The 72,089-nt window shown below is 43.8% G+C and overlaps 1 protein-coding gene across 1 annotated transcript; it reads left to right on the top strand.

The window, feature by feature from the left end:
- Nucleotides 1–32,571: 32,571 nt before the first annotated feature.
- LOC311102594 (platelet-activating factor receptor-like) lies at nucleotides 32,572–34,446 on the top strand (the record flags this gene model as incomplete). The annotated part of the gene is made up of 1 exon (XM_084143968.1): nucleotides 32,572–34,446. A coding segment is annotated over one exon (1,053 nt), but the record flags the coding sequence as incomplete, so codon positions are not given.
- Between the last annotated feature and the right edge of the window lie 37,643 nt (nucleotides 34,447–72,089).

Genomic DNA, 72,089 nt, shown 5'->3' with positions numbered 1-72,089 from the left:
ACATTGTCCAGAACAGCTGGTGCTCTCATACATGGTTCAGTGTTGCTAGCCTCAAAGTGAGGATAGAAGGCATTTAGCTTAGCTGGTAGGCTGGATAGAACTCTTGGGGTGAACTTTTGGCCCAGCTCTTGGACTGCGTCAACGAGTAGTCATTAAAGGTGGTTGCAATGACTGAGCTGTTGTCTTGAAGCCTTCCATTGACTTTCAGTTGTAGTTCACCAGACTTGGCATTACCCTTCCCGGTGAGTTTGTTAATGTTTTTCCATATGACCTTGCTGTTCCGTTTTGCCTCTGATGATATTGAGAAATAAATTGGCTTTGGCTTTCCTGAGGCTCATTGTCATTTTGTTTCTCAGTCATTTATAGACTAGTTGGTGCGAGGCACCTGTTTTGTGAACTTCGTGAGAATCTGTTGGATTTTGGCCATCAGTTCATTACCGTCATATTCCAGATTTACACCAGAGGTTACATCACTCCATTTGGTTTGCTTTATTTCATGCTCAAATTGCTCCAGGTATGTTTTTTGGATGCAAGAGATGGTGTTTTTACTCCTCTGTGAATTCTGTGATTTGAACCGTGCTTTGGAAAGTTATCTAGCAACCAGGGGGAGGTTATGGTCTGATAAACCAGTAATCAGGTTGTATGTCTTTGTTATGCGGTCTGGCTTATTGGAGAAGATCAAGTCTAGTTGGGTTTTAGAGGATTTTAGTTATCCTAGTCGGCCCGTCAATCATGTGGGTGTATTGGAATTTATTTGTTAAATCTTTTAGTTTCTTTCTGCGTGTTTTGTAAGACCAGTTTAAGTTAAAGTCCCCCATCAAAAGCATTTCTCTGCTGCGCTTACAATGTTTCAGAACATCAATTCAATGATTAAAAAACATATCCTTAGCAGATGGTGGTCTATACCAATAACAATGAAAGACATTTCAGGGGACAGGGTAATGGTGATGCAGACACATTCAATATCATTGTAATTTAATTCAATTTGTTTGCTTGTGATGTCATTTTTCACATAAATCAAAACCCCGCCCCCATGGCATGGGATATATCCCATCTAAAAACATGATGTCTGGGGAGAGAGGAGGTGAAATACTTTGTGTGGTGCTGCTTTCTAATACACATAAATTACAGATAAAGACTACATAAACCACTTACACAAATCACAGATAACTCAATCATACTTTGACCCTATAGACAGACCACCCTGATCTAGTAACTGACTAGTAACTTGGCCTCAACCACACTACCCATGCCCCTCTAGCCTGACCACCTAACTTGACTTCACAACACCTGACACACACCATGATCCGACCACTTTGAGTAACTAAACTATACCCATCAACACATTAATAACATTAATCAAAGAACTTGTCGAAGCAAATAAACACAATCTCCTATTGTCACGACTTCCGCTGAGGCTGCCTCCCCTCCTTGTTCGGGCAGGTTTTGGCGTTCGTCATCACCGGCTTACTAGCTGCTGCCGATCCATTTATCATCACTCCACTTGTCTTGTCTAATTAATCACACACACCTGGTCCTTATCCCCAATTAGTCATTGTATAAGTGTTCCCTCTGCTTCCTTGTCTGTGTGGGTGATTGTTTGTTGTGAACTGTGTGTAGCTCTGTTGAGCTACCCTTACCTTGTTGTTTGCCAGGGTAGATATTTCCCCTGTGCCTGAGTTTTGTTGTCGCATGCTTGCGCAACTGTTTATCGACAGAATAAAGCATCACAGAATCACCCACCCGCTATGGAGTCAGCGGGAGAAGAGCGCATGCCTGGAGTCGTGGCACGGGTCCAGGAGCACTCCACGATGCTGGCCAGCTTGGGGGAAGCGATGGATCAGGTTCTTCAGGTAGTACAACGCCTGGAGAGGAACAGACCCGATCTGTCGAGACCAGCTGGCCAACCGGATCCAGCCACCTACACCCCAGCACCAGGAGGGATCCAGATATCCCGACCACGGGCGTTTGAGGGTACAGCCGTGCTGTGCCAGGGATTCCTCCTCCAATTGGAGCTTTACTTCGCCAGCATCAGGCCGGCACCATCGGAGAGGGAGAAGGTGTCCGTCCTCGTTTCCTGCCTCTGTGGGAAAGCCATGGAGTGGGCCAACGCGGTGTGGAACGAGGGAGGAGCCGCGTTGGAGGACTACAGGGAGTTCGCTCGCCTCCTTCGGGCAGTATTCGACCGCCCGCCCGAGGGTCGAGAGGCGGGTGAGCGACTGGTCCACCTGAGGCAGGGGACGAGGACCGCGCAGGACTTCGCGTTGGAGTTCTGGAAGCTGGCAGCGGGGTCCGGGTGGAACGAGCGGGCCGTGATCGACCATTTCCGGTGCCATCTGCGGGAGGACATCCGATGGGAGCTAGCCTGCCGGGACACCATGTTGTTCTTCGATAAACTGGTGGACATGGCCATTCGGTTGGACAACCTGCTGGCAGCCAGACAACGTCCTGGTAGGGGTCTGCCCGTTTCCACCCCGGAAGACTCGGACCTCGAGCCGATGGAGCTGGGTGGAGCCGCCGGCCGAGAGAGCGGAGGAGGACAGCGACAGTGCCACTCTGGTGGCACGAAGGGACATTTCACCACACATCGTAGTCAACGTTCTTTTGGGCCTGGAGGTGGCAGGCAGGGCACTCTCGCATCACCCCAGGTATCGAACACCCACACTCGTTCAGAGCACTCTGCTGCGCACTGTAAAATACTTGTCTCCTTTCCTGAGCACATGGAAGTTCCCCAGTGTAAGGCCTAGTCGATTTAGGCGCAGCTGGGAACTTTATAGACAGGGCATTCGCACACCGTATAGGCATTCCATTGATTCCCCTATCCATTCCACGCCCCATCAGAGCACTTGATAGTCGACCATTAGGGTCCGGGTTGGTTAAGGAAGTTACTGCACCAGTCACCATGATTACCCAGGGTTAGGGTTAGTGAGCAGGTGAATCATTGTGAGCAGGTGACTTTTTCCATTATCGAGTCTCCTGCTTTCCCTGTGGTATTAGGAATCCCTTGGCTGGCACTCCACAACCCCATCTTCTCATGGCCGCAGAGGGTTCTCATGGTGTGGTCGCGAGAGTATCAGGGTAGGTGTCTAGGTGTTTCCTTTGGTGCAACCACGGTGGAAAGTCCAGACAGTACCTCCACCATGCGCATTCCCCCTGAATACCTAGATCTGGCCCAAGCGTTCTCTAAAACGCAGGCTACTAAATTACCACCTCATCGGGCGGGGGATTGCGCGATAAACCTCCGGGTAGACGCTGTACCTCCCAGGAGTCATATATACCCCCTGTCACAGGCTGAAACGGTGGCTATGGAAACATATGTCACCGAGTCCCTGCGCCAGGGGTATATACGTCCCTCCACTTCACCTGCTTCCTCGGGTCTGCGCCTGTGCATTGATTATCGACCACTGAACAAGGAGAAGATAAGATTTAGTTATCCTCTCCCCCTCATTCCTTCAGTGATTGAATCAATGCATGGGGCGCGCTTCTTCACCAAATTAGATCTCAGGAGTGCGTACAACCTGGTGCGTATCCGAGAGGGAGATGAGTGGAAGACAGCATTCAGTACAACCACGGGGCATTATGAATAACTGGTGATGCCCTATGGTTTGATAAATGCTCCCTCAGTTTTCCAGTCCTTTGTGAACGAGGTGTTTCGGGACATGCTTGGTCGCGGTGTAGTGGTCTACATCGATGACATCCTGGTGTATTCCGTTACGCGCGCCGAGCATGTGTCCCTGGTTCGCAAGGTGCTGGCCCGACTGTTGGAAAATGACCTTTATACTAAGGCAGAGAAGTGTATGTTTTTCCAGCAGTCCGTCTCCTTCCTTGGATATCGCATTTCCACCTCAGGTGTGGAGATGGAGGGAGATCGCATTTCAACCGTGCGTAATTGGCTGACTCCAACCACAGTTAAGGAGGTTCAGCGCTTCCTTGGCTTTGCCAACTATTATCTGAGGTTTATCCGGGGCTTTGGCAAGGTCGCAGCTCCCATTACCTCCCTGTTGAAGTGTGGGCCGTCCCGGCTCCGCTGGTCTGCTGAGGCTGACCTTCAGCAAACTGTGTGGTCTGTTCACCTCAGCCCCGGTACTGGCCCACCCCGATTCATCAGTACCGTTCATAGTGGAGGTGGATGCGTCCTAGGTTGGGATAGGAGCTGTCCTGTCTCAACGCTCGGGTACACCACCCAAGCTCTGCCCCTGTGTGTTCTTTTCGAAGAAGCTCAGCCCTGCGGAGCAGAACTACGCCGTTGGTGATCGGGAGCTGTTGGCTGTTGTTCGAGCCTTGACCGTCTGGAGGCATTGGCTCGAGGGGGCAAAGCACCCTTTCCTCGTCTGGACGGACCACCGCAACCTGGAGTACATCCTGGCAGCGAGGAGGCTGAATCCTCGCCAGGCCAGGTGGGCCCTATTTTTCACCCGGTTTGATGTCACTCTATCATACATCCTGGGTACGAAGAACGTGAAGGCAGACGCGCTGTCCCGGCTGTATGACACAGAAGAGAGGCCCAGAGACAACACTCCCATACTGCCGGCCTCCTGCATTGTAGCGCCGGTAGTATGGGCGATGGACGCGGATATAGAGCAGGCATTACGCACGGATCCCTCTCCACCTCGGTGTCCAGATGGACTGCAGTACGTGCCTGCTCTTATCCGTGATCGTCTGATCTACTGGGCACACACATCACCCTCCTCTGGTCACCCAGGTATCGGCCGTAAAGTGCGCTGCCTGAGCGGAAAGTACTGGTGGCCTACCTCGGCTAAGGACGTGAGGATATACGTCTCCTCCTGCTCGGTGTGCGCCCAGAGTAAGGCACCCAGGCACCTCCCAGCGGGTAAGCTACAACCGTTACCAGTTCCACAACAACCATGGTCTCACCTTAGCATTGATTTTCTAACTGAGCTTCCCCTCTCCCAAGGTAACACCACCATCCTGGTCGTTGTGGACCGCTTCTCCAAGTCCTGCCGCCTCCTTCCTCTGCCCGGTCTCCCCACGGCCTTGCAGACTGCGGAGGCCCTGTTTACTCACGTCTTCCGGCACTACGGGGTACCAGAGGATATAGTGTCTGACTGAGGTCCCCAGTTCACGTCCAAGATCTGGAAGGTGTTCATGGAACGTCTGGGGGTCTCGTCAGCCTGACCTCTGGGTTCCACCCCGAGAGTAATGGGCAGGTGGAACGGGTAAATCAGGACGTGGGTAGGTTCCTGCGGTCCTACTGCCAGGACAGGCCGGGGGAGTGGTCGGTGTTCTTGCCATGGGCAGAATATGCCCAGAACTCTCTCCGCCACTCCTCCACTAACCTAACGCCTTTCCAGTGTGTTCTAGGTTACCAACCGGTTCTGGCACCGTGGCACCAGAGCCAGACCGAGGCTCCTGCGGTGGATGACTGGTTGCGGCACGTGGAGGAGACGGGGAATGCTGCCCAAGTTCACCTCCAACGCGCGTGCATCGTCAGAAGGCCAACGCTGACCGCCACCGCAGTGAGGCCCCCGTCTTTGTACCGGGGAATCGGGTCTGGCTCTCAACCCGGAATCTGCCTCTCCGCCTGCCCTGCCGGAAGCTGAGCCCGCGGTTTGTGGGGCCGTTCAAAGTCCTGAGGAGAGTCAACGAGGTCACATATAGGTTATTACCTCCCCCTGATTACCGTATTAACCCCTCATTTCGTGTGTCTCTCCTCAGGCCGGTGGTAGCTGGGCCGCTCCAGGAATCTGAGGTGCGGGAGGTCCCTCCACCTCCTCTGGACATCGAGGGGGCCCCGGCGTACTCTGTCCGTTCCATCCTGGATTCGAGGCGTCGGGTGGGGGGCCTTCAGTATCTCGTGGAGTGGGAGGGGTACGGTCCGGAGGAACGGTGCTGATCCCGGTGAGGGATATCCTCGATCCCTCCATATTACGGGATTTCCACCGTTGCCATCTGGCTCACCCTGCTCCGCGTCCTCCTGGCCGTCCCCGAGGCCTGGTTCGGCACACTGCTGGAGCCGCGCGTCAAGGGGGGTTGGTACTGTCACGACTTCCACCAAGGCTGCCTCCCCTCCTTGTTCGGGCAGATTTCGGCGTTCGCCGTCACCGGCTTACTAGCTGCTGCCGATCCATTTATCATCACTCCACTTGTCTTGTCTAATTAATCACACACACCTGGTCCTTATCCCCAATTAGTCATTGTACAAGTGTTCACCTTTATACACGCATCACACCTATTCTAGCATCCACAAACATCCCATGAGAGTCAACAATGAGTTTTGTGATAACTATGAACCTTAATGGGACTTTTATGATAGAAAACTTCAAGTAACGTACCCACCACAGTAATGTTCACTGCATCACTGTAGTTAAAGGTTTGTTGATAAAAATCTGAACATTTGTATTCTCCAGAATCAACAGGAATCAAATATTTAGCACTCGTAACCTCATTGTATGCGCCAGTGGTCTGGTTCAGGCGGTACTGATTCGTTGTAGTGCATTGTTGGGAATGGTTAATTAGTCAGCATGACTGGCACTCCATCACTGAGTTTCACCTTAACCTGGAGAACTAACAAAAGAGACAATGACCACTTTTAAATGCACACAGTATTCCAGATAGTAGCTCATATCCCGCTTAAGGTCTTATTCGGGAGAAGCTGTTTATATGCACCTTTGATAACCCGCTCATGAGTATCCCTGTACCATGAATAAACAGAATATTCCTCATTTAAGTATATGGGTTAAGTGGAATAGTAACTGAAATATGGACACTGACTGTAGGCCTATAACCTCTCATATGTAGCATGATATAATTTTAACAACAAATGTACATTTTGTCTCAAAAAGAGGAGTGGAGAAATATGGTTTCTTTCTTTCAGCATCTTTTGAGAAAATGAGAATGTGTGTGTAATGTGTTATCTTTGACATTGCTATGCAAGCAGACAGTATTTCAGCAACATATAGTATGCACCCAAGACCACTGAAGTTTTATCAGATTTTCATTTCCTTGAAACCGGTCAAACTGAATACATTTATAAATTTTGCACAGGACCAATCTTTGCACTGTTTTGGAATTATTTGCGTTTTCTCCCCGGTTCCTAAATGAAACAGACAACTTTACCAGTGTTAACTAGATTACTAATGCATTAATTCTATTGATGTAAGACATTATTCTGGGGAGCACTACTTTATTTAGACTTCTGGGGCAACAAGTTATGACAGAGGAGAAGCTGCATGTATCAAACTACAGTTGACAAACAAATCGCCTACCAAATGTCGGAAATTATAATATGGCCTACCAAATTTTAGAAATGATAAGCAGAAACTTGTCTAAATTAAGGGTGAAAGTAGCCAGTAGTAAATTATAGTAAATAACTTATAGTTGGCTAAATTATTATGGAATTATTATGGTGGATCGAACTGCACAGGTAGCCTACTTTTTGAAGTGATTTGTTTGACAATCAGATGAAAACATTATCGCACAGCACCCATGATATGCAAAACTGAGCCTGCCAATACCGCAAAAACAACAGTAAACGAGATAAGATGTTTACATGCCACAGTATCCTGTTTTAGATCAGCATATCCCAGGCATCTTATCTGGGTTTCTCATAACCAGGATACAAGCTTTTTCGGGTTATTGTAAACGGTACATTATGTTTATGTGTCAACTCAAAAACAGAATAGTTGAGTATCCTGAATAATAACGGGATATTGGTGTGCATGTAAACGTGGTCATTGAAACAAAATGGTCAGTAACAAGGGCAGTAACAAGTGCTCTGCTTGTATGGAGCACTTGCAAAATGGACACGTAGCACCAACTGGTACCACACCTTATACTTTTAATAAAGGGGTAGCGTTGTCTTACTCTTTTCTGTGACACAGCAGGATACATTTGTTGTAATGACTGCAGTCATTAAAGGCCTAAATCCTAATTTGAGATCCATGCGCTTAACTTTGACTTTTGCGTGAATTATGCATTGAAGTCAAAGGGAGATAAATACAAAAACTCAAGTTTGTGTACGGATCTCAAGTTAGGATTTGGCCCTATACAGTACATGTTTAGTATTAACCAATATACAGTAGTACATGTGAGAGGTTGTACGTGGTTTAACAAACAAACAGACCAGAAGAAACACAAGTTGCATGTGTCGTGGAAATTACCACTAAGGACTCCAAGTTAAATGAACAGATCTTTATGGATATTTGTATTTTATTTTATTTAACCTTTATTTAACTAGGCAAGTCAATTCTTATTTACAATGACGGCCTACCCCGGCCAAACCCTCCCCTAACCCCGGACGACGCTGGATCAATTGTGCGCCGCCCCTATGGGACTCCTGATCACGGCCGGTTGTGATAAAGCCCGGGATCAACCCGGGTTTGTAGTGATGCCTCTAGCACTGCGATCCAGTGCCTTAAACCGCTCACCACTCGGTTGGAGAGGTTACAACAAACTTAATACACAAAGTACTAGTCTGTCAGAAGCTCTGAAGGGGTGCTTCCTTTTCAGCACTATTTATACTCATGCACAAACTAGGCGTCTCTGCTCTCGGGGTGCAATAGGCTGATCATGGCCTTGCACACATAGTATCTATGCCTTGGGCCAAAGTAACAATGTGTTCCCTTCTTTCTGCTCTCCTTCCATCAGTTCCCTTCCCTGAGAGCAAAGCCACAGAACATCCTAACACAATAACAAGAAACAATACGCTACATGTTGTCACTCATTTACAGAGACACAGAGGACACTAAAAATGTCCACTAAACTCCCTCCTTTTATCACCATATGTGATAACAAAAATGAATTTGACTTCTTAACACAAATTCAGTCTATCATCAGGAGTGCATTTAGTAAATACTAATTCTTACATACAATAGGCATAACAATAGATAAAAAGCCATCTTCATATTTGATCCCTTTTCCAATGACCCTTTACATTATAAGGCTGCTGTCGTTTAACAACCTAACTTAAAACCTTCAGGTACTTAATCAAACATGGATACTAACTCATTCTTGTATATTATCATCCATTATAGGGCGAAAGGGGAGTTCCTGGAGAGACAGCAAGTTATCAGTATCACCTTCTTTAGTAGCATTGAATATGATAGTTGCTGAGACTCCAGTTGCCAGGGAAGTACAAATGGCCTTACAATAAGAAAGCAAAATGATCAAACACATTAAACAAAGGATTCCAGCTATCACCCACTGAGCTATCTGGGAGCCCCAAGCTCCAAAGAGGCCTTTCAGCTAACAAGTAAACACCCACTCTGGTTCCCTGGAATGAGACTTTGCAACAGTGGCAATGTAATTAGCAAGATCAGGCACATTTGATGGCACATCTGGGACAAAAGTGCAGCATTCGTCGCCAATGAGTGCACAAGTACCCCTTTGACCAGCCAATAAGTAGTAGGTGCCTCCTTGTTTTGCAGAGACACCTTGTGGAATGCTTTCACTTCCTCATTCAGAGCAACCAAGGCATCTCTAGTAGCATTTCCCATTTTCCCAACTTTAATACTGCCATGGTTAAAACTTTTTTCATGAGAATCACCCAGCTAGCTTTTATTTATTGAGTCATTTTCATGTAAGGGCTTCAAACAAGGGTTTGTTTATGAGGTCAAAAGCAGAGGAGGAAGAGCACGAAAACAGTTTTCCCTCTAATCGTTGTTCAACTGAACATGAAAAACGAAGTTCTTCATTGTACTGTAGCTTAGTGTAATTAAAAATCAGTGGTTGAGCATCATTATGATGTCTGAAACAGAGTGGGATGAACATATTTCATATCCAAAGTACCCACGTATCTATGCCCTTTTATGAGGCAGCAGTGACTAAACTGTTGTGTAAGAAAAACACACCTTGATGGAATCTTACAGAGAATCCATTGTGTATCAGTCGTTGAACAAGCTGCATTCAACCCCATTAAATAAAATACTCTTGGCAGACTGTGATCATATTGTTTTACACAAGGGGAGGTGAATGCAACATTCATACTGTAGCTGTCTATGTCATTGCTGAAGACACCAAATAGGTAAAAATAATGAAATATAAATTAAATCCTATCGTAAGTTTTATAAGCTGTTGGATGTTCACGTCCAGGCATGCCCAAACACCAAAAAAACGTGTCAGGAAAGTGAAAGACAACCATCCTTGTCAATTTGCATGTGTGAGTGTGAGTGCATGCGCGTGAACATGATTGTGTACGTACAGTGGGGAGAACAAGTATTTGATACACTGCTGATTTTGCAGGTTTTCCTACTTACAAAGTATGTAGAGGTCTGTCATTTTTTATCATAGGTACACTTCAACTGTGAGAGACGGAATCTAAAACAAAATTCCAGAAAATCACATTGTATGATTTTTAAGTAATTAATTTGCATTTTGTTGCATGACATAAGTATTTGATACATCAGAAAAGCAGAACTTAATATTTGGGACAGAAACCTTTGTTTGCAATTACAGAGATCATACATTTCCTGTAGGTCTTGACCAGGTTTGCACACACTGCAGCAGGGATTTTGGCCCACTCCTCCATACAGACCTTCTCCAGATCCTTCAGGTTTCGGGGCTGTCGCTGGGCAATACGGACTTTCAGCTCTCTCCAAAGATTTTCTATTGGGTTCAGGTCTGGAAGCTGGCTAGGCCACTCCAGGACCTTGAGATGCTCTCACTCCTTAGTTGCCCTGGCTGTGTGTTTCGGGTCGTTGTCATGCTGGAAGACCCAGCCATGACCCATCTTCAATGCTCTTACTGAGGGAAGGAGGTTGTTGGCCAAGATCTCGCAATACATGGCCACATCCATCCTCCCCACAATACGGTGCAGTCGTCCTGTCCCCTTTACAGAAAGGCATCCCCAAAGAATGATGTTTCCACCTCCATGCTTCACGGTTGGGATGGTGTTCTTGGGGTTGTACTCATCCTTCTTCTTCCTCCAAACACGGCGAGTGGAGTTTAGACCAAAAAGCTCTATTTTTGTCTCATCAGACCACATGACCTTCTCCCATTCCTCCTCTGGATCATCCAGATGGTCATTGGCAAACTTCAGACGGGCCTGGACATGCGCTGGCTTGAGCAGGGGGACCTTGCGTGCACTGCAGGATTTTAATCCATGACGGCGTAGTGTGTTACTAATGGTTTTCTTTGAGACTGTGGTCCCAGCTCTCTTCAGGTCATTGACCAGGTCCTGCCGTGTAGTTCTGGGCTGATCCCTCACCTTCCTCATGAACATTGATGCCCCACGAGGTGAGATCTTGCATGGAGCCCCAGACCGAGGGTGATTGACCGTCATCTTGAACTTCTTCAATTTTCTAATAATTGCGACAACAGTTGTTGCCTTCTCACCAAGCTGCTTGCCTATTGTCCTGTAGCCCATCCCAGCCTTGTGCAGGTCTACAATTGTATCCCTGATGTCCTTACACAGCTCTCTGGTCTTGGCCATTGTGGAGAGGTTGGAGTCTGTTTGATTGAGTGTGTGGACAGGTGTCTTTTATACCGGTAACGAGTTGAAACAGGTGCAGTTAATACAGGTAATGAGTGGAGAACAGGAGGGCTTCTTAAAGAAAAACTAACAGGTCTGTGAGAGCCGGAATTCTTACTGGTTGGTAGGTGATCAAATACTTATGTCATGCAATAAAATGCAAATTAATTACTTAAAAATCATACAATGTGATTTTCTGGATTTTTGTTTTTAGATTCCGTCTCTCACAGTTGAAGTGTACCTATGATAAAAATTACAGACCTCTACATGCTTTGTAAGTAGGAAAACCTGCAAAATCGGTGTGTAAATATATATGTGTTTACATGTATGTGCGTGTAAGATAGAGAGGGTGCACTTAAAACATCATCAGATTCTGCAGGGACTGGTGTGCTCTGTAGTCAGAGAGGGCTATAAATATCCTGGTATATCCTTGAAGGAGAGGCAAAGGGAAGGAGGACGACAGCCCACTGGAAACGAGACAAGAGATGGAGAGAAAGAAAAAAAAACAGTAATAGAGAGGAAGAGAATGATTGAGAGAAAGAGAGAGAGAAAGTGAGACTGGGGAGAGGTAGAAGACACAATAAAGAAAATAAGGTATTGGAAGAGCTGTGTAAATATCCTTCTTCATCACAAACAGCCATTGGTACAACACTTAAAGTCTGCAGGTATAAACCTTTATAACTTGGTAAAAGCATTTATAATATCATATAATGAGGATTTAATATGTTACATCTCTATGTATCAGAATTTAAACATATTCAAAATGACTGCATGGTAATTAAACGTGGGTCGCATATGTTCAAGTCTTACTGTCACGGTGCTGTGTAGAGGTGTGGTGTGGAATCAGGCGCAGGCAGCAGAGGGTAAGTCCAACAAGACTTTACTAGCACAAAATAACCAAAACAGCCCGGAGGCAAAATGACGCACACAGGCGTAATGCAAGCGCACACAAAGGTGCGTAAATCTCTCCTAAACCCAAGGAGGAAACTATGGAAAAATAGCGTACCGTAACAGGTAGCGCAACCACGACACGAACAATCACACACAACACAAACCTAACAACGAGGAAACTAAATAGGGTGCTAAACGAGACCTAACACAAAACAGGTGTGACTAACAGACAAAACCAAACAAACACGAAACATCGAGCGGTGGCAGCTAGAACTCCGGAGACGACGACCGGCGAAACCCGCCCGAACAAGGAGGAGGAGCCGCCTCGGCCGAAACCGTGACACTTACCATGCAATATACTGTAACTGCAGGCTAGGTTAAGTGCTATCCAAACATCCAGACTCAACCATGTCATATAGACACGAGGGTTGAAATGATGCATTGCATAAACCTAAGGCAATTCGAAGGAGCATGCTTACAGTAATAATTCCCAGAAATGTGTCAGTGCCTTCTCTCACAATCAGTCTCTTGGTAAGAAAGAGAACATGATTATGTTACTCTGCTCTCTCCCTGTCTGTGTTTGATCATAGGCGATTAAAATGATTAAAATGTACTTTGCACTCAAACACAGTTTAATATTCAGGATTTAAATATGCTCATGTATTTAGAATAAATATGGCGAAACATGCATTTGTGTTATGAAATGTCACCATCTGTACAAGAGTCTCTGGAATACAGCAATGGAGTCAAATCATATCCGTACTTCAAAGCTTTGACCATTCCACATAGGCAATTAGTCTATGAATTGAAGGCGGGTTGATTTATCTTATTTATTTTAAAGGAGGGTGGAATTCTGCTCTATTACACAAATTCGCTACAAAATGTAGGTATGTAGCGTCACTACTCCAGTGGTACAGTATGTACAGTAAACCTCAGTGTCAGCTACTATCTGGAAGTGAACACACATCAGTCTTTAACAGTTCACCTTTGCATGTCCCATCACTGTAGGAACACATTCCGTTGCGGTAAATCTGTCTCGGCAACTACAGTATATAGCCCGCCAAAAACGTTTCATCCCAGGCCCAGCAGTCCTACTGCCAGGCAAAGCACTATCTATTTATATTTTCTTTCCTGCTTCGTCTTAAGTGGGCCTGTGCTTACGGCGAGGCCCGTGGAGATAAAATCTCCTCGATAGACTTTAATGTCTGTCAGAAAGGAGAGGCTGGGGATGAAACGGGACCGACCGTGAAAGGTGTTCACCAGGAGGCGTTCCAGCAGCCTTCCTCTGGAATGCAACCCCAACCGTCTCCCGACCGTCTCCACGCTATCCCATAAAACCTCTGGGCTCCTGCCAACATTCTCCCGGTGCACTGCACACCTGGACCAAGTCAGGGAGCACTCGACTCATCCAAAGGGTTTGGTTAGTTGGGAGATGGTGAATTCCACAGGTTGACCCATGCAACAATGCATGTCATCATCAGACAGAGCTGGCCTCCATGCATCAGTGTTGATAGATATGAAGGGTAGTGTAGAGATAGAGAAGGTGATAAGGGATGGTTGGTGGAGCCTAAAATGTGTACACTTCTATGCTGCTTTGTCTAGCATAGCCAATCATGTAGTACATCTCCCTTCTTTCGTCCTAAGAAACTGGCAGACAACCTGGCAAGCCAAGTATGTGCACTCTCCAACCACTTAGTGTTAATTGATCAATTAAGTGCCAGGGAAAAAAGAAAACCAGCAGGACTGCAGAACTCGACGGCCTGAGTTGTACTTCAGCTGTATAATCCTAACTTACACATACAAATATATTAATTGGTATGGTTAATAGTATCAACTGCTGTACTCATCCTATTTTGTATGACACTGTATATTCTCTTTCAGATATGTGTCTTTAATCCAATAAGGTCTTGCCATGACAGCTGTAAGAAACACTACCCTCTAGGGTGTGACAGTCCATACTACATTTCATGCACTGAGACTACAGAACCCACTATTCTACCACAGCCTAGACCAGGGTTTCCCAAGCTCGGTCCTCTGGCCCCAAAGGGTGCACGTTTTGGTTTTATCCCTAGCACTACACAGCTGATTCAAATAATCAACTAAACATCAAGTTTATCTCCCTTAAAAAATGTGGCTCCACACCCAATGTTCACTCCCAAGGAGTTGTAAAAACATATATTTTATACCCTCTAGTGGCTGAGTATGTATGTCTGGATAACAACAAAGTCTCTTTATCGTACAGCAATATGGTTAGAGCTTATGGTTAACCTTAAACAAGGAATTATATTGGTGGCAGTGGCACCAAGATGGTGGGTATATTGGTTTATATGGGTATGTGTCTGTATGGGCCTGTGTAGTTAAACATAGAGGGAAATAATGCAAGGAGAATGTCATTAACCACAGAGAGAAATCCAGAAGGCTGCAAAGCCGAAACTTCAGTGTACGCTATCCCTGTTTAAAATAAGATTTATGCAACATCTTTTTGAGTACAGACCCATCACACCTTTTATTTGTCCGAATTCACAGGTTTTATACACCAGCCAAGCTTCTGGGAGAGCATGATGGTCCCCTTTTGATTCGTTTTCAGGGTCATAAAATAGGACTTCACACAGTGGGACACACAGCATGCCATCATGTCTGTTGAGACTCTGCACTGTACATTGTGGGAAGCAGCAGGCACCAGGGCAGGCAATAAACCTACATTCTTATCACGTAGTCTTAGAGTATCTGGTCTGCTTTTATTGTGATCTGGATAGGGAAACAATACCCCCAGTCATAAGCCTGATTCACACTATAGTGCTGAACCGAGCCAATCCAAGCCAACCTGTACTGGGCTGGCCTGGCATCCGCCATAGCTGCTGGAACCGTGCTAAAAAGGACAATGTGAAAATAAAATATCTGAGCCAGCACAGTATGGTTCCCGTCGACCCTATAGTGTGAATCAGGCAATAGTGTAGCAGCAGAAAGTGAGAGCTATAACAGGGACTCAAACCGTAGCTCCTACGGTGCAGAGGCAAGCACCTAACGTACTATACAAAAAAAGCCCAAGCCTCTGGGTAGAGGCAGTACAACGCTCATGTACACTGGTTACAATAGTATTCACACATTCACACTCTGCCATACACTTTGCTTTATATACAGTATATTTCCACACTATGAGGTTGGAATAATACTGTGAAACTGTGAAATTTATGATAATGTCCTTTTAGTGTAAGAGCTGTTTGAAAAGACTGCCTGAGATATATAGACTATTTTGGTGGGAAATCACCAGGCGGTAAATGAGTTCATAGACCAATAAGAAAAAAACGTAGCAGGCGTAGAAAGACGCCTGAGCGGAGTTCCCACTTCCGTTTTTCAGGGGAAACAGAAGTTAGGTTGAAAATACTGTATCCCTGAAAAACGTATTTTTGCTTTTTCTGGCTACTCCGCATAGGCTAGACAATTTTAATTGAAAACAAACACAGTAAAATACTAAATTTGTTATCCAGAAATGATTTGGTATTGAGATAAAAACTGCTGTATTGGACCTTTAACAATATAGCCCAGTTGGGGAGAAAAGTCAAAAAAAGACCAAAGCACAGAGCATGTATCAGTCTCTTGCACCACCCTGTGGTTATAATGTGGGATGGCAGTAGTTCCCATAAAGGACTAATTAATTATATAATATGCCATTTAGCAGATGCTTTTATCCAAAGCGACTTACAGTCATGCGTGCATACATAATTTTTTTTTTGGTGTATGGGTGGTCCCAGGGATCGAACCCACTACCTTGGCGTTACAAGCGCCGTGCTCTACCAGCTGAGCTACAGAGGACCGCATTATAATGTGGGTCCAGAGAAAGGCAGCTGCAAAGTGCATCTGTAGAGCCCTGAGGGAGTCTTGGAATGCTATTAATATTACTAAGGTCATAAAACAATTATTAAAGGGGCAATTTGGGATTCGAAAACAACAACGTGTTTACCCCACCTCTGTTGGTAACAGCTGAGGAATGGGGCTGGAGAAATGTAACCACTCTCAAATTCATAGACTGAACAATAGATGCACAGACTGACCGTCGATGAGATCAAAATGATAGTTTTGACCATGTTTTTAAGTTATACAATGTTTGTTTACGAGTAAATTTTTGTTTACAAACAGAGTAATACAAGCTTATATTTTGTGTTCTGATGGGGTAAGACGGTTGAACTAAGCTCATGAGGCATTTATAAGTTATATTCTTCAAGAGTCAAGGGCTATCTATCATTAATTTAAAAGTCCAAAAATGGATGTACCAATCCTAGATTGCCCCTTTAATGGAACTGAGAGTGGCACTTAGAAACCTTTCTTGTGGTCTCTTGTAGGATTTTTTCCATCAACATTATTGTTAATTAAATTAAATAACCAGAGATTTCCATACATGGGTTGGGCCCAGTTTCCCAAAAGCATCTTATGGTTCGTTAGAACTGTCGTAGGAGCATCATTAAGTCGTCTCCGAGCTTTTTCCCAAAACATCGCTATTAACGTTGCACTTGAAAACGCTAAGTGCGTCATTATATGTATTTATGCCCGCTAAACATAGGACCACATGGTTTATCCGTCTCTCTGTGACCGCCGAAAACTTCAGAACAAAGTTGTCTACAAACACAAAGTTGCCAATGTCTTCAATTTATACAAACAAGCAACGTAAATGTTCATGTTCTAAGTGGTTGAGTAAACAAGCCTCGTCCCTACTATAATAGATATGGTCTGTTGTAGCCAACTATCATTGTCATCATACCTTGCATACGATGAACAAACACAGTGAGGAGTTGCCTAAAGCTCAAACAGGCTCGGTAAAGGGTACACTGCTAGGCCCAGTTCAAAAGCAGGCTAGAGATTGCACATTCTACAGTCATCCACAGTTGCAGGTCACAAAAGATGACACAACTATTATACCACATCACACCCCAAAATACAAGCTTGTTTTGAGGATGTCATGGACTTTCAGTCCTTGTATCTAGAGCTCTGTATATGAATGTGAAATGAGTTACTTTTACCTAGCCCCATGCCTCCTTAACTGTTTACCAAAATAAGTGGCGAATCGCAGAAATTAGCTTTAAGCCAATGATATTTGATTTTAGTTTTTTGAAGCAGATGGCCAGAGGAGAAGAATAATAGCTGTTAATGACTAATAGAACAAGAGTGCTATTTGTCATGAATGTTGTCTTGGGGATTAGATTACACCACAGTAAGTGTGAGAGGAAGCTGCGGTCCTAGTATGTCCTGATTAGACTAGTGAAGAACATCACTCCTTAAAGCTACAGTCTGCTATTAAAAAAAACAACAACAAAGTGGCCGCCGCCACTTATTTTGGAATGCAGCTAAAGAGATAGGGCTAGAGAAAGGTAACCTCTCTCAAATCTTAAGACAGTGCTCCAAGAATGGATGTACCAATCCCAGACTGTAGCTTTCATCAAGAAAGTCTTCTAATAAGTGTAACCGTTTTGCTTCAACCAGGGACCCTCTGAACACATCAACAACTGCCTCCCATCGTTACCTATCGCTTCACAAAAGCGTTGGCCCTTACAGAGCAAGGGAAACAATTACTTTGAGGTCTCATAGCGAGTGACGTCACCAATTGAAACGTTACTAGGGCGCGCACATTCCAAAATAAGTTGTTGTTGTTTTTTTAATAGCAGACTGTAGCTTTAAATCTAAAATCGGCTTCCTGTTTCGCAACAAAGCCTCCTTCACTCATGCTGCTAAACATGCCCTCGTAAAAAACGGACTATCCTACCGATCCTTGACTTCGGCGATGTCATTTACAAAATAGCTTCCAACACTCTATCACAGTGCCATCCGTTTTGTCACCAAAGCCCCATATACTACCCACCATTGTGACCTGTACGCTCTCGTTGGCTGGCCCTCACTACATATTCGTCGCCAAACCCACTGGCTCCAGGTCATCTATAAATCACTTCTAGGCAAATCCCCGCCTTATCTTAGCTCATTGGTCACCATAGCAACACCCACCCGTAGTATACGCTCCAGCAGGTATATCTCACTGGTCATCCCCAAAGCCAACACCTCCTTTGGCCGCCATTCCTTCCAGTTCTCTGCTGCAAATGACTGGAACAAACTACAAAAATCTCTGAAGCTGGAGACACTTATCTCCCTCATTAACTTTAAGCATCAGTTGTCAGAGCAGCTTACCGATCACTAAACCTCTACACAGCCCATCTGTAATTAGCCCACCCAACTACCTCATCCCCATATTGTTATTTACATTGTTATTTATTTTGCTCATTTGCACCCCAGTATCTCTATTTGCACATCATCTTCTGCACATCTATCACTCCAGTGTTAATACTAAATTGTAATTATTTTGCACTATGGCCTATTTATTGCCTTACCTCCATAACTTACTACATTTGCACACACTGTATATAGATTTTTTATTTTCTAGTGTGTTATTGACTGTAGGTTTTTGTTTATTCCATATGTAACTCTGTGTTGTTGTTGTTTTTATCGCACTGATTTGCTTTATCTTGGCCAGGTCGCAGTTGTAAATGAGAACTTGTTCTCAACTGGCTTACCTGGTTAAATAAAGGTGAAATAAAATAAAAAATAAAATATCTGACATGGTAGGATACTAGTGGGTAACTAGCCCCCCTAAGAACAATGTCTAATTGCTGAGACAAAAAGCAATGTTTGGAGAAAAAAAAATGGTATGTGATGGAAGGTCATGCTTAGGCAAATAAATGATAACGGGAAATAAATGGCTACAGTTTACACTTTTTTTTACTATTAGAAATGGGGTGTTTTTTTTAAGTACCGGGGTAACTGCCGTCAGACGATCTGGTAGTAAGGTTGCTAGCTAGCTATATAATGTATTGTGTCATTTATGGATAATCCTGAATGAGTCGGATCACTCATCATTATTCCCGATTCATTCAGGATTATCCGTAATCATGGTAGCATCCAAAAGATTCATTCTGCTAATATGTATAATGACTTCCCACGGGGGGCCTGTATGTAAAAAATTATGTATGCACTCACTAACTGTAAGTCGCTCTGGATAAGAGCGTCTGCTAAATGACTTAAATGTAAATGTAATGTAAATGACTTAGAAATGCACTACATTTTTATAAAAGGCAATTTTTTCCTAGACCTGAAACTACAATGATAGATCATTGCAATGCTTTTACTATAAATAAAGGATATGTCTGTGAACCCGCAACCAAACCTTCAGGCCAGCAGCCCTGTGTGCTATCAAAATGTATGTGTTGCCATATAATAGTGGGTCCCCGAGTGGCGCAGTGGTCTAAGGCACTGCAGCGCAGTGCTAGCTGTGCCACTAGAGATCCTGGTTCGAATCCAGGCTCTGTCGTAACCGGCCGCGACCGGGAGACCCATGGGGTGGCGCACAATTGGCCCAGGGTAGGGGAGGGAATGGCCGGCAGGGGTGTAGCTCAGTTGGTAGAGCATGGCGTTTGCAACGCCAGGGTTGTGGGTTTGATTCCCATGGGGGGCCAGTATAAAAAAATTATGTATGCACTCACTAACTGTAAGTCGCTCTGGATAAGAGCGTCTGCTAAATGACTAAAAAATGTTAAAAAAAATACATATATATAATGCTTACACAATTTCTAAAACTACATATCTAAGGCTCTGTCCAATAAGTGGGGGTAAACGGTAGACATGTTCTCTGATATCCACCTTATGTTTTAATTATTATTTTGGGTATATGGGAGGGTCACTTCTTTTCTTTTTTTTCAAGCATCAGGGAGGGTTTAGGTAAAATATATTTTGCTGAAAGGGGAGGGCCATCCATTTCAATTTCGGAGAGGTCCGATTTTCAGAGAGGTAACTTGTTATAAATAACATCCACTCCCTTAGTATGCTCATGACCAATGAGTAGATGGGAGAGGCGGGACATACAGTGCGTCGAAGCCTCTCAAATATAACCAAAAAGCAGGCTTCACAAGACGCCCGACTACGTAGATGCCCATTAATGAGCGGGAGCAGTTTGGATTAAATGATTAATCCAAAATTTCTCTAGTTTCTAGAAACTTGATTATAATATGTATAATATGTACCTGTACTAGGCTATAGATACAGTATGTTTACGACAGTAGTGTAGTGTAGCCTAAAATACGCTGGTTTCTTGATAGTAGTGTAGAACACACACACACTTGGAAAGACTAATCCAGTGAGGAAGAAGCCAAGCACTCGGGTAAGCGCATATTTCTTACTATTTTCATATAAAATGTAATTGTATTGTTACATATGGGAACATCACTTTTTTTTTTTTTTTTTTTTTACAAAGTAGCCAAGTAAATGCTATTATACAAAGACTAGGCTGGGTGGGTGCTAACATTGTACTACTCTGCTTGAGATTTCAAATGTTTTGCATTGATCTTTATTACCTGTGAAAATGTTTGTTAATTTATAATTATTTACTGTATAAAGGTTCAAACAAATGTGCACACATGGCGAACATCTTTCCTTACATTTATAATTAGTGTTAATTTTTTTGTTTGTTGAGTCTGAAAACAATGACCTATAGAAACTGCAGTCATTTTCAATATTCATAGCAATGATTTAGGATTCCATGTGAGTAAGTATTAGCTAGGTAACCACTTGAACTTGAAATTGAACTTCAGTTCATGAAAATAACTAGCTAGCCAGCTACTTAACACTGTTGCCCAAAGCTAACGTTATAAGCAGCCAGTAAACTTGACAGGACCGGGTTATGTGTTGTGAAATTAGCCACAAAAATGATTAGCCACAATAGTGGAATTTGCGGTTTGCCTTCAAAATAAAAGTACCTCTTTGAAAGTGACGCAGAAGGTTACAATTGGTGAAATTATGCAATATTTAGACTAGATGATGTTAAACAAGGTTTGAATGTGGCGCAATGAAATGGGGTATCAGTCTACCCGGTGACACCCACAGAACACAACTGTGAAGAGTTTACGCAAATATTAGCGTTGTAGCTCTTATCGCGGGACTGTGACTGTGAAATCACTTCCCAGTCAGCCTATTGTGCGTATTGACATTCATATTGCACTGTACAGCCTTACCTAAGGATTGGGGATCAATTAAATGGGGTGTCAGTCTACTCAATACCAAGAGCTTTTTTCCCAATATCCTCCTCAGAGTTATCAGACTCCAAAACATCCAGGTTGTATTGTTTTCCCTCTGGAATAGTGTTCAATACACATAGTAGGGTGAGTGGTACAATAAATGTGGCTCAATTCACAGTGGTTTCAGAGTCCCGCAGTACGACGCTAATGTACTCTGGGTGTCAGTGAGTAGACTGATACCCCATGTCATTGATCCATAATCCATAGGTAAGGCTGTACAGTGAAATAAATATGCCTCCAATGCAATTCTAAAGTTTAATACATCTAGTGTGATTTCAACAGATTTTTGTCAAATTAACAAATTATTTTATTTTGTTGAATTTATATAACAACAATCCAACCTCTTTTAGCATGATCCATGGCATAATTCCACTATTCATATTCATTTGCATCACTGTCACTGACATACTGTTATTTTGAAGGCTAACCGCAAATTCCACTATTGTGGCTACTCCATGTTGTGGCTAGCTTCACATAGGTGGGTCCGACCACCATTTATCAAATAAGAACAGTTTTATAAATTAGGGGTATTTTAGATTATGACACCTAGCTAGATAGTTAGCTAGCTAACTATAGCTACTGAAACAGATTATGTCGTTTTGGGGAAGAACATTGTTTGCATCCATCAGCTAACGTTAGCTAGCTTTATTTATGACCAGCGCTGTCCAGAGCTTGGGGAAGGGCAGGTGCGCGAGACAAAACTTTACCAGCATCATAGCATACCTATCGATGAGTCGTTGTGACATATGAAATACGAGTGATAGTGTAATCAATGTGTAATAACTGCGTAATAAATGTATGAACGTGTTAAATTGTTATGTGAGGTGTAGTCATATTCAGGTCCTGATTGGTCAACAAACATATTCGACACGTCAAATAGTGTTATTTGACGTGTATCTTTTTTGACACGCAAACACCCAAACGGCGTTCCATAGTTATAATCTTGTTTTATTCCATTGTTTGTCCTTGCATCCATAGCTCCATCAATGAATTTGAGTGGTAAAAATTTTTCAGCAATACCCCTCAGCCGTTTACCAAAACAGTGTTGTTTGAATCCCAGATTGCTCCTTTCAGCAACTGAAACGACAGGCCTTTCTCTGTGCTGGTTGCTGATAATAGGCAGAATCTACTGCACACCCAAAACCAATTAGTGAAGGTGCTGTATGCAAAATGCAAACTGGAAAAACAGGAAAATAGGGTCCTGTAGGCTCAACCCTGTCTTGCATTTCAATTAACAGGTGTGCCTTCTTAAAAGTTAATTTGTGGAATTTCTTTCCTTCTTAATGCGTTTGAGCCAATCAGTTGTGTTGTGACAAGGTAGGTTTGGTATACAGAAGATAGCCCTATTTGGTTAAAGACCAAGTCCATATTAAGGCAAGAACAGCTCAAATAAGCAAAGAGAAAAGAGTCCATCATTACTTTAAGACATGAAGGTCAGTCAATACAGAACATTTCAAGAACTTTGAAAGTTTCTTCAAGTGCAGTTTCAAAAACCATCAAGCACTATGATGAAACTGGCTCTCATGAGGACCGCCACAGGAAAGGAAGACCCAGAGTTCCCTTTGCTGCAGAGGATAAGTTCATTAGAGTTAACTGCACCTCAGATTGCAGCCCAAATAAATGCTTCACAGAGTTCAAGTAACAGACACATCTCAACATCAACTGTTCAGAGGAGACTGCGTGAATCAGGCCTTCATGGTCAAATTGCTGCAAAGAAACCACTACTAAAAGACACCAATAATAAGAAGAGACTTGCTTGGGTCAAGAAACACAAGCAATGGACATTAGACCGGTGGAAATCTGTCCTTTGGTCTGATGACTCCAAATTTTAGATTTTTTGGTTCCAACCGCCGTGTCTTTGTGAGACGCAAAATAGGTGAACAGATGATCTCCTTATATGTGGTTCCCACCGTGAAGCATGGAGGATGAGGTGTTATGATGTGGGGGTGCTTTGCTGGTGACACTGTCTGTTTTTATTTAGAATTCAATGCACACTTAAACAGCATGGCTACCACAGCATTCTGCAGCAATACGCCATCCCATCTGGTTTGTGCTTAGTGGGACTATCATTTGTTTTTCAACAGGACAATGACCCAAAACATACCTCCAGGTTGTGTAAGATGACCTGGCCTCCACTATCACCCGACCTCAACCCAATTTGGGATGAGTTGGACCGCAGAGTGAAGGAAAAGCAGCCAACAAGTGCTCAGCATATGTGGGAACTCCTTCAAGACTGTTGGAAAAGCAATCCTTATGAAGCTGGTTGAGAGGTTGCCAAGAGTGTGCAAAGCTGTCATCAAGGCAAAGGGTGGCTACTTTGAAGAATCTAAAATCTAAATTATATTTATTTAACACTTTTTATTGGTTACTACATGATTCCATGTGTTATTTCATAGTTTTGATGTCTTCACTATTATTCTACAATGTAGAAAATAGTCAAAATAAAGAAAAACCCTTGAATGAGTAGGTGTGTCCAAACTTCTGACTGGTACTGTACATATGAGATAAGTAAAGCAGTATAGAAACATTATTAAAGTGGCCAGTTTTCCAAGTCTATATAGGGCAGCAGCCTCTAAGGTGCAGGGTTGCGTAACTGGGTGGAAGCCGGCTAGTGATCGCTATTTAACAGTCTGATGGCCTTGACATAGAAGCTGTTTTTCAGTCTCTCAGTCCCAGCTTTGATGCACCTGTACTCACCTCGCCTTCTGGATGATAGCGGGGTGAACAGGCCATGGCTCGGGTGGTTGACGTCCTTGATTAGCTTTTTGGCCTTCCTGTGACATCGGGTGCTGTAGGTGTCCTGGAGGGCAGGTAGTTTGCCCCCGGTGATGTGTTGGGCAGACCGCACCACCCTCTAGAGAGCCCTGCGGTTGCGGATGGTGCAGTTGCCGTACCAGGTGGTGATACAGCCCGACCGGATGCTCTCATTGTGCATCTGTTAAAGTTTTAGGGTTTTAGGGTCCAAGCCGAATTTCTTCAGCCTCCTGAGATTGAAGAGATGCTGTTGTGCCTTCTTCACCACGCTGTCTGTGTGGGTGGACCATTTCAGATCGTCAGTGATGTGTACGCGAGGTACTTCAAGGTTTCCACCTTCTCCACTGCGGTCCCGTCGATGTGGATAGTGGCGTGCTCCTTCTGCTGTTTCCTGAAGTCCACGATCAGCTCCTTTGTTTTGTTGATGTTATGTGAGAGGTTATTTTCCTGGCACCACTCTCCCAGGGCCCTCAACACCTCCCTGTAGGCTGTCTCATCATTGTTGGTAATCAGGCCTGTTCTTTCAGGAGTCCATCTCCTTCCTAGGGTACCACATGTCCGCGTCTGAAGGAGGTGCAGCAATTTTTGGGATTTGCCAATTACTACCGGAGGTTTATCCGGGGCTTTGGTCAGGTAGCGGCTCCCATTACCTCGTTGCTGAAGGGGGGACCGGTGCGTCTGCGGTGGTCAGCTGAGGCGGACAGGGCGTTCAATCATCTGAAGAACCTGTTTACCTCGGCTCCAGTGTTGGCTCATCCGGATCCCTCCTTGGCTTTCACGGTTGAGGTGGACGCGTCGGAGGCTGGGATAGGTGCTGTACTTTCCCAGCGCTCGGGCACACCACCCAAGCTCCGCCCCTGTGCGTTCTTTTCAAAGAAGCTCAGTCCGGCGGAGCGCAACTATGATGTGGGGGACCGGGAGCTGTTGGCTGTGGTCCAAGTCCTGAAAGCGTGGAGACATTGGCTTGAGGGGGCTAACCACCCTTTTCTCATTTTGACTAACCACTGCAATCTGGAGTACATCCGGGCGGCGAAGAGATTAAACCCTCACCAGGCAAGGTAGTCAATGTTTCTCACCCGTTTTTGTTTCACCCTTTCGTACAGGCCAGGTTCCCAGAACGCTAAGGCAGATGCTCTGTCCCGACTGTATGACACGACGGAGAGTTCCGTGGAGCCCACATACTTCCGGCTTCGTGTCTGGTGGCACCGGTGGGAGGTGGACGCGGACATCGAGCAGGCGTTGCGTAACGAACCCACTCCTCCCCAGTGTCCAGAGGGTCGTGTGTACGTCCCGCTGGAGGTCCGCGATCGTTTGATCTATTGGGCTCACACGTCACCCTCCTCTGGTCATCCTGGTATCGGTCAGACAGTGCATTGTCTTAGTGGGAAGTACTGGTGACCCGCCTTAGCTAAGGACGTGAGGGTTTATGTTTCCTCCTGCTCGGTGTGCGCCCAGTGTAAGGCTCCTAGACACCTGCCCAGAGGGAAATTGCAACCCCTACCCGTTCCACAACGACCGTGGTCCCACCTATCGGTGGATTTCGTGACGGATCTTCCCCCCTCACAAGGGAATACCACAATCCTGGTCGTTGTGGATCGGTTTTCTAAGTCCTGCTGCCTCATTCCTCTGCCCGGTCTCCCTACGGCCCTACAGACTGCTGAGGCCCTATTTACACATGTCTTCCGGCACTATGGGATACCTGAGGATATAGTGTCTGATCGGGGTTCCCAGTTCACCTCGAGGGTTTGGAGGGCGTTCATGGAACGTCTGGGAGTCTCGGTCAGCCTGACCTCAGGGTTTCACCCAGAAAGTAACGGGCAGGTGGAGAGAGTCAACCAGGAGGTGGGTAGGTTTCTGAGGTCGTCTTGCCAGGACCGGCGAGGGGAGTGGTCGGTTTTCCTCCCCTGGGCAGAGATGGCCCAAAACTCACTCCGCCACTCCTCCACTAACCTTACTCCATTCCAGTGCGTTTTAGGTTATCAGCCGGTTCTGGCACCTTGGCATCCGAGCCAGATCGAGGCACCTGCGGTGGATGAATGGTTTCGGCGCTCGCAGGAGACCTGGAACGCTGCCCATGTGCGCCTGCAGCGTGGAGTGGGAGGGGTACGGTCCGGAGGAGCGGTGCCGTAGTCATCCGACTCTCCCCGCGCCGTGTCCAACTGGCCGTCACCGAGGCCGGTGTCGACGCACGGCTGGAGCCGCGCTTGGGGATGTGGGGGGGTACTGTCACGGATTCTGCCGAGGCTGCCCCTCCTTGCTCGGGCAGGCTTCGGCATTCGTCGTCACCGGAATACTAGCTGCTGCCGATCTATGTTCTATGTTTCTATGTTGCACCTGTTGTCTATTGTTACACACCTGTTGCCCATTGTGATCACTCCTTCCCTATATAACCCAGTGGCTCCCAATGTGTTTTGTGCGTGGTTGTTTTTTTGTTTCGTGTGTCGTTGGTGAGCGGGTTAGTTCCTCTCTGTGTTGTATTCTTTACTTATTTCAGTAAAGTACATTTCTTAGAGTTCTGTGTCCTGCGCCTGACTTCGATCCACCGCATTACACTGACACTCGTGACAGACTGGAGTGGCAGCAAGTCTTAAACCTTAAATGGTTGAGCATTTTGCCATGTCTTTTTGGGCTGTTTTGCTCGGTAGTCACCGCTAGTTTCGAAGCCTATGTTAAGGCCTCTAGAAGTGCAAGTAATTTAAAACACCAAATATCCATTGGTATACTGTACTGTGTGTTGTGACTTGACTTTAACATTAATCTGAAGACTGTTATTTATCTAATTAACTAACTATGTTTAATTGTTGGCCAATTTAAATTAATAATGTAACAATTAACTCATTAAGATCTGGGGCACCACGAGAGCAGTTCTTTAAAGAGTTACCATCTCCCAAATTGAACTCTAAAAGGTCTTTGCCTATCACATCTATAAACAGTCAACCTATTAATCATAACCTCGTATCATATCATCATTCTGAACAGTCGTAACCTCCTTTCATCTACAAAAACCTGAGCCTTACTTATGATTAAGTACTTCACAAATTGGTTTAATTATTTACTTACTAGTTAATTAAATGGGAACACAGGATAAACACCCACACTCTGCACCGGTTATTAACTGGAGACTTAATACGCCGAAAACAGGTCCCTAGCGGAATGACAACAACATGGATGCTTGTTAAAGAAGAGATGGAGAGGGAGAGAAAGGGACAGAGACACTTAACATTTCCACATTCAGAAACTACTCTCACCTACAGTAACCATATACTTTGCACACGAACCACCGCCCGCTTTGAGCAAGAAGTCATGAATGTATTTACGTGAAATGCCTGGGTTCGCCGGGGATCTCTTGGTGAACGGGGCAGCCTTGGAAAGGGGTTTGGGCCCTTTCGCGGCACGCTTCTAAGGCTCTGATTGTCCAAAATGGTTCCAACAACTCTTCTCCTGTTGACCTTCTTCGTAGTTGTCCGGTATCCGGTGACTTGTCATGTAGTCCTGAACAAAACGACAGAGTTGCTTTTCCTTCCATTCGCTCTTGAAGATGCTTCTTTGAAGATAGGTTAGCCAGCCGTATCGATGGTTCCCCAGGGGTGATGAGAGTAGCATAATACGATGATTTGAGCAGAGTAACAGGATGTTCCTACTTAAATTCGCTTTAGAATATACTTTACTTAGGACAGCTAATCAGCCATACCAGTGATTGTCCAGGATGTGAGTTTATCGTCTTCACCTCGTGTTGAGATTCAAAGTTCAAACCATTTTAAAACGTTCAGCTTCACGCTTTTCTGGTCTGCTGTGTTAATTCGTAACCCATCATTTATACCTTTTGCTCGAAAGGGGCGGTTGCGGCAGGCTGACATGCTCCCTGACCTCACTTCGGGGCGGTGATTACTCACTGTGCAAAGCTCATGGTTAATAATGATCTCTTATAACCTCTCAAATCACATCCCTCTCTTAACAAAATCACTCATCATTTTTCATATTACATGCACAACCCCATAGGATGGAAACTTCATCTATGTAGTGGGTATACTTTCCAAGTTACAGTATTTCCTTTATAACATTTTTAATGGCATCACGGAGTGGAGCAGCTGACCGGTGCCGGACTAGGCACCGTTGGAACGGGCACGTGCCGGACTGGCGACGCGCACCACTGGCTTGGTGCGAGGAGCAGGAACAGGCCGTGCCGGACTAGCGACGCGCACCACTGGCTTGGTGCGAGGAGCAGGAACAGGCCATGCCGGACTGGCAACGCGCACCACTGTCTTGGTGCGAGGAGCAGGAACAGGCCGGGCCAGACTGGAAACACGCACCACTGGCTTAGTGCGGGGATCAGGAACAGGCCGGGCCAGACTGGGAACACGCACCACTGGCTTGGTGCGGAGAGCAGGTACGGGGCGTATCGGACTGGGAACACGCACCACTGGCTTGGTGCGGAGAGCAGGTACGGGGCGTACCGGACTGGGAACACGCACCACTGGCTTGGTGCGGAGAGCAGGTACGGGGTGTACCGGACTGGGAACCGGCGCTGGAGGTCTATGACTGTCTCCGTCCTTTACAATCCGCGCCCCGTCCTCCTTCAGTGAGGACTCCTCCTTGAGCCCCCACGAGTGCAGTGGTCGGGGCTCCTCTCTGTCGCTCCCCGACCACCCTTTTAGCCCCCTCCCAAAAAATTATTGGGGCTGTCTCTCCACCCTGATCCCTTTCAGGGCCTCCATCTTTCTTGCCAGATCCTCTCTTATCTCCCGCCAAGTCCATCCTCTCTGCTCCTCCTCGGCACACTGCTTGGTCCAAGTCTGGTGGGATTTTCTGTCACCTACGTTAAGGAACGGGACGGACCAAGGTGCAGCGTGAATGGCGCACATGTTTATTAAAGAATAAACACACGAAACAGTAACCAAAACAACAAACCTAACTGTGACGGTCCAAAGGTTAACACACAAGCCTAAACATGAACATAACCAAAATCCCACAACGCAGGCAGGAAAACTGGTTGCCTAAGTATGATCCCCAATCAGAGACAACGAGCGACAGCTGCCTCTGATTGGGAACCACACCCGGCCAAACATAGAAATACAAACCTAGAATATATTCACACCCTGACCAAACTAGCTAGAGTTCTATAGGCCAGGGCGTGACAGAAGCCATAACACATAATTTTTTCCAGCAGCAGACTGATGGATAATGTCACAAGCCGCACTGAAGTGTAACAAAACAGCTCCCACAATCTTTTTATCATCAATTTCTCTCAGCCAATCATCAGTCATTTGTGTAAGTGCTGTGCTTGTTGAATGTCCTTCCCTGTAAGCGTGCTGAAAGTCTGATGTCAATTAGTTTACTGTAAAATAGCATTGTATCTGGTCAAACACCATTTTTTCCCAAAGGTTTACTAAGGGTTGGTAACAGGCTGATTGGTCGGCTATTTGAGCCAGTAAAAGGGGCTTTACAATTCTTAGTTAGAGGAATGAATTTTGCTTCCCTCCAGGCCTGAGGGCACACAATTTCTAGCTTAAATTGATGATATGGGAAATAGGAGTGGCAATACCATCCGCTATTATCCTTAGTAATCTTCCATCCAAGTTGTCAAACCCCGGTGGCTTGTCTTTGTTGATAGACAACAATAATTATTTCACCTCTTCCACACTCACTTGATGCAATTAAAATGTATAATGATTGTCTTTCATAATTTGGTCAGATATACTTGGATGTGTAGTGTCAACATTCGTTGCTGGCATGTCATGCCTAAGTGTGCTAATCTTGCCAATGAAAAAATAATTAAAGTAGTTGGCAATATCAGTGAGTTTTGTGATGTATGAGCCATCTGATTCAATCAATGATGGAGCTGAGTTTGCCTTTTGCCCAGAATTTAATTTAAGGTGCTCCAAAGCATATTACTATCATTTTTTATATCATTTATCTTTGTTTTATAATATAGATTCTTCTTCTTTTATTCAGTTTAGGCACATGATTTTTCAATTTGCAGTACGTTTGCCAATCGGTTGTGCTGCCAGACTTATTTGCCATACATTTTGCTTCATCCCTCTCAACCATACAATTTTTCAATTCCTCATCAATCCAAGGGGATTTAACAGTTTTTACAGTAATTCTCTTAATGGGTGCTTATTAGTAACTGGAATAAGCAATTTCATAAATGTGTCAAGTGCAGTGTCTGGTTGATCCTCATTACACACCACAGACCAGCAAATATTCTTTACATCATCCACATAAAAATCACAACAAAACTTTTTGTATTACCTCTTATACACTATATTAGGCCCAGCCTTTGGAACTTTGATTTTCCTAGATATGGCTACTATATTTTGATCACTACATCCGATGGATTTGGATACTGCTTTAAAGCACATTTCTGCAGCATTAGTAAAGATGTGATCCATACATGTTGATGATTTAATTCCTGTGCTGCTTGTAACAACCCTGATAGGTTGAATGATAACCTGAACCAGGTTTCAGGCACTGGTTACAGTTTTGAAACTTTTTCTTGAGTGGGCAGCTTGATGAAAGCCAGTCAATATTGAAATCACCCAGAAAATATACATCTCTGTTGATATCACATACATTATCAAGCATTTCACACGTATTATCCAGATACTGACTGTTAGCACTTGGTGGTCTATAGCAGCTTCCCAAAAGAATGGGCTTTAGGTGAGGCAGATGAACCTGTAGCCATATTACTTAAATAGTATTTAACATGAGATCCTCTCTAAGCTTTACAGGATTGTGGCTCTTAATATAGAACGCAACACCGCCCCCATTGGCATTTCTGTATTTTCTGTAGATTTTATAACCATATATTGCTACCACTGTATCATCAAAGGTATTATCTAAGTGAGTTTCAGAGATAGTCAGAATATGAATGTCATCTGTTTCTAGCAAGTTATTTACTTCATTAACCTTGTTAATGTGGGCTGTTTTTAGCACTTTTCTGGGATGCTTGATTGTTTTCATTGCTTTACAGGGAAGCTTAGCAGAAGTAGAAATGCTCATGCTATTTATGTTAGTGCAGAGTGAACTGCACACAGTGGACTTCCAACTAGGGCATACCGCCTCAGTGCTAACAGTATAACTCTGGTTCATAGGCACATGATTACTGCATACAGCAGTGGAATCAGCAGAGGCATTCAGGGCAGTTAGAGGGACATCAATTAGGTTACTTACATTGTGTCTTCCAACGCCCCTGGAAAAATGTATATTTGCTGAAGCATTATTACAACTCAGCGACACAATGGTAGGGATTATCTGAGCTGGGCTTGGGTCATTGATAAGTCATTGTCTCAACGCAGCCTTATAATGCTGTGAAAGGATCCAGGAACCCAAATGATTTGGGTGGATCCCATTCTCCTTATAAAAATGATTTTTGTCTCTTTTAATTTGAAGCTTGAGTGTGAATATGTTCGTATTTCACATGTTAAGACTTGTCTTTCTTTCTTCTTTCTTCATTTCTTTGTACTTCTTTTCCTTGGAAAAGGTTGTGGGATATACTGGAACCAGGACATATCCATCCCTAAGGATTTTAGTGATGTAGTTCCTCCGGATTGTGGGAATCCCATTGAACTGACCAGGGTAAGTTCAGTTCAACCTCCAGTTCAACCTCGGTTACTTCCCATTCCTAAGTGAATGTCACTAGGGTGGCCAAACAGTTATGGCACATTAGGCAACGCATCAGTCCAGATATCATGTCATTCCATATAATATCATAACACCTTTTATATACACTTCATTATTTTGCTAATACATGAGATGTTAAGCCACTAAGTAGGGCTTATGAAGCCTTTATAGCCACATTTTTTGTTCATATAAAGTAGGACCCCTCTTGTTATTGTCTGTTATACTGATGACAGAGCAGGAAGACATTTAGTCTAGATTTGACTGGAAATATGGTCATAAATCATCAGTCATCATCACAAACAGAGAGCACAGTGTTGCTGCTAGACAGCAGACCAGAAAAGGCTGGTGACACAAGTGTTATAAGACACTTCCTGTGGGTGTCATAGCGGACTGTTGAGTGGTGTGTTTTATGGTTTCTATATGGACAACTCTATTTGAGTTACATTTACAGTAAGGTGTGAAAATCTCAAATATGGTGGTGTCTGACACACGTTGTGTGTTTATCACAATAAATGATTCAATGAATCAACAGTTGCACAGACTGGATAGGCCTATAGCTATTCCACTCACCTGGGATTGACACTAGACATGTCGAAAGTCCTCCTACTGACTACAGTAAGATGAGTACTAAAGTGAATATTGCAGTGTCTTGAAATATGACTCTAATAGGAAGTATTTTTCTCACAGAGGGAGTTGCTTGCTTTAGCAAAACCAACAGTGGAGTCGACCATGGGGATGCCAGAGGACTTATCGATAGTCGGGAACAGAACCTTCCTGGACTCTGAGTTCCGCTACACCCTCTTCCCAGTGTTCTACAGTGTTGTGTTCATCCTTGGGCTGATACTCAACAGTTACGTGTTGTTCGTGCTGTGGCGCCTGCGCAACGCCAAGGCAATGAACGAGATCTGCATCTACATGGCCAACCTGACTGTGGCCGACCTCCTCTTCGTGTGCGCCCTCCCCTTCTGGATCGGCTACTACCACCACGGCGGTGTCTGGCTCTACGGCGACTTCCTGTGCCGTGTCACCGGCGTGTTCTTCTTCATCAACACCTACTGCTCCGTCCTCTTCCTCACCGCCATCAGCGTCAACCGCTACTGGGCCGTCACGCGCCCGCTGGACGCCGCCTCGTCCGACCATTGGTGCCGTGGGGTGGCCGTCACAATGGTCATCTGGGTGGTCACTCTGTCCATGTCGGTGCCGTATCTCTTGGAGACAGGCATCCAGGTTGACAAGGACAACGTGTCGCGATGCTTCGAGGGCTACCACCACGAGACGGACAGCGAGAAGCGGCTTGTGGCCGCAACCCACCTTACCATTGTGGGATGCTTCGTCTTGGTCTTCTTCCTCGTCGTAGTGTGTAATCTGCTCATCGCCCGGGCGTTACTAGCGCAGTCCTCTACACAGGCCCAGTTGCTTTGCTCAAGTTCCTCCAAACCCCGGGGGGTGAAGGGCCGGGCCCTGCAGATGCTGTGTGCTGTGGTGGGGGTGTTTGTGGTGTGCTTCCTCCCCCACCACGTGGTCCAGGGACCCTGGACCCTGGCTGTGCTGGACATCAAGGAGGGATGGGGCAGCATAGACTGGAACAAGAGGACCAGGCAGTGGTTGAACGACGCCCACCAGGTCACCCTGATGCTGATGGGGCTCAACTGCCTCTTGGACCCCGTAGTGTACTGCTTCGCCACCAGGAGATTCCACCTGTACATCAAGGACCATCTGAAAAAGATGGGAAGGGGCAAAGGCTGCTCGGAAACAGCCATCACACACATGTCTATGGAGGAGTGCAAGAATGTGAGCCAGCAGCACAATAGAGAACAGTAGCAGCTCAATAATTAAAGTCCTACAATGTAATGGAAAACTGTCATTTATACGGTAACTTTGGGTATTATCAACAGTAAATTATTCTAAACGTTTTACTGCAGCATAGTGTAAATTGTTGTGGGCATGGAAATAATTAAATGGTACTGTAATTCCACCACACATAATACAGTACTGTACCGTGTCTTTGGAGCGCCAAAAACCTTTTGACCAGTTGTGGTGCATGGAATTGTTGTTTCTGGCTCATTAACATATTTTGAGGCATGCCTTGTAAGAAGCTATATTTGTTGCACCCATGAGTGAAAATGCTGAACCAATTTAACTCCTATGTTCTAGGAGACAGATTGTATAGGGAACAGATTTTAGTGGCAGCAAGTCTTGAACCTTAAATGGTTGAGCATTTTGCCGTGTCCTTTTGGTCTGTTTTTCCCTGTAGTCGCTGCCAGTTTGGAAGACTTTGTAAAGGCCACTAGAGGTGCAAGTGATATAAAACACCAAATATGCATTAATATGCTGTAATGTGTAAACATTTTACCTAGCAGCCACCCTCAGTGGGTCGTTTACAACCAGATGCATGTGGTTTTCAGGGGAAATGGAAAGAGAGCCTGTGACGCTCAAGAGACTTCCGCTTTTGAACGATAACAAGGCGACACTCCCATCGTAACTCCTCCTCCACTTTTATTGGATTGGTTGAACAGTGCAGAAGAGAACCTCCCCCAACAGATTTTCTTCTTCTCGTCAGCTACATTAGGTTACCTAGCAGCCAACCTGCTTGCACCAATCCCTTGTTATTACAGTAAAATACTGTGAAATACAAACTCCTCCCCTCAATTAATTTCATTCATTCATTCATTCCGATTACGGTAGCATATTTCTTTTTTACTGTATAATACAGTACATTTTACGCTATTGTACTGTGTGTCATTACACAGTACTTGCTTTGATACCATATTTATATTACAGTAGGTGTACTGTAATATGAAATACGAAATTGTACTAGCCACTGAGCTGCCTGTAAGTTGCTGTCAAATTCACGGCAACACCTTTAAAGGGGAGCTAACGTTGTATTGTAGATATTCTGGCCATGCTAATGCTGACTTTTCTTGGTGACCACATCCTCAGGATGCTTTCAATCAAACCACAAACCCACACCTGATGCAATTTGTAAAGCAACATGTCACTTATGTTTTCAGTTCTACTGTTATATTGTATCTCACACTGTATCTTACACTTTATCCTTGTGACAGACTTGCGACATCAATTTCACCACCTCTTTCTTCCTGTTCTTTTTCTCTTTGAGTGTAAACAGAGTAGAAAAGCAGAAGTTTCATAGGGAACTGGAGCTTCTATAAATGATAGATTCACTCCTCTTACAATTCCCTCCGGAAGGAAATTAGGGGCTCTATTCAATCAGATCCTCTTTAGCAGACATTTGCATAGCGGTTGTTTTGGCGCTGTAGGAGGTGGAACTGGATGGAGCTGTCAAATCCACAAGCAGCTCCTGGCATTATACCTAAAGCGGACATTGCCATTGACTGCACAGAGTCGCATAAAGATAAATCCCATGCGGCCATGTGTACAAGTTTGAATACTGGAATGTGAGCTGTAATCTACACCTGATAGAAATCCTCATTATTTTGTTGCATGATTTAAAATTTGAGCATCATTATTTCTATGTAGCCTATACTTTCTCGTTCTGAACTTCTAACGTGAGTAGGATTGGTGTGGCTTTGTGACAATGATCAAGACCAGCTGCTCACCGATATGACAGGTCAAATGCAGTTACACCGCCAAAACATCAGCTATGCGGGTGTCAACTATCGCCCGTTAACGCTTGATCTGATTGAATCTAGGCCTAAGGGTCCCACTGTTCGGCAAGAATAGGAGCAAGGCAAGTTTCATTCAGTCATCAGGATGCTGAACAATGGGACATAGGACAGATGCAGGCCCAATACACGGTTGGACAGTAGTCCGCAAAGACGTTGAATATGTGAACATTTAAATGTGTGACTTTTGTACTAACTTTCCAGTTTTCCGTACTGCATGTAATATATGTGACTCGTTTCAGGAAACTAGGCGTATGTCACACCTCACTCCTTCACAGGAGTGCCATTTTAACGTAAACTTTTATTTATTTATCAAAATGCGTTTTTGGGGCAGAAATGCCTTCTGGAACGTGAACTTTCATGTGCCTTAATAACAAACTTGTATGCCATTATTAAATACAAATAAAATTGTTAAATTAAGAGCCTAGTTGGTTTAGCCATGGAAAAAGACAGCAACCTTCCCCCTAGCCATGATTGGCTGAGATAATGAGTGGGCTGGACATGCCGAGAGATGAGTTCGGATTGGTCTGCCATGTAGCGCGCTTCTGTCCATAACATGAGCTGGTCAGTATGTGTAGGTAATCCTTTCTAATGCAGCTTTTTTGAAATAAATCACTTAGAAGAACTGCATAAGTGTTGCTCTCCACTTTCTGGAGGACCGAGTTTTGAAATCAGTGGAATTAGAGTATGATAGCTAAGGAGATGGAGAACATTCTGGCGTTTTATGGCAAATATGCAGACAGAGTCAAAAAGAGAACACACAGAAGGCTGTTGGATAAAACACCTGTCTCCGGATTACATCTTCAAACTAAGGGCAACCATGGCATCTGTGACAGAGAGGGAAAAGCGTCCATCCATGTATACGTGTAAGATAGTCTAGTTTGCTCCATTTTCAAATATTACACGTTTCTAATTTTGTCAGAAAGTCGTTTTCATTTCAAGTTAAAGTGTACTGTTAGCTAGCTAGCTAACGTTAGCTGGCTGGCTTGCTAGCTAACGTTACGCGTATGATCTGTGTAGTAATATTATTCGTATCTCAGAGCCATTTGCGTTGCTAGTTATAACCTATTGTTAGCTAGCTAACATTGAACCTGGTTGGTTAGCTACCTGCAGATTCATGCAGGGTAGTAACATTATGAGTTGGGATTATGGTTCATTGTTTAGATAGCTAGCTACATGTCTAAACAAAAGGCTCCACTATGCAAGTAACTATTTCAATAGAATGTTTATGATGTCACTGCGACAACTGTTGATAGACAGTAAATTCGTTCTGGTTATCTACTCTGATTTCAGAGCACTCTCGTCTGAGTGTGCCAGAGCGCAGAATAACTGACGAATTTATGAACGCTCAACACCCGTTGATATGATTTGATTTGATTTGATTTGATATGTCCGGTGTCAGTGAACTTTGGCAAAAAAGCGTAATTAAATTGTTGCCAGCAGCACAGTTGCAAGTCACCAACGCTCTGGATAACATAACAGCCTAACCAGCTCTGCTAGGGCGAGTAAAATGGTCAGAGTGAGCTGTTCTCTCATTTGTGTCTGGAATTAGCTCGCAAGCTAGCCAACGTTAGCCAGTTAGCTTGGGTGGTTGACTGCTGTTGTTATGTCGGAATGCTCGGATCAACCCTACTCCTCAGCCAGAGCGTCCAGTGTGCGCTCTGAACATAAGAACGGACAATCTGACAACGCTCTGAGTTTACGAACGCCCAGAGCACACTCTGGCACTCCAGATTAAATTTACGAACACACCCGTAGCATAAACCAGCCTTTAGTCTTGAAATCTTTGTTTGTTTAGGCCCCGTGTAGCTCAGTTGGTAGAGCATGGCGCTTGCAACGCCAGGGTTGTGGGTTCGATTCCCACGGGGGGCCAGTATGAAGAAAAAAAATGCATGCACTAACTGTAAAGTCGCTCTGGATAAGAGCGTCTGCTAAATGACTAAATTGTAAATGTTTAGTACATAGCCTCACATGTGAATCCTTAAAGAGATGGTGGGGCTAAATATTAAGAGGGTGTGAACGATGCTGAATGGGTGTAGACAAAGAAGAGCTCTCCAGTAGGTAACAAAACATTCAAGGGCCATTTTCTCAAAAGTGAGGTTACAAGTATATCAACTTTCAAAGCAGAATTACTTTCCCATTGTTCCTCAACTGTAGTGTATGATATAACATTTTATAGCTTGGAGTCTCTACTTATCCAATGTAAAAAAACACAATTTCAATTTTTGCTACATAAGACCGAATCGAGCCGGTTGGTCACATATTATAGTATATTATATACAGTTTTACGTACTGCATGTAACATATTGTGTTGTGTTTGTGTATTTGTATGCTGATGTTAGGAAATAAATGTCCATGTAAATGGACAAACTATATCATATCGTATTTGTTTTGTAAGATTGCAAAACAAATACTGGGAGCCCAGAAGTACTTTTTAAAATGTGATGCATTGCTATTATTATTGTAAATAATTTTTGTCATTTTAGTCAAAGAATGATGGAGTAACAAGCTTCAAGGTCCTTTTACGAGGCTGGTAACCATTCCACTGGGCACAGATGTCAATTCAACATCTATTCCACATTGGGTCAGCGTAATTTCATTGAAACAATGTTGATTCAACCAGTGTATGCCCAGTGGGATGTGATGAACTTGATGACTTCTCAGCTGTCAGCTGCTGAAGTATAAACAGAGACGGTTTATGAAGTAAATTGACCTCTAGTATAAATGTTGCACTTACTGTAACGCTTTGTATGTGATGCAGTTGAAACATATTGTGTAACACGCTGTAATACATTCTCAAATAAAAAAAATATCTAACGGATAGATTGTTATTGAAATGCCAGTTTTTTTTGTTTCACAAACAAAAAGCCACCATTAAAATTTTATGGGAAATATAACAAACAAACATTTACACTTTTCAAACCTCTTCTTTTTTGTAAGTAAGCCACATTTGGCTTCTCTTCAAATATTACACAAATACTAAGACAGACAGACATATACTTAGGGACAGTTTCTCTGACACATGGTCAATGGAGAATTGCAATTGTTTTTTAGTCCAGCAATAGGTTTAATCTGTGTGGAAAACCGCCCAACAATTTTAAAAGTGAGCGAAGGAGGAAGTATCACTTCTGGTATCTACAGTATGTGGTTTATCAAGTGGGGTGTTCTAGTGTTACATTCATGTTACATTTACATATGATGTTCCTGTCCTCTGGGGATGTCCAATCATTCTCGCTAGTGGTGGAAAAAGTACCCAATTGTCAGACCTGAGTAAAAGTAAAGATACCTTAATAGAAAATGACTCAAGTGAAAGTCACCCAGTAAAATACTACTTGAGTAAAAGTCTAAAAGTATTTGGTTTTAAATATACTTAAGTATCAAAAGTAAATGTAATTGCTAAAATATACTTAAGTATCAACAGTGAAAGTATAAATCATTTCAAATTCCTTATATTAACCAAACCAGATGGTTAGCCATGGGCACACTCCAACACGCCGACATCATTTACAAATGAAGCATATGTGTTTAGTGAGTCCAAAAGATCAGATGCAGTAGGGATGACCAGCGATGTTCTCTTGATAAGTACGTGAATTGGACCATTTTCCTGTCCTGCTAAGCATTCAAAATGTAAAGAGTACTTTTGGGTGTCAGGGAAAATGTATGGAGTAAAAAGTACATTAGTTTCTTTAGGAACTTTGTGAATTAAAAGTTGTCAAAAATATAAATAAGTAAGTACATATACCCCAAAAAACTACTTAAGTGGTACTTTAAAGTATTTTTACTTAAGTACTTTACACCAGTGATTCTCGCTCATGACAAGGTGGTGTAGACGTTATCTCAACAAGGCGTAGGTATCATCCCAAGGTGGAGTAGGTATCATCCCCTTTCATGAAGGTGGGGCACCTGTCGCTGTAGGCTCGGTTGGTTTCATCAGTTCATATAGACTACTCCCTCATCCCCAGTCTGGGCCTAGGGCTGACACCCCACCATAGTGGTGATAGCAGACACTACATCAAATGATTGCATGCATGTGTCTAATAACTACAGAATTGTGTTCCATTACACATTGTTCGGTAATTTACTTTGACGACATATCCATAACGCATTCATTACACATCTATAAGCATTTCATGAACGTGTTATAACAGGACCCAACCACATTATTGAAGGTTAATTAAGTATATCCATAGCATATCTATAGCACGTACATGTCATGCTATGCAAGGCCGTCATTGTAAATAAGAATTTGTTCATAAATGACTTGCCTAGTTAAATAAAGGTAAAATTAAAATTAAAAAATAAATGTAGGTATCTTAATAGATTCATTATTACAATAACAGTACACTGTCATCATTATGGCTGTTTTCAAAAGTGTGCTTCTGCCAAACCAGTGTTAGCTAGTGAATATGTCAAAAGGCCAAACCACGTTTAGAAAATTATGCTGAAATTTTGCCTGTATCAGCCCAATTTTCCCTCACCGGCCGGTATAGGCCCGTGACTTACCTTCTTCACTGAGGTCAATGGTGCATGAAGATCCCCACAGGTTTGAATCCTCAGGGTACATTTTATGGATCAAGTCGTGTAGTTGAGGGTCATATCATAACTCTTTCGTAACTCATTAAAGTTGGTCACACTGGTCTATAATGCACACATGAAGGGTCTATGTATAGATTCTATGCAGTCAATGTAAAGTGAAATCTATGTATTTTCCCATTCATAAGGCATTCATAGCTAAGCACTTGATGGTAAATAACTGTGCAGTTTGCCACTGATCTATAACACTATTAAAGGTCTACATGAATTTTATGCAGTCAATGTAATGGAATTTCTATTTTCCCATTCATAAAGCATTTATAAACATGCCCCACTTATCAAAAGAATACTGACACAACACAGAATGTTACAGGAAACATTTTAACATTTTATTTACATTTTCCAGGTGTAGCACAGAAAACAATTGAGGACATGGCCGAAGAATCCTAGCTACTATAGACATTTTTCAATTGGACTTTTCTTGAATAGATTTAACAAAGATTTATATTCAAACCATTCAAATTCACTTCCCTAGGAGAAGGACGGAAGCAATACTGCAATGCATTCCGGCAGGAGTTGTTCACAATCTAGTCCGGTTGCGGCAACAACTAGACCTTATTTCAAATGTATCAAGAAATGATCTTATTTGTATGCCTAGCAATCAACAAATGTACATTGTTTAGCACACATGTTTACAAGTCTCAGTCACAATTAACAGCTCCAATAAGCCCCCAGTGGTGAACGACATGTGAATGAGAAGCTTGTAGAATCATGACTCTTTCAAGTTTTCAGTTCATTGTTCTCCGGTAGGTGTTTCTGCGTGCTCTGGGCATTACTGACTCAAGTGAATGAAATTAGTCGAAAGGTTCGTTCTTTTGACTTAACAAGTCGAAAAGATCAGAGTCAGTAAAAAGAGCTGAACTTCCCATCACTACTTTAAACAGGACAAATTAAGAGACAGAAACCAGTTGCTTCATTTTGACTGCAAAAGAGAGGTGAGAGGTCAGTGTTACATTACATTTTCGTCATTTAGCAGACGCTCTTATCCAGAGCGACTTACAAATTTATGCATTCACCTTATGATAGCCAGTGGGACAACCACTTTACAATATATATTATTTTTTCTTTGGGGTGGGGTAAGGGGGGGTAGAAGGATTACTTTATCCTATCCCAGGTATTCCTTAAAGAGGTGGAGTTTCAAGTGTCTCCGGAAGGTGGTGAGTGACTTCGCTGTCCTGGCGTCGTGAGGGAGCTTGTTCCACCATTGGGGTGCCAGAGCAGCGAACAGTTTTGACTGGGCTGAGCGGGAACTGTGCTTCCGCAGAGGTAGTGGGGCCAGCAGGCCAGAGTTGGATGAACGCAATGCCCTCGTTTGGGTGTAGGGACTGATCAGAGCCTGAAGGTACAGAGGTGCCGTTCCCCTCACAGCTCCATAGGCAAGCACCATGGTCTTGTAGCAGATGCGAGCTTCAATTGGAAGCCAGTGGAGTGTGAGGTGACGTGAGAGAACTTGGGAAGGTTGAACACCAGACGGGCTGCGGCGTTCTGGATGAGTTGTAGGGGTTTAATGGCACAGGCAGGGAGTCCAGCCAACAGCGAGTTGCAGTAATCCAGACGGGAGATGACAAGTGCCTGGATTAGGACCTGTGCCGCTTCCTGTGTAAGGCAGGGTCGTACTCTGCAAATGTTGTAGAGCATGAACCTACAGGATCGGGTCACCGCCTTGATGTTAGCGGAGAACGACAGGGTGTTGTCCAGGGTCACGCCAAGGCTCTTTGCACTCTGGGAGGAGGACACAACGGAGTTGTCAACCGTGATGGCGAGATCATGGAACGGGCAGCTTGAGGTGGTGATCTGTCATCCACACTGATATGTCTGCCAGACATGCAGAGATGCGATTCGCCACCTGGTTATCAGAAGGGGGAAAGGAGAAGATTAGTTGTGTGTCGTCTGCGTAGCAATGATTGGAGAGGCCATGTGAGGATATGACAGAGCCAAGTGACTTCGTGTATAGCGAGAATAGGAGAGGGCCTAGAACTGAGCCCTGGGGGACACCAGTGGTGAGAGCACGTGGTGCGGAGACAGATTCTCGCCACGCCACCTGGTAGGAGTGACCTGTCAGTTCGGACGCAATCCAAGAGTGAGCCGCGCCGGAGATGCCCAACTCGTAGAGGGTGGAGAGGAGGATCTGATGGTTCACAGTATCAAAGGCAGCAGATAGGTCTAGAAGGATGAGAGCAGAGGAGAGAGAGTTAGCTTTAGCAGTGCGGAGAGCCTCCGTGACACAGAGAAGAGCAGTCTCAGTTGATGAGCGAGGTGAGGTAAGGGAGAAGGTCTCCGGAAATTGTCTGGAGAAGAGAGGAGGGGATAGGGCTAAGCGGGCAGGTTGTTGGGCGGCCGGCCGTCACAAGTCGCAAGATTTCATCTGGAGAGAGAGGGGAGAAAGAAGTCAAAGCATAGGGTAGGGCAGTGTGAGCAGGACCAGCGGTGTCATTTGACTTAACAAACGAGGATTGGATGTCGTCATACTTCTTTTCAAAATGGTTGACGAAGTCATCCACAGAGAGGGAGGAGGGGGGGGGGGGGGGGGGGGATTCAGCAGGGAGGAGAAGGTGGCAAAGAGCTTCCTAGGGTTAGAGGCAGATACTTAGAATTTAGAGTGGTAGAAAGTGGCTTTAGCAGCAGAAACAGAGGAAGAAAATGTAGAGAGGAGGGAGTGAAAAGATTCCAGGTCCGCAGGGAGTCTAGTTTTCCTCCATTTCCGCTCGGCTGCCCGGAGCCCTGTTCTGTGAGTTCGCAATGAGTCGTCAAGCCACGGAGCAGGAGGGGAGGACCGAGCCGGCCGGGAGGATAGGGGACATAGAGATTCAAAGGATGCAGAAAGGGAGGAGAGGAGGATTGAGGAGGCAGAATCAGGAGATTGGAGGGAGAAGGATTGAGCAGAGGGAAGAGATGATAGGATGGAAGAGGAGAGAGTAGCGGGAGAGAGAGAGCGAAGGTTGCGACGGCACATTACCATCTGAGTAGGGGCAGAGTGAGTAGTGTTGGAGGACAGCGAGAGAGAAAAGGATACAAAGTAGTGGTCGAGACTTAGAGGGGAGTTTAGTAGAAGAACAGCATCTAGTAAAGATGAGGTCAAGTGTATTGCCTGCCTTGTGAGTAGGGGGGGACGGTGAGAGGGTGAGGTCAAAAGAGGAGAGGAGTGGAAAGAAGGAGGCAGAGAGAAATTAGTCAAAGGTAGACGTAGGGAGGTTAAAGTCACCCAGAACTGTGAGGGGTGAGCCATCCTCAGGAAAGGAACTTATCAAGGCACCACTCCTGGTAACACATCTCCTGGCACCACATCACTTCCTGGTGACAATCAAGCCAAAGCGTTCTTTTGGCTTCTTAGCTATTTTTCTGTTTTAAATGTGCAAAAGTACGGGCGTTACTAGCCCAGTCCCCTACCCAGGCTCGGGCCTCCTGTTCCTCCAAACCACGGGGGTTGAAGTGCCGGGCCCTGCAGATGCTGTGCGCTGTGGTGGGGGTTTTCGTGGTGTGCTTCCTCCCCCACCACGTGGTCCAGAGCCCCTGGACCCTGGCTGTACTGGAGATTAAGGAGGGCTGGGGCAGCATAGACTGGAACAAAAGGACCAGGCAGTGGTTGAACAACGCCCACCAGGTCACCCTGATGCTGATGGGGCTCAACTGCCTCTTGGACGCCGTAGTGTACTGCTTCGCCACCAGGAGATTCCACATGTACATCAAGGACCATCTGAAAAAGATGGGAAGGGGCAAAGGCTGCTCGGAAACAGCCATCACACACATCTCTATGGTGGAGTGGAAGAATGTGAGCCAGCGGCTCCATAGCGAACATCAGCAGCTCAAGAATTAAAGTCCTACACTGTAATGGAAAACTGTAATTTATACGGTAACTTTGGGTATTATAAACAGTAAAATACTCAGCATAGTGTAAATTGTTGTGGGCGGGGAAATAATTGCTTTATTTTGAATGGTACTGTAATTCCACCCCACAGAATACAGTACTGTACCGTGTTTTTGGAGTGCCAAAAACCTTTTGACCAGTTGTGGGTGCATGGTATTGTTGTTTCTGGCTCATTAACATACTTTGAGCCGTGCCTTGTAATTGCACCCATGAGTGAAATTGCTGAACCAATTTAACTCCTATGTTCTAGGAGACAGATTGTATAGGGAACAGATTTTAGTGGCAGCAAGTCTTAAACCTTAAATGGTTGAGCATTTTGCCATGTCCTTTTGGTCTGTTTTGCCTTGTAGTCGCTGCCAGTTTGGAAGCCTTTGTTAAGGCCTCTAGAAGTGCAAGTGATATAAAACACCAAATATGCATTAATATGCTGTAATGTGTAAACAATTTACCTAGCAGCCACCCTCAGTGGGTTGTTTACAACCAGATGCATGTGGTTTTCAGGGGAAATGGAAAGAGAGATTGTGACACTCAAGAGACTTCCGCTTTTGAACGATAACAAGGCGACACTCCCATCGTAACTCCTCCTCCACATTTACTGGATTGGTTGAACAGTGCAGAAGAGAACCTCCCCCAACAGTTTTTTTCTTCTCGTCAGCTACATTAGGTTACCTAGCAGCCAACCTGCTTGCACCAATCCCTTGTTATTACAGTAAAATACAAACCCGTACCTTCAATGAATTTCACATTCCGATTACGGTAGCATTATAAAAAAAATAGTATAATACAGTACATTTTACGGTATTGTTAACATATTTATATTACAGTAGGCAAACGAGTCCCCTTCTTAAGCTTTGCAGATAGATAAACCCGGTACAGCTACTGTAGTGTTGAAGGATGATTTATTGCCACCGCTTCGTAGGTACAATAATAATGACTGAAATGAGTAAAACTGAAATATAGAAAGAAAAGAACAATGAGTATGACTTATTGTATGCTATCTGGATACTAGGCTTCATTCTCAATAATAACACAGCATGTATTTGTATACATGTTCATAAACACAGAAATATGCAGCATTATGCATTAAATCGGATGTAGCTAATTCCCAACAACATGACAAGATCAAATGCACTGAACAGATATCCATGTGGCAATCAAGAAGATTCATAAATCACATTAAAATGATCATCCGTACAAAATAGCATGGCGTTTGCAACGCCAGGGTTGTGGGTTCATTTCCCACGGGGGGCTAGTATAAAAAAAAAAAAAATTATTCACTAACTGTAAGTCGCTCTGGATAAGAGCGTCTGCTAAATGACTAAAATGTAATGTAAATGATATCATCATGAATGGAATGCCAAATGTGTTATGATCAATTTTACTTACAGACAATGCTTCTACAAAATGATGGCAAGAATGATGGAGTTTGATAACGTCTGCAGCTCCACAGTGTGACTTTCACCATTTTGGAATGTAACAATTCTTCTTCTACAGGATTTAGCACATGAAACAAACAACACACATCAACACAGGACAGTGGCCCCCAAATGGTTAACAATGGAATTACATAATAACCTAAACGCAGTGGTTCCCAAACTTTTTATAGTCCCGTACCCCTTCAAACATTTAACCTTCAGCTGCGTACCCCCTCTAGTACCAGGGTCAGCGCACTCTCAAATGTTGTTTTTTGCCATCATTGTAAGCCTGCCACACACACACTATACGATACATTTATTAAACATAAGAATGAGTTTGAGTTTTTGTCACAACCTGGCTCATGGGAAGTGACAAAGAGCTCTTATAGGACCAGGGCAAACAGAATAATATAATAATACTCAATAATTTTGCTCTCTTTTTTTAGCCATCTTACATAGAAAACTTTATTTGTTCATAACAAATTGTGAATAACTCACCACAGGTTAATGAGAAGGGTGTGCTTGAAAGGATGCACATAACTCTGCAATGTTGGGTTGTATTGGAGAGAGTCTCAGTCTTAAATCATTTTCCACACACAGTCTGTGCCTGTATTTAGTGTTCATGCTAGTGAGGGCCAAGAATCCACTCTCACATAGGTACGTGGTTGCAAAGGGCATCTGTGTCTTAACAGCGCGATTTGCCAAGGCAGGATACTCTGAGCGCAGCCCTTTCCAGAAATCTGACAGTGGCTTCTGATTAAATTCAATTTTCACAGAACCACTTGTTGCCATTTTGATTAGGCTCTCTTGTTCAGATATTGGTGAGTGAACTGGAGGCAAGGCATGAAAGGGATAACGAATCGGCCGATGTGAGTAAGACCTTTAAACAGGTCAACATTCACAAGGCCGCAGGGCCCGACGGATTACCAGGACGTGTACTCCGAGCATGCGCTGACCAACTGAAAGGTGTCTTCACTGACATGTTCAACCTCTCCCTGTCTGAGTCTGTAATACCAACATGTTTCAAGCAGACCACCATAGTCCCTGTGCCCAAGAACACTAAGGTAACCTGCCTAAATGACTACCGACCCGTAGCACTCATATCTGTAGCCATGAAGTGCTTTGAAAGGCAGGTCATGGCTCACATCAACACCATTATCCCAGAAACCCTAGACCCATTCCACTTTGCATACCGCCCCAACAGATCCACAGATGATGCAATCTCTATTGTGCTCCACAATGCCCTTTCACACCCGGACAAAAGGAACACCTATGTGAGAATGCTATTAATTGACTACAGCTCAGCGTTCAACACCATAGCGCCCTCAAAGCTCATCACTAAGCTAAGGACCCTGGGACTAAACACCTCCCTCTGCAACTGGTTCCTGGACTTTCATTTTTCATTTCATTTTTAGTCATTTAGCAGACGCTCTTCGTGACGGACCGCCCCCTGGTGGTTGCATCACTGCCTGGTATGGCAACTGCACAACCTCTGACCGCAAGGCACTACAGAGTGTAGTGTGTACGGCCCAGTACATCACTGGGGTCTTGCTTCCTGCCATCAAGGACCTCTATGCCAGACGGTGTCAGAGGAAGGCCCTAAACATTGTCAAAGACTCCAGCCACCCTAGTCATAGACTGTTCTCTCTGCTACCGCACGGCCAGCGGTACCGGAGCGCTAAGTCACTGCTGCTGCTCTCTGTTTATCATCTATGCATAGTCACTTTAATAACTCTACCTACATGTACATATTACCTCAATTACCTCGACTAACCTGTGCCCCCGCACATTGACTCGAAACCGGTACCCCCTGTATATAGCCTCGCTATTGTTATTTTTACTGCCGCTCTTTAATTATTTGTTACTTTTATTTAGTAATATTTTATAGTGTATTTCATTGTGTGATTTTTTTTTGTTGGTATTCTTTCTTAAAACTGCATTGTTGGTTAAGTGCTTGTAAGTAAGCATTTCACTGTAAGGTCTACACCTGTTGTATTCGGCGAATGTGACAATCTGTTTTGATTTGATTTGAATCCTGTGACAATTTGATTTGATTTGATTTGAATCCAGTTGTTTGTGTCGTCCGTTTCGGGAAAGTACCTGCATAATTGCGCACCCAGCTCACTCAGGTGCTTCGCTATATATCACATTTGACATTGTCCGTTAGCTTGAGTTCATTTGCACACAAAAAATCATACAATGATGGAAAGACCTGTGTTGTCCTTGTTAATGCAGACAGAGAAGAGCTCCAACTTCTTAATCATAGCCTAAATGTTGTCCCGCACATTGAATATAGTTGCGAAGAGTCCCTGTAATCCTAGATTCAGATCATTCAGGCGAGGAAAAAAAAGTGTCAAAACTTTGCCCTTTGATAACCAGCGCACTTCTGTATGTTGTAAAAGCGTTACATGGTCGCTGCCCATATCATTGCATAATGCAGAAAATACACGAGAGTTCAGGGGCCTTGCTTTAACAAAGTTAACCATTTTCACTGTAGTGTCCAAAACATATTTCAAGCTGTCAGGCCTTCCCTTGGCAGCAAGAGCCTCTCGGTGGATGCTGCAGTGTACCCAAGTGGCGTCGGGAGCAACTGGTTGCACGCGTGTTACCACTCCACTATGTCTCCCTGTCATGGCTTTTGCGCCATCAGTACAGATACCAACACATCTTGGTATCTGTACTTTTATTTTTGATACTTAAGTACATGTTAGCAATTCCATTGACTTTTGATACTTAAGTATATTTAAAACCAAATACTTTTAGACTTTTACTCAAGTAGTATTTTTCTGGGTGCCTTTCACTTTTACTTGAGTCATTTTCTATTAAGGTATCTTTACTTTTACTCAAGTACGACTTTTGAGTACTTTTTCCACCACTGTATAAGTGAACCCCAAATCAATGTAGTTCTCATCATATTTACGCCTCTTCGATGGTCCGACGTCCCTGTCTGTTGTTCGGTGCTTTCCCGGCTAAGGGGGCAGTAGCTCTTCGGCTGCATCAGATTCACAACTGTCAGTGTCCATGCTAGCTGGGCTAGCAACAAATATAGAATTACTGACGCTAGCGTTGGATGTGCTCGTGGAAGCAGAACAACTTGTGTCGTCGACAGGTGCAGGTGTAGTACTGCTGGTAGTAGCAGTACTACCAGTAGAGCTGGTATGTGTCTCTATGGACGCGGGCCGTACTTTTTAAAACCATTTATCCATTTTTAGAGCAAACGGAATGAGCAACAGCTATCTTTGGCTACATACGGACCGTTAATGGAATTCCTGTGAGAGTAACGGTTAATGTGATTAGATGTTAATTATTTGACAATGCTACCTGTATTTGACATTGTGTTGTTATTTCGACGGAACACTAGATGGTTTAATTTTATTTTTGGCAGTGAAACGAGGCTACTCAAGCGGGAAAAAAACATCACCCAAATGAATAGCCCCGTTGGAAAATCTAAATGGACTGTTTAAAAATGTGAATCACATTTTAATTTGGTGTACCACCGACGGCATCACGCGTACCCCTGGGGAATAGCCGGCCTAAAGGAACTCAAACCCAATTACAGGGGCCAGAACAGGAGTACTGTAATATGAAATACAAAATTGTACTTGCCACTGAACTGCTTGTATTATAATGAATGCTTTAAGTAATCTTTGTACCATTTGGTTCTTAGTTCCCCCCTGCAACATGTCACATATATTTTCAGTTATAGTGTACATTGTATCTCACACCGTATCTTACACTTTATCCTTGTGACAGACTTGCGACTTCAATTTCACCACCTCTTTCTTCCTGTTCTTTTTCTCTTTGAATTTAAACAGAGTAGAAAAACAGAAGTTTCATAGGGAACTGGAGCTTCTTTAAATGATAGATTCACCCCTTAAGCAATTCCAAAACGTTTGTGTGGTGCAATGTGAAATTGCGGTGTTGTGAGCTGGTGCCCTCCGGAATGAGATTAAGGGCTCCATACAATAAGATCTGCCATAGCAGACATCTGCATAGCGGTTGTTTAGGCTGTGTAGGAGTTGGAACTGCAGAGCTGTCAAATCCACAAGCAGCTCCTAAAGCGGACATTGCCATTGGCTGCATGGAGTCGCATTAAGATAAATAACATGCAGCCTTGTTTACAAGTTCGAACACTGGAATGTGAGATGTAATCTACACCTCGAATAGGCTGAAAGAAATCCTCATTATCTTGTTGAATTATAAAAAATTTGAGCGTCATTATTTCTATATAGCCTATACTTTGTCGTTCTGAACTTCTAACGTGAGTATGACAGTTGTGGCTTTGTGACAATAATCAAGACCAGCTGCTCACCGAGATGACAGGTCAAATGCAGTTACACCTCCGACACCGCCAAAACATCAGCTATGCGGGTGTCAACTATCGCCGGTTAACGCTTGATCTGATTGAATCTAGGCCTAAAGGTCCCACTGTTCAGCAAGAACAGGAGCAAAACAAATACCGGGAGCCCAGAAGTACTTTTTTAAATGTAAAGCATTGCTATTATTGTTATTGCTATTATTATTGTAAAGAATGGAATGTCTTTCCTTCTTAATGCGTTTGAGCCAATCAGTTGTGTTGTGACAAGGTAGGGGTGGTATACAGAATACGCCCTATTTGGTAAAAGACCATAAGTCCATATTATGGCAAGAACAGCTCAAATAAGCAAAAAGAAACAACAGTCCATCATTACTTTAAGACATGAAGGTCAGTCAATCCGGAAAATGTCAAGAACTTTGAACGTTTCTTCAAGTGCAGTCGCAAAAACCATTAAGTGCTGTGATGAAACTGGCTCTCATGAGGACTGCCACAGGAAATCAAGACCCAGAGTTACCTCTGCTGTAGAGGATAAGTTCATTTAAGTTACCAGCCTCAGAAATTGCAGCCCAAATAAATGCTTCACAGAGTTCAAGTAACAGACACATGTCAACATCAACAGTGGTCCTCTGTAGCTCAATTGGTAGAGCATGGCGCTTGTAAAGCCAGGGTAGTGGATTCGATCCCCGGGACCACCCATACGTAAAAATGTATGCACACATGACTGTAAGTCGCTTTGGATAAAAGTGTCTGCTAAATGGCAAAAAAAAAAAAAAAAAAAAAAAAAAATGTTCTGAGGAGACTGCATGAATCAGGCATTCATGGTCGAATTGCTGCAAAGAAACCACTACTAAAGGACACCAATAATAACAAGAGACTTGCTTGGGCCAAGAAACACGAGCAATGGACATTAGACCGGTGGAAATCTGTCCTTTGGTCTGATGAGTACAAATTTTAGATTTTTGGTTCCAACCGCCGTGTCTTTGTGAGACGCAGAGTAGGTGAACGGATGATCTCTGCATGTGTGGTTCCCACTGTGAAGCATGGAGGAGGAAGTGTTATGTTGTGGGGGTGCTTTGCTGGTGAAACTGTCAGTGATTTATTTAGATTTCAAGGCACACTTAACCAGCATGGCTACCGCAGCATTCTGCAGTGATACGCCATCCCATCAGCTTTGCGCTAAGTGGGACTATAATTGGTTTTTCAACAGGACAATGACCCAAAATACACCTCCAGGCTGTGTAAGGGCTATTTGACCAAGAAGGAAAATGCTGGAGTGCTGCATCAGATGACCTGGCCTCCACAATCACCCGACCTCAACCCAATTGAGATGGTTTGGGATGAGTTGGACCGCAGAGTGAAGGAAAAGCAGCCAACAAGTGCTCAGCATACGTGGGAACTCCTTCAAGACTGTTGGAAAAGCATTCCTCATGAAGCTCGTTGAGAGAATGCCAAGAGTGTGCAAAGCTGTCATCAAGGCAAAGGGTGGCTACTTTATACCACAGGTGATGGCTGCATGGTGCAGTTGGTGAAGAGCAACTGCAGCGACTTGTAGGCAACTTCATAAAAAACTGCATGACCTTTGTCCTTTGTCCTCTCTCCTCCGTCCTCTCCTCACCCAGAAACCGATAAGTGGTTGAGTGGTCGATGACTGTGTCAATTCGTTAGTAGGCAAACGGAAGACGGTTCTCCCCTCCTCGATAGTCTCCTTTTGGCGAGGAAGAACAAGAGTTTTGATATCTGCCACACAACCTTTGAATCAGTTGTTGTATTGTCAGAGGAGAAAACCATACACACATTTAAAGACAATAAAATGTCTTGCACAACTAACTTAATTCGTTTTTATCACTTTACACATTTATTTGGGGATCCACCCAATGATTTATATATACACTAGATGACTGACAGGGGGCGCTGTTTTGAAGCGTTTATTCTATTACAGAATATACATTTAAATTACAGTACCAGTCAAAAGTTTGGACACCTACTTATTCAAGGGGTTTTCTTTATTTTTACTATTTTCTACATTGTAGAATAATAGTGAAGACATCAAAACTATGAAATAGCACATATGGAATCATGTAGTAACCAAAAAAGTGTTAACCTCTACTGGATGGGTGTCCCAAAATCGGAACAGTTATTGCTCAGTACGGATAATGTGACTACAATGACGTTGTAAACAAAAGCACATTTTCACAGACATATACATGTCTTATATGGGCAGAAAGCTTAAATTATTGTTAATCTAAATGCAGTGTCCAATTTACAGTATTGTTTGAAGAGCACAACAACAAAACTATTTTATCACGTCGACAGGTGCACAACAACAAAACACTTTTATCACGGCGACAGGTTTGATATATTCATATCTGAAGGTAAATAATGTACTTACATTCAGTAATCTTGCTCTGATTTGTCATCCTGAGGGTCCTAACAAGATCCATGTTGTATACAGCGTTCCGACTGAATTCCGACTCGATCAACTTGCATCAAAGCATTTTGACATAATATAAACGCTACACCTTGTTTCACCCGGTCAAGTTCTGTTTATCTGTGATCCTCAGATAATCAAGAAGGCAACCAAACTTTTTTCAGCATTCTGCATGACGTATAGGCTACACAAAAGTTATTTTAGCCCACCAAGGGCTGACCTTATTATGCACCAATGAGACGGGCGGTGTTCACTTAGTGTTCTTGGGCGCATGAGAGCATCAGCTGTTCCGGACGACTGTGTGATCACGCTCTCCGTAGCCGATGTGAATAAGACCTTTAAACAGGTCAACATTCACAAGGCCGCAGGCCCAGACATATTACCAGGATGTGTTCTCTGAGCATGCGCTGACCAACTGGCAGGTGTCTTCAACTCTAAGCCTTCCGGGTTAGAGTCCCGCTCCTTGAAAGCGGCAGCTCTACCCTTTAGCTCAGTGCGGATGTTGCCTGTAATCCATGGATTATGGTTGGGGTATGTATGTACGGTCACTGTGGGGACGACGTCATCGATGCACTTATTGATGAAGCCAGTGACTGATGTGGTGTACTCCTCAATGCCATCAGACGAATCCCGGAACATATTCCAGTCTATGCTAGCAAAACAGTCCTTTAGCATCTGCTTCATCTGACCACTTTTCTATTGACCAAGTCACTGGTGCTTCCTGCTTTAGTTTTTGCTTGTAAGGAATCAGGAGGATAGAATTATGGTCAGATTTGCCAAATGGAGGACGAGGGAGAGCTTTGTACGCGTCTCTGTGTGTGGAGTAAAGGTGGTCTAGAGTTTTTTCCCCCTCTGGTTGCACATTTAACATGCTGGTAGAAGTTAGGGAAAACGGATTTAAGTTTCCCTGCATTAAAGTCCCCGGCCACTAGGAGCGCCGCCTCTGGATGAGCGTTTTCCTTTTTGCTTATGGCCGTATACAGTTAATTGAGAGTGGTCTTAGTGCCAGCATCGGTTTGTGGTGGTGAATAGACAGCTACGAAGAATATAGATGAAAACTATCTTGGTAGATAGTGTGGTCTACAGCTTATCATGAGATACTCTACCTCAGGCGAGCAAAACCTCGAGACTTCCTTAGATATCGTGCACCAGCTGTTGTTTACAAATATATATAGACCACCACCCCTTGTCTTACCATAGGCTGCTGTTCTATCCTGCCGATACAGTGTATAACCCGTCAGCTGTATGTTATTCATGTCGTCGTTCAGCCACGACTCGGTGAAACATAAGATATTACAGTTTTTAATGTCCCGTTGGTAAGACTTACGTGCTTCTAGTTCGTCCGTTTTATTATCAAGCGATTGTACATTGGCCAATAGTATCGATGGCAAAGGCAGATTAGCCACTCATCGCCGGCTCCTTACCAGGCACCCCGATCTCCTTCCGCGATACCTTATTTTCTTTCTACTGTGAATGACGGGGATGAGGGCCCTGTCGGGTGTCTGGAGCAAATCCATCTCATCCGACTCATTAAAGAAAAATTATTCATCCATTGAAGCTGAGTAACCGCTGTTCTGATGTCCGGAAGCTCTTTTCGGTCATAAGAGACAGTAGCAGCAACATTATGTACAAAATAAGTTACAAGCAATACAAAAAAACTAACAAAATAGCACGGTTGGTAAAGTGTCAATAAAACGGCAGCCATCTCCTCCAGCACCATTATGAAGGGAAGCTAATGAACCATCATGTATGACATTCCTGGGAGTGTGTAAATAAAAATGTTTTATTACCATAGCATTTTTGTATGTTCTCTATAGTAATGTACTTGAAAATGTATCAATTGACCAATTCGGCCACTTGGAGGCCACTTGGGTACATTTGGGCTAACTCGTGAGGGACACCTGGGAGTCTTGAAACAAAATATGATGTTGTGTTGTCATCCTGAATGTATGGCCTTTAATTTTTCATTTAAAAGATGATGCAACAAAAATAGAAATATAAAACGTATGTTTTTTTGTTTGTTTTACAGTGAGGGAAAAAAGTATTTGATCCCCTGCTGATTTTGTACGTTTGCCCACTGACAAAGACATGATCAGTCTATAATTTTAATGGTAGGTTTATTTGAACAGTGAGAGACAGAATAACAACAAAAATATCCAGAAAAACGCATGTCAAAAATGTTATAAATTGATTTGCATTTTAATGAGGGAAATAAGTATTTGACCCCTCTGCAAAACATGACTTAGTACTTGGTGGCAAAACCCTTGTTGGCAATCACAGAGGTCAGATGTTTCTTGTAGTTGGCCACCAAGTTTGCACACATCTCAGGAGGGATTTTGTCCCACTCCTCTTTGCAGATCTTCTCCAAGTCATTAATGTTTCGAGGCTGATGTTTTGCAACTCGAACCATCAACTCCCTCCACAGATTTTCTATGGGACTAAGGTCTGGAGACTGGCTAGGCCACTCCAGGACCTTAATGTGCCTCTTCTTGAGCCACTCCTTTGTTGCCTTGGCCGTGTGTTTTGAGTCTTGTCATGCTGGAATACCCATCCACGACCCATTTTCAATGCCCTGGCTGAGGGAAGGAGGTTCTCACCCAAGATTTGACGGTACATGGCCCAGTCCATCGTCCCTTTGATGCGGTGAAGTTGTCCTTAGCAGAAAAACACCCCCAAAGCATAATGTTTCCACCTCCATGTTTGACGGTGGGGATGGTGTTCTTGCGGTCATAGGCAGCATTCCTCCTCCTCCAAACACGGCGAGTTGAGTTGATGCCAAAGAGCTCGATTTTGGTCTCATCTGACCACAACACTTTCACCCAGTTCTCCTCTGAATCATTCAGATGTTCATAGGCAAACTTCAGACGGGCCTGTATATGTGCTTTCTTGAGCAGGGGGACCTTGCGGGCGCAGCAGGATTTCAGTCCTTCACGGCGTAGTGTGTTACCAATTGTTTTCTTGGTGACTATGGTCCCAGCTGCCTTGAGATCATTGACAAGATCCTCCCGTGTAGTTCTGGGCTGATTCCTCACTGTTCTCATGATCATTGCAACTCCACGAGGTGAGATCTTGCATGGAGCCCCAGGCTGAGGGAGATTGACAGTTTTTTGTGTTTCTTCCATTTGCGAATAATCGCACCAACTGTTGTCACCTTCTCACCAAGCTGCTTGGCGATGGACTTGTAGCCAAGCCAATTTTTTCCCTCACTGTATCTTTTACCAGATCTATTGTGTTATGTTCTCCTACATTAATTTCACATTTCCACAAACTTAAAAGTGTTTCCTTCCAAATAGTATCAAGAATATGCATATCCTTGCTTCAGGTCCTGAGCTACAGGCAGTTAGATTTGAGTATGTCATTTTAGGCGGAAATTGAAAATAAGGATCTGATCCTTCTTAAGTTAAACAAATCCAAATATATTTTAGATTCAAAGTAGCCACCCTTTGCCTTGATGACAACTTTGCACACTTTTTATTTATTTTGTTAAGGGGTAGATCAGCTTTAATACTGCAGATAGATTGTAACTTCCATCAATGTAATTGTCTGCATCACCTCCAATCCCCCATATGTATTTTTTCTCGCAAAAAAATAATAATATATATATATATATATATATACATATATATATATACATACATATACATACACATACACATATATACATACATACATACATACATATATACATACACACATACATATCTTTTTTTTTATTATACAGTGAGGGAAAAAATGATTTGATCCCCTGCTGATTTGTATGTTTGCCCACTGACAAAGAAATGATCAGTCTATAATTTTAATGGTAGGTTTATTTGAACAGTGAGAGACAGAATAACAAATAAAACATCCAGAAAAACGCATGTAAAACATGTTATAAATTGATTTGCATTTTAATGAGGGAAATAAGTATTTGACCCCCTCTCAATCAGAAAGATTTCTGGCTCCCTGGTGTCTTTTATACAGGTAACGAGCTGAGATTAGGAGCACACTCTTAAAGGGAGTGCTCCTAATCTCAGCTTATTACCTGTATAAAAGACACCTGTCCACAGAAGCAATCAATCAATCAGATTCCAAACTCTCCACCATGGCCAAGACCAAAGAGTTATCCAAGGATGTCAGGGACAAGATTGTAGACCTACACAAGGCTGGAATGGGCTACAAGACCATCGCCAAGCAGCTTGGTGAGAAGGTGACAACAGTTGGTGCGATTATTCGCAAATGGAAGAAATACAAAATAACTGTCAATCTCCCTCGGCCTGGGGCTCCATGCAAGATCTCACCTCGTGGAGTTGCAATGATCATGAGAACGGTGAGGAATCATCCCAGAACTACACGGGAGGATCTTGTCAATGATCTCAAGGCAGCTGGGACCATAGTCACCAAGAAAACAATTGGTAACACACTACGCCGTGAAGGACTGAAATCCTGCTGCGCCCGCAAGGTCCCCCTGCTCAAGAAAGCACAAATACAGGGCCGTCTGAAGTTTGCCAATGAACATCTGAATGACTCAGAGGAGAACTGGGTGAAAGTGTTGTGGTCAGATGAGACCAAAATTGAGCTCTTTGGCATCAACTCAACTCGCTGTGTTTGGAGGAGGAGGAATGGTGCCTATGACCCCAAGAACACCATCCCCACCGTCAAACATGGAGGTGGAAACATTATACTTTGGGGGTGTTTTTCTGCTAAGGGGACAGGACAACTTCACCGCATCAAAGGGACGATGGACGGGGCCATGTACCGTCAAATCTTGGGTGAGAACCACCTTCCCTCAGCCAGGGCATTGAAAAATGGGTTGTGGATGGGTATTCCAGCATGACAATGACCCAAAACACACGGCCAAGGCAACATAGGAGTGGCTCAAAAAGAAGCACATTAAGGTCCTGGAGTGGCATAGCCAGTCTCCAGACCTTAATCCCATAGAACATCTGTGGAGGGAGCTGAAGGTTCGAGTTGCCAAATGTCAGCCTCGAAACCTTAATGACTTGGAGAAGATCTGCAAAGAGGAGTGGAACAAAATCCCTCCTGAGATGTGTGCAAACCAGGTGGCCAACTACAAGAAACGTCTGACCTCTGTGATTGCCAACAAGGGTTTTGCCACCAAGTACCAAGTCATGTTTTGCAGAGGGGTCAAATACTTATTTCCCTCATTAAAATGCAAATCAATTTATAACATTTTTGACATGCGTTTTTCTGGATTTTTTTGTTGTTATTCTGTCTCTCATTGTTCAAATAAACCTACCATTAAAATTATAGACTGATCATGTCTTTGTCAGTGGGCAAACGTACAAAATCAGCAGGGGATCAAATACTTTTTTCCCTCACTGTATTACCCTTCATTACTTTCCAACCCCACACCCCTTCCCTAATTGGAGTAAAGTAGTGAACAACAAAGGCCTCTACTTCCAGCATATACATACTATATATTTATATCCCGTTTGGCGCAGTGGTCTAGAGATCCTGGTTCGAATCCAGGCTCTGTCGTAGCTGGCCATGACCGGGAGACCCATGGGGCCTGCAGGGATGTAGCTCAGTTGGTAGAGCATGGCTTTTGCAACGCCAGGGTTGTGGGTTCGATTCCCACGGGGGGGCAGTATAAAATAATAATAATAATAATAATAATAATAATGTATGCACTCACTAACTATAAGTCGCTCTGGATAAGAGCGTCTGCTAAATGACTTAAAAATCAAAAATATCTATACATTTTATGGACACAGTCAAATTATACAATAATTATATTTTGTTTGTTTTTACTCCTGAACTTCCTCCGATCATTTTCATGATGTCCATCTGGTTTGCTTCTATATGCCATATTTTTCTAACTGTGCTCTTTCACAAAAGATCTCAACCTATAACCTATATACTTATTATGGACACAGTATGCTTTACATTAGTTATCTTGTTGTTATTAGTTGTTGTTATTAATCCCATCCTTCAGCTCCATTCAACACCTCCTATCCATATCTTAACACCATCTATATTGGATTTCTATTTGCCATATATTTTTCAACTGTACTGTGATGTTTTACAAAAGTTCTGAACCTTTCTATTCTCATTGTTTCTACAGATCATAAATTAAAAATAATCAATTTAGCTAAAAGTATTATTATATTATTGATCGATTGACTAGGACTTTTCAGATCACCCAGTAGTGCTATCTGCAGGGTTAGCTCCAGGTAAATATTGCAATCCTTTAGCCATTCCTGGACCTGTGTCCAAAAACAAGCTACAAATGGACAGTACCAAAACAAATGATCTAATGATTCTGTCTCTTCGCAGCAAAATCTGCAGAGCTGGAAAGATTTTATCCTCCATATAAATAATATTATATTGGTAGCAATAATTGTATATAATAATTTAAATTGAAAAATTCTAAGTTTTGAATCCGGCGTCGTTTTGCGTATCAGTTCATAAACACTATGCCATGGAATCGGTACGTCAAAAATCTCTTCCCAACTATTTTGCAATCTATGTGGGACGGCTGTTAATCCTTTGGTCCTTAAATGACACTGGTATACTTTTTTATTTCTCACAATTTTCTTTAACCAATTATGTTCTTTAATGCAAGGCCGACAGACAAGTTCCTTACTTTGTCCCTCTTCCACTTTCCTCTTCCATTTTTGCGGTAATGCTGCAATTATTTGGTTGTAATTTTGGGTAGAGCAGACATTTCCATATGTTTTTGTTAGCTGCATGTGCGACATAACTCCACCATTCCTACCGATAATATCATTTACGAAGATTATACTTTTTTTTTTTTTCTCACAAAAAAAAAGTTTTTTAGCAATTAGTATATTTGACTTTAACCACGATATTTGTTGCAATATTTGTTCTGTCGTTTCTGGAGGATTAAATTGAAATTGCAACCAACTTTCTATGGCTTGTTTTAGAAATAGTGATATTTGGGAGATTATTTCCTTTTCAAATAACTTAAAGTGAGAGGTTGTAATCTGAATAATGGGAAAAAGGCCAGTCTTGAACATTGGGTGAGACAATCTTACTAATTTGCTAGAGAACCAGTTCGGATTTAAGTATAACTTTTGTATGACTGAAGCTTTTAGTGATAGGTCTAATGCTTTAATATTTCATAATTTCTGTCCTCCGAATTCATATTCATTATATAAATAGGCCCGTTTAATTTTGTCTGGCTTGCCGTTCCAAATAAAATGGAATATTTCTTTCTCATATAATTTCAAAAATTGTTCGCTAGGCGTAGGCAAGACCATAAGCAAATAGGTAAACTAAAGCGTTAATCAGGGTGATTTTTCCACAAATTGACAGGTATTTACCTTTCCATGGTGGCAAGATCTTATCTATTTTTGTAAACTTTCTATTAAAATGTATTGGAGTGAGATCATTTATTTCATTTGGGATATGTATTCCGAGTATTTCCACATCACCATCAGACCATTTTATTGGTAAACTACATGGTTATGTACATTTTTTATTTTTTAGTGATCCAATATGTAAAATAGTACATTTATCATAATTTGGTTGTAATCCAGAGAGATTAGAAAATGTTTCTAGATCCTCTATTAAGCTGTGGAGGGATTCAAGTTGTGTATTTAAAAGAAAACAGGAATCATCAGCGTACAATGACACCTTTGTTTTTAAGCCCTGGATTTCTAATCCCTTGATATTATTGTTGGATATGATTTTAATAGCTAACATCTCTATGGCCATAATAAATAGATATGCCGATAGTGGACAACCTTGTTTCACTCCTCTTGCCAGTTTAAAACTCTCTGAGAAAAAGCCATTATTTACTATTTTACACCTAGGGTTACTATACATGATTTTAACCCAATTTATAAGAGATTGTCCAAAATTGAAATGCTCCAGGCATTTATATATAAACCCCAGTCGTACTTTATAAAATGCCTTTTCTAAGTCTGCTATGAATAGCAGGCCTGGTTTCCCAGAGTTTTCATAGTGTTCTATTTTTTCCAGTACTTGCCTTATATTATCTCCAATGTATCGCCCATGTAGCTTTGCACACTCTTGGCATTCTCTCAACCAGCTTCACCTGGAATGCTTTTCCAACAATCTTGAAGGAGTTCCCACATATGCTGAGCACTTGTTGGCTGCTTTTCCTTCACACTGCGGTCCAATTTATCCCAAACCATCTCAATTGGGTTGAAGTAGGGTGATTGTGGAGGCCAGGTCATCTGATGCAGCACTCCGGCTTCTTGGTCAAATAGCCCTTACACAGCCTGGAGGTGTGTTGGGTTATTGTCCTGTTGAAAAACAAATGATAGTCCCACTAAGCACAAACCAGATGGGATGGCGTTTCGCTGCAGAATGCTGTGGTAGCCATGCTGGTTAAGTGTGCCTTGAATTCTAAATAAATCACAGACAGTGTCACCAGAAAAGCACCCCCACACCATCACACCTCCTCCTCCATGCTTCACAGTGGGAACCACACATGCGGAGATCATCCATTCACCTACTCTGCGTCTCACAAAGACACAGCGGTTGGAACCAAAAATCTCAAATTTGGACTCATCAGACCAAAGGACAGATTTCCACCGGTCTAATGTCCATTGCTCGTGTTTCTTGGCCCAAGCAAGTCTCTTCTTATTATTGGTGTCCTATAGTATAGTAGTGATTTCTTTGCAGCAATTTGACCATGAAGGCCTGATTCACGCAGGCTGCTCTGAACAGTTGATGTTGAGATGTGTCTGTTACTTGAACTCTGTGAAGCATTTATTTGGGCTGCTATTTCTGAGGCTGGTGACTCTAATGAATTTATCCTCTGCAGCAGAGGTAACTCTGGGTCTACCTTTCCTGTGGCGGTCCTCATGAGAGCCAGTTTCCTCATAGCGCTTGATGGTTTTTGCGACTGCACTTGAAGAAACTTTCAAAGTTCTTGACATTTTCTGGATTATCTGACCTTCATGTCTTAAAATAATGATGGACTGTCATTTCTTTTTGCTTATTTGAGCTCTTCTTGCCATAATATGGACTTGGCCTTTTACCAAATAGGGATATCTTCTGTATGCCACCCCTACCTTGTCACAACACAAGTGATTGGCTCAAATGCATTAAGAAGGAAATAAATTCTACAAATTAACTTTTAAAAGGCACACCTGTTAATTGAAGCTGGTTGAGAGAATGCCAAGAGTGTGCAAAGCTGTCATCAAGGCAAAGGGTGGCTACTTTGAAGAATCTCAAATAGTAAATATATATTGATTTGTTTAACACTTTTTTTGGTTACTACATGATTCCATATGTGCTATTTCATAGTTTTGATGTCTTCACTATTATTCTACAATGTAGAAAATAGTTTTTAAAAAATATAGAAAAACCCTGAAATGAGTAGGTGTGTCCAAACTTTTGACTGGTACTGTATGTTGGCACCTGATACGTTGGCACTCTAGACTTGCTATGCTCAAGTTGTTGTTCTTTATTCTGTACAAAGTCATGATGGAGGAAATTAAAAATGGGAAACAAAAACAATAGGAACTTTCAGATTCTAAATGTTAATCTGACAACAGATCCTCGAGTTGAATTACAATACTATTATTGTATCTCGATGGTTTGGATAGCCTTAATGTTTATATCTTTCTTTTACACCATCTTTACTACTTACATGTAGCAAGTTAAACAGTTTCTCTGTAACAACTCACTCTAAACTCAACTCACTCTAACATCTTGAGTCCACTGTGAGTCACCATTTCATAAACTTCACAGAATAATGTGACCAACCACAAGTTCCATGTTAACAGAAATGCTTGGTGCTAATGACAGGTATTCTCTTCCCCTTTCAAAAAGGGTATACTCTATCCTGGGGTAGTGGTTACATTTAGTTCGCGTCCCAAATGGCACCCTATTCCCTATAAATAGTGCACTACTTTTGACCATGGTCCATAGGGCTCTGGTCAAAAGTAGTGCATTACATAGGGAATAGGGTTCCTTTTGGAATTCAGACCTAGGCTATGACAGGTGATATTGGGGCTCCAGGGGCAGTTTGACAAAACCTCTCTCACTTGACGTTGGGTTCACTGTCAGTACTCTTTAGGCATTGTGACATATGGAAAGGAACTTGTTTTATTTTCCAGAAGAGTCTTGGCTTTAGAGAGTTCCTGACATTGTGTTATGAAGATAAGTATTTTTCTTTGTTTTCTGGCAGACTTGACAGTATGAGAGCTGGCTATCCAAATGGCACCATATTCCCCATGGGGACTGGTCAAAGCAATCCACTATGTAGACAATAAGGTGCCATTTGGGATGCAGTGTAGATGGGTACTTCTGTTAATAGGAGCCAATGAGATTGGCCTATAGCCTATTGACCAACAGTAGGGCGTCTCTCTTTTAGTATATGATTATTTTGCAAGTGTCTTGGCCTTGCTGTTTCTTCCCCTTTTGACGTATTTTGGCTGTTCGTTACTGCAGTAACTACTTATGAAACTATTACATCACCTGTGTCACCAGTCTGACACAGACCGTGTTTCTGTGACAATGACTATGTCACATTTAGCCATTCAGGGACTCTTAAAAGATGGGACAATCTCAACCTTTCTTTACAAATATTTTTCTTAATATTGACAACATTTGAAATATATATTTTGATACACCAAAGTATCAGCTATCACATCATGTAAAGGAACAACCTCATATTTCTTTCCTTCACAGAATGGAACTAACTAGATATATATCAAATTTAATTTTAAATGCCTTGATCGTTTAAATGTAACATTCGATTATTCAAGTATGGAATACAAATCTCCAAACTTCTTTTTGTTTTGTTTTGTTTTATAGCACTATATAATGCTCCAGGGCTAAATTAGTTAGACATTTCAAATGAAATCTAATATATATATATATATATATATATATATATTTTTTATATATATATATTTTTTGTCATTTAGCAGACGCTCTTATCCAGAGCGACTTACAGTTAGTGAGTGCATACATTTTCATACTGGTCCCCCGTGGGAATCGAACCCACAACCCTGGCGTTGCAAACGCCATGTTCTACCAACTGAGCTACACGGGACTAATTAAATTGTATTTGTCACATGTGCCAAATACAACAGGTGTAGACCTTACAGTGAAATGCTTACTTACAACCCTTAACCAACAATGCAGTTTTAAGAAAGAATACCAAAACAAAATCACAAAAAAATACAATATAAAATAATACGAAATAAAATTAACAAATAACAATAGCGAGGCTATATACAGGGGGTACCGGTGCCGAGTCAATGTGCGGGGACACCGGTTAGTTGAGGTAATTGAGGTAATATGTACATGTAGGTAGTGTTATTAAAGTGACTATGCATAGATAATAAACAGAGAGTAGCAGCAGGGGGGGGGGGCAATGCAAATAGTCTGGGTAGCCATTTGTGTCACGCCCTGGCTCTGGGGACTCTTAAATGTTGAGCCAGGCTGTGTAGTGTCTATGTTGTGTTTTCTATGTATTTCTTTCTAGATCGTTTATTTATATGTTGGCCAGGGTGGTTCCCAATCAGAGACAGCTGTGGCTCGTTGTCTCTGATTGGGAACCATACTTAGGCAGCCGGTTGGCACTAGTTTATTGTGGGATCTTGTTCCGTTAAGGTGTGTTGTTGTATGACCTAGGACTTCACGTATCGTTTTGTTGTTTTTGTTCGGGTGTGTGTACTTAATAAAATAATGTACGCTTATCACGCTGCGTCTTGGTCCGCTTCTTATAACGATCGTGACAATTTGATTAGATGTTCAGGAGTCTTATGGCTTGGGGATAGAAGCTGTTTAGAAGTGTCTTGGACCTAGACTTGGCGCTCCGGTACCACTTGCCGTGCGGTAGCAGAGAGAACAGTCTATGACTGGGGAGGCTGGAGTCATTGACAATTTTTACGGACTTCCTCTGACACCGCCTGGTATAGAGGTCCTGAATGGCAGGAAGCTTGGCCCCAGTGATGTACTGGGCCGTACGCACTACCCTCTGTAGTGCCTTGCGGATGGAGGCCGAGCAGTTGCCATACCAGGCAATGATGCAACCAGTCAGGATGCTCTCGATGGTGCAGCTGTAGAACCTTTTGACGAGCTGAGGACCCATGCCAAATCTTTTCAGTCTCCTTAGGGGGAATAGGTTTTGTCGTGCCCTCTTCACGACTGTCTTGGTGTGCTTGGACCATGTTAGTTTGTTGGTGATGTGGACACCAAGGAACTTGAAGCTCTCAACCTGCTCCACTACAGCCCTGTCGATGAGAATGGGGGCGTGCTCGGTCCTCTTCTTTTTCCTGTAGTCCACAATCATCTCCTTTGTCTTGATCACGTTGAGGGAGAGGTTGTTGTCCTGGCACCACATGGCCTGGTCTCTGACCTCCTCCCTATAGGCTGTCTCGTCGTTGTCGTGATCAGGCCTACCACTGTTGTGTCATCGGCAAACTTAATTATGGTGTTGGAGTTGTGCCTGGCCATGCAGTCATGAGTGAACAGAGAGTACAGGAAGGGACTGAGCACACACCCCTGAGGGGCCCCCGTGTTGCGGATCAGTGTGGCGGATGTGTTGTTACCTACCCTTACCACCTGGGGGCGGCCCTTCAGGAAGTCCAGGTTCCAGTTGCAGAGAGAGGTGTTTAGTCCCAGGGTCCTTAGCTTAGTGATGAGCTTTGAGGGCACTATGGTGTTGAACGCTGAGCTGTAGTCAATGAATAGCAATCTCACATAGGTGTTCCTTTTGTCCAGGTGTGAAAGGGCAGTGTTGAGCGCAATAGAGATTGAATCATCTGTGGATCTGTTGGGGCGGTATGCAAATTGGAGTGGGTCTAGGGTTTCTGGGATAATGGTGTTGATGTGAGCCATGACCAGCCTTTCAAAGCACTTCATGGCAACAGATGTGAGTGCTACGGGTCGGTAGTCATTTAGGCAGGTTACCTTAGTGTTCTTGGGCACAGGGACTATGGTGGTCTGCTTGAAACATGTTGGTATCACAGACTCAGACAGGGAGAGTTTGAAAATGTCAGTGAAGACACTTGCCAGTTGGTCAGCGCATGCTCGGAGTACACGTCCTGGTAATCCGTCTGGCCTTGCGGCCTTGTGAATGTTGACCTGTTTAAAGGTCTTACTCACATTGGCTACGGAGAGCGTGATCACACAGTCGTCCGGAACAGCTGATGCTCTCAAGTATGTTTCAGTGTGACTTGCCTCGAAAGGAGCATAGAAGTAATTTAGCTCGTCTGGTAGGCTCGTGTCACTGGGCAGCTCGTGGCTGTGATTCCCTTTGTAGTGTGTATTAGTTTGCAAGCCCTGCCACATCCGACGAGCGTCGGAGCCGGTGTAGTACGACTCGATCTTAGTCCTTTATTGACGCTTTGCCTGTTTGATGGTTCGTCGGAGGGCATAGCGGGATTTCTTATAAGCTTCCAGGTTAGAGTCCCGCTCCTTGAAGCGGCAGCTCTACCCTTTAGCTCAGTGCGGATGTTGCCTGTAATCAATGGCTTCTGGTTGGGGTATGTAAGTACAGTCACTGTGGGGACGACGTCATCAATTCACTTATTGATGAAGCCAGTGACTGATGGTGTACTCCTCAATGCCATCGGAAGAATCCCGGAACATATTCCAGTCTGTGCTAGCAAAACAGTCCTGTAGCTTAGCATCTGCTTCTTCTGACCACTTTGTTATTGACCGAGTCACTGGTGCTTCCTGCTTTTGCTTGTAAGCAGGAATCAGGAGGATAGAATTATGGTCAGATTTGCCAAATGGAGGGCAAGGGAGAGCTTTGTACGCATCTCTGTGTGTGGAGTAAAGGTGGTCTAGAGTTTTTTCCCTCATGCACATTTAACATGCTGGTAGAAATTAGTTAAAACAGATTTAAGTTTCCCTGCATTAAAGCCACTAGGAGCGCCGCCTCTGGATGAGCATTTTCCTGTTTGCTTATAATCATATACAGTTAATTGAGTGCGGTCTTAGCGCCAGCATCGGTTTGTGGTGGTAAATAGACAGATACGAAGAATATAGATGAAAACCCTCTTGGTAGATGGTGTGGTCTACAGCTTATCATGAGATACTCTACCTCAGGCGAGCATAACCTTGAGACTTCCTTAGATATCATGCACCAGCTGTTGTTTACAAATATACATAGACCGCCACCCCTTGTCTTACCAGAGGCTGCTGTTCTATCCTGCCGATACAGTGTATAACCCGCCAGCTGTATGTTATTCATGTCTTTGTTCAGCCACGACTCGTTGAAACATAAAATATTAAGTTTTTAATGTCCCATTGGTAGGATATTCTTTCCTGTAGTTCGTCAACTTTATTATCAAGCGATTGTAAATTGGCCAATAGTATCGATGGCAAAGGCAGATTAGCCACTCGTCGCCGGCTCCTTACCAAGCTCCCCAATCTCCTTCCGTGATATCTCCTTTTCTTTCTACTGCGAATGACGGGGATGAGGGCCCTGTCGGGTGTCTGGAGCAAATCCCTCTCGTCCGACACATTAAAGAAAAATCATTCATCCAGTTCAAGGTGAGTAATCGCTGTTCTGATGTCTAGAAGCTCTTTTTGGTCATAAGAGACGGTAGCAGCAACATTATGTACAAAATAAGTTTCAAACAATGCGAAAAAACACACAAAATAGCACGGTTGGTTAAGAGTCCATAAAACGGCAGCCATCCCCTCCGGCGCCAAATTTGGCATGTTTTTCTAGATTCAGAACATAAAACAACATTTATAAATCATACATTATCCCTTAGGTTTAGCACAACAAATACTTAAATAGGTTAAGCATAACAGTGAATAAAATATATTTTCAGAATATTGACCAAACAAATCGATTTTAAGAGGATTAGCCATCAGGTCAAGCCACTGACTGAGTTGACAAAAGATACTCAAAAGATATATATTTTTGTCTCTAAAAATGTTAATTAAATACAAACATTTGTAAAATATGGAAATTTCTTCACTCTGATGAAGTTGACATTAGACAAAAATCTGACGGAGTTTATGTTTTACGGAGTTGACAAAAATTGCCTTTTTCTTCTTCATTCAAGTGGTATACAAAGTAACAATTTAGTTTTTCCTCAGTTGCTTTATTACTCTAAATCCAAATTAAAATAAACATATTCAAACCTAAATTAATATTTTATCTTAATCTATCAGGAAGATGGAGTTCACAGTTTATGGTTGTGACTTCAATATTGTTTATTTAAATCTATCAAAAGTAGAGAACTTTACAGATCATGAGTGGTCTTGTACATGTAATTAGGACATGAAGAAGGGGTCCTTATGGAATAGCTGACCCTGCTCATTCCTGATTAATTTAGGATTTTAGACAAATCTGACAGAGTTGACCAAATCTCCTGACAAATTTTTTAGGAATCACAGTTTTGAGAGAAATCACAGAGTGCTATTTCAAGAAACTACATTAGATCCCCTTTCAGTTCATATTCATTATTGCCCATTTTTTGAATTTTAAACACTTTTTTGGAAAGTTTGAAATTGGGTTTCTTTGCTCTGGACAAATGCATTTCAGGGCATAGTGCTGACATGGAAATTAATAATATTGAAAATCCCAAAACTAACATTTTCCCTTACGTAGTTCCCCATGTAATTGTTAAGCTCAAATAATGCAACAAATCAAATTTCTTTACAATAAAAATAACGTTTCCCTGCCGTACAAGGATTGCCCCGACTTTCAAGAATCCCTGCATTATGTTTCATGGTGGGGTACACTAACGTTAAGAAAAGTTATAAGTAAGGTTTGTTATCACACACACAGACTCCTGCAGCACTACTTTTAGGACTTGAGTCTCAACCTGCTTAGAAGAGCTTTCATGCTGAGCTATCCTGTCTCCCGTCAGATTTTCTAAGAACAAAAGCAGATGTTTCCACTGTGAGATAGTTGAGAGATTATCATTCTCAGCCACCCTGCAGCTGCGTCGGTGTTTGGTACATTCATTTTTGGACAATTATATTAATAATGTATAGCTATTGATTGTTCAAGAATATGACTTATAAATGTCTCATAATAGTTCAGAATTTGAAAGTGGTTTCATTTCTCCAGTCTCATCGCTCAGCTGTTTACCAAAACAAGTGGTGGGGTGACCGCTTGGTTGTTTTTCAAATCCCGGCTTGCCCATTTAAGGCTAGGCACCACACCCTAATAGGTACATTTTTTCCTCTTATTCATATCACAATGAACTTTTACTAGTTGAATAAACACTCACTGGCCAGTTTATTAGGTACACCCATATAGTACCGCCTCAGAACCTCCTTTGCCTCCACAACAGCCTGCATTCTTTGGGGCATTGATTCTTCATGGTGTCGGAAACGTTCGTTGCTCAATTGGTACCTAATGTGTGCCAGGAAAACATTCACCACACCAGTACCCCACCGCCACCAACCTGTACCAGGCAGGATGGGTCCATGGACTCATGCTGCTTATGCCAAATCCTGACTCTGCCATCAGCATGACGCAACAGGAACCGGGATTCGTAGGACCAGTCAATGTTTTTCCAGTCTCCCCGCACCAAGCCAGTGGTGCGCGTCGCCAGCCCGGTCCGGCCCGTTCCTGCTCCCCGCACCAAGAAAGTGGTGCGCGTCGCCAGCCCGGCCCGGCCCGTTCCTGTTCCCCGCACCAGCCAGTGGTGCGCGTCGCCAGCCCGGCCCGGCCCGTTCCTGCTCCCCGCATTAAGCCAGTGGTGCGCGTCGCCAGCCCGGTCCGGCCCGTTCCTGCTCCCCGCACCAAGCCAGTGGTGCGCGTCGCCAGCCCGGTCCGGCCCGTTCCTGCTCCCCGCACCAAGCCAGTGGTGCACGTCGCCAGCCCGGTCCGGCCCTTTTCCTTCTCCCCGCACCAAGCCAGTGGTGCGCGTCGCCAGCCCGGTCCGGCCCGTTCCTGCTCCCCGCACCAAGCCAGTGGTGCGCGTCGCCAGCCCGGTCCGGCCCGTTCCTGCTCCCCGCACCAAGCCAGTGGTGCGCGTCGTCAGCCCGGTCCGGCCCGTTCCTGATCCCCACACCAGGCCAGTGGTGCGCGTCGTCAGTCCTGCACGGTCCGTGTCTGTTCCACCGGTGCCTGGTCCGGCACCGGTCAGCTGCTCCACACCGGAGCCAGAGCAATCCACTCCACCGATGTCCAGCTCCAGTCAGCGGGGCCAGACCAGACCAGGGGCGCAACGGGGAGGTGGAGAAAAGGTGGTGGTCACGCCCGGAGCCGGATCCGCCTCCGAGGCCTCTTGTGTTTGTGTTGCGCGGTCGCAGTCCGCGCCTTTGGGAGGGGGGTACTGTCACGCCCTGGCTCTGGGGACTCTTAAATTTTGAGCCAGGGTGTGTAGTGTCTATGTTGTGTTTTCTATGTGTTTCTTTCAAGATCGTTTATTTCTATGTTGGCCAGGGTGGTTCCCAATCAGAGACAGCTGTGGCTCGTTGTCTCTTATTGGGAACCATACTTAGGCAGCCGGTTGGCACTAGTTTATTGTGGGATCTTGTTCCGTTAAGGTGTGTTGTTGTATGACCTAGGACTTCACGTATCGTTTTGTTGTTTTTGTTCGGGTGTGTGTACTTAATAAAATAATGTACGCTTATCACGCTGCGCCTTGGTCCGCTTCTTATAACGATCGTGACAATTTGATTAGATGTTCAGGAGTCTTATGGCTTGGGGATAGAAGCTGTTTAGAAGTGTCTTGGACCTAGACTTGGCGCTCCGGTACCACTTGCCGTGCGGTAGCAGAGAGAACAGTCTATGACTGGGGAGGCTGGGGTCATTGACAATTTTTACGGACTTCCTCTGACACCGCCTGGTATAGAGGTCCTGAATGGCAGGAAGCTTGGCCCCAGTGATGTACTGGGCCGTACGCACTACCCTCTGTAGTGCCTTGCGGATGGAGGCCGAGCAGTTGCCATACCAGGCAGTGATGCAACCAGTCAGGATGCTCTCGATGGTGCAGCTGTAGAACCTTTTGACGAGCTGAGGACCCATGCCAAATCTTTTCAGTCTCCTTAGGGGGAATAGGTTTTGTCGTGCCCTCTTCACGACTGTCTTGGTGTGCTTGGACCATGTTAGTTTGTTGGTGATGTGGACACCAAGGAACTTGAAGCTCTCAACCTGCTCCACTACAGCCCTGTCGATGAGAATGGGGGCGTGCTCGGTCCTCTTCTTTTTCCTGTAGTCCACAATCATCTCCTTTGTCTTGATCACGTTGAGGGAGAGGTTGTTGTCCTGGCACCACATGGCCTGGTCTCTGACCTCCTCCCTATAGGCTGTCTCGTCGTTGTCGTGATCAGGCCTACCACTGTTGTGTCATCGGCAAACTTAATTATGGTGTTGGAGTTGTGCCTGGCCATGCAGTCATGAGTGAACAGAGAGTACAGGAAGGGACTGAGCACACACCCCTGAGGGGCCCCCGTGTTGCGGATCAGTGTGGCGGATGTGTTGTTACCTACCCTTACCATCTGGGAGCGGCCCGTCAGGAAGTCCAGGTTCCAGTTGCAGAGAGAGGTGTTTAGTCCCAGGGTCCTTAGCTTAGTGATGAGCTTTGAGGGCACTATGGTGTTGAACGCTGAGCTGTAGTCAATGAATAGCAATCTCACATAGGTGTTCCTTTTGTCCAGGTGTGAAAGGGCAGTGTTGAGCGCAATAGAGATTGAATCATCTGTGGATCTGTTGGGGCGGTATGCAAATTGGAGTGGGTCTAGGGTTTCTGGGATAATGGTGTTGATGTGAGCCATGACCAGCCTTTCAAAGCACTTCATGGCAACAGATGTGAGTGCTACGGGTCGGTAGTCATTTAGGCAGGTTACCTTAGTGTTCTTGGGCACAGGGACTATGGTGGTCTGCTTGAAACATGTTGGTATCACAGACTCAGACAGGGAGAGTTTGAAAATGTCAGTGAAGACACTTGCCAGTTGGTCAGCGCATGCTCGGAGTACACGTCCTGGTAATCCGTCTGGCCTTGCGGCCTTGTGAATGTTGACCTGTTTAAAGGTCTTACTCACATTGGCTACGGAGAGCGTGATCACACAGTCGTCCGGAACAGCTGATGCTCTCAAGTATGTTTCAGTGTGACTTGCCTCGAAAGGAGCATAGAAGTAATTTAGCTCGTCTGGTAGGCTCGTGTCACTGGGCAGCTCGTGGCTGTGATTCCCTTTGTAGTGTGTATTAGTTTGCAAGCCCTGCCACATCCGACGAGCGTCGGAGCCGGTGTAGTACGACTCGATCTTAGTCCTTTATTGACGCTTTGCCTGTTTGATGGTTCGTCGGAGGGCATAGCGGGATTTCTTATAAGCTTCCAGGTTAGTGTCCCGCTCCTTGAAGCGGCAGCTCTACCCTTTAGCTCAGTGCGGATGTTGCCTGTAATCAATGGCTTCTGGTTGGGGTATGTAAGTACAGTCACTGTGGGGACGACGTCATCAATTCACTTATTGATGAAGCCAGTGACTGATGGTGTACTCCTCAATGCCATCGGAAGAATCCCGGAACATATTCCAGTCTGTGCTAGCAAAACAGTCCTGTAGCTTAGCATCTGCTTCTTCTGACCACTTTGTTATTGACCGAGTCACTGGTGCTTCCTGCTTTTGCTTGTAAGCAGGAATCAGGAGGATAGAATTATGGTCAGATTTGCCAAATGGAGGGCAAGGGAGAGCTTTGTACGCATCTCTGTGTGTGGAGTAAAGGTGGTCTAGAGTTTTTTCCCTCATGCACATTTAACATGCTGGTAGAAATGAGTTAAAACAGATTTAAGTTTCCCTGCATTAAAGCCACTAGGAGCGCCGCCTCTGGATGAGCATTTTCCTGTTTGCTTATAATCATATACAGTTAATTGAGTGCGGTCTTAGCGCCAGCATCGGTTTGTGGTGGTAAATAGACAGATACGAAGAATATAGATGAAAACCCTCTTGGTAGATGGTGTGGTCTACAGCTTATCATGAGATACTCTACCTCAGGCGAGCATAACCTTGAGACTTCCTTAGATATCATGCACCAGCTGTTGTTTACAAATATACATAGACCGCCACCCCTTGTCTTACCAGAGGCTGCTGTTCTATCCTGCCGATACAGTGTATAACCCGCCAGCTGTATGTTATTCATGTCTTTGTT

The sequence above is a fragment of the Coregonus lavaretus genome (assembly GCF_964263955.1).
Source record: "Coregonus lavaretus genome assembly, chromosome: 27".
Taxonomy (NCBI): domain Eukaryota; kingdom Metazoa; phylum Chordata; class Actinopteri; order Salmoniformes; family Salmonidae; genus Coregonus; species Coregonus lavaretus.
Note: the sequence above shows the minus strand (reverse complement) of the source record. Positions and strands in the feature narration are given on the sequence as shown.